Raw genomic sequence first — 72,089 nt, forward strand, 5'->3', positions numbered from 1 at the left:
ACAGGTTTAATGTGACACTTTGTCTAGAGCATGCTAGCTTCCATAAACATCTACAGGGATTGTCTTCATTCACAATCTTCAGTAAGCATCAACACGGTGACTTTCTTCATTCACAATCTTCAGTAAGCATCAACACGGTGACTTTCTTCATTCACAATCTTCAGTTATTATCCTTAGCTACTCAAGCGTCTGCGAGTGCCTCTTCTTAATAACACGGGTGATAGAGAGAGAACGTTTGTCTTACTGCGACCTTAACGAGAGGTGGGCGGCCGTTCCATACGAGGGTCCCGTCTTCTGCTACTCGTCCCCGATCCGAGTCAGGTGGGTCTCCAGGTAGGTGTGCGGCTCTCCAGTCGACACTTGCTTACTCCCGTGTGTGCTCTCAGCCCCACTCCTACAAGCCATCCAACGCCAAGTAGACGGCATATGCTGCCTGCGCATCTTGGTGTGTAGCAGCGAGTGATACTGCTAGGCGTGAGGGTCGTTTATAAAGGGCGCGGCTAGATTAGACGCAGCTGGTTTAGAACTGCTCTGGGATAGTAGACACTATCTATGACACGGCCGTGGGCGTGCCGGGTCGGCGCTTGTCTGGTTGCCATAGGAACGCGCCCCTCCCACTGTGGTGAGACCTGACACACTCCACAATATTTATGTATTATCTAGATATAATATATATACATACTTTATGCACTTATAGCACTTTAGACCTGGGGAGCCTTTATTTATTGTAGAATCATCTTCTTGCTGCATGAGATATCTAATTGCTTGAATTGTGTTATAACTTTTATATATTGTTGACCAAGTAATTTAATAAAGCTTTTTGTATATTGGTTACAGACGTTTCTGCCTTGCCTCTATATACTGTATACCGAATCTGTGTTTGGGAGTCATTACGTGCTCCGGGTGTCCAGTATTGCCTTTAGTAAATATCTCCTGGGGCGCAATTCCCCAGGTGGCGTAGTAGGCTACCTTAAGCAATACCACCCTGCCACACCTACTACAAATTAAATAAATTATGATGAAATGTAAAAGGAAAACCTTATTCCTATTCATATTTCTTTGTCGTAGCAACTGGGAGCCACGGGAGGAGGGCATATAAGAGCCACATGTGGCTCTAGAGCCACAGGTTGTCTACCCCTGCACTAACCCATTAAGACCTGGCTGGAACAGGTGCAGTACTTAGTTTAGACAGTTTTTGGTTTAGACTAGTCATTGGTTAGACCAGTCATTAGTCCTACATCTACAACCTATCTCAAACCCTCACCCTAAACCTAACCTCCCACGAGGCAGCACACCTAAACCTAACCGTAACCCATGTCTAACCAATGCTATGTCTAACCAAAGTATGCCTCCCGGCTGGAACACATCTGTCACTTAAGCTTTTAAACACTAACTTTATTAGGCTAGGACAGGGGTGTCGAACTCAACTTGGGGCGAGGGCCGCATATTGGTCAAAAGGTCACTTGATGGGGGCCACAACCAGTTGCGCACGCACGCTCGACGTCTCAGTCAGTCACTAGCTGCTATAATATCTATCTATCTATCTATCTATCTATCTATCTATCTATCTATCTATCTATCTATCTATCTATCTATCTATCTATCTATCTATCTATCTATCTATCTATCCTATCCTATCCTATCCTATCCTATCAATGCTCAGACCCAGCCAGCAAGCCACACAAATAGTGCTCAGACCCAGCCAGCCACACACACACACACATAGTGCTCAGAGTCAGACCCAGCCAGCCACACACATAGCTCCGTAAGGGAGTGGTTGCACCACTAAAAGAAATCTTAAAAAAGAGGCTACTGGAGATTGGAGAACCTGATTTGCACATGATCTGATGCAGGACAATGTCACTATGACAGAAAGAGAAGATGGGTCTGGCCACATTCATTCACCCCATAATCTCAGTGGAAATTGGGGAATATGTTGACAATAGTCGACAGCTCTGCCGATTAATAATCAATTAATTGAACCCACCCCCCATATTAATCAATATCAGATAAAACTTATAAGATTTTATATTATGCACATGCCATGGTCACATAACCATTATATGTTTTTTTGGTGTCAAATTTTGGTGTCCAAATGCGGAAGTGCAGCTGGGCTTTAACATTGGGCGCTCAGTTGCACGGGGTTTCCTCGTCAAGAATCCACGGGTCCGCCTGCAGTCCTTCCTCTTACCACTAGGGCCCAGCGCTTCAACATTGGAGTGCATATAGCTGGCCCCTTGGTCCAAATGCTGAATCAGCGAAAAAATGCGGAAATAGACGGTCCTTCCGGCAGCCTTCCGGGTTCTTCAAAACGCCACTTCCACTGACATGAATAGCGGAGGGGGCGGAGCTTCGCGCCAGTTCAGTCTCTATCCTTTTAATACTCTATGGGGGGGCGTCGCCATTTACTCAAACCAGCAGAAACTATTAGCAATAGGAACGGCTCCTGTCGCAAGTTGATGATGTCATTATGTCCATGTGTGGTCCAGCCCTATGGAATGTATGGAATGCACATGCTAATAAAAAGTATTTAAAATATTGCTTTGATGCTCATAATAACCTCAGCTCAGGAAGTATTAAGTTGTTTTTATTAGCATATGCATTCCATGGACATAAACATCATCAACTTTCATGTTGTGCATGACTGTGTATTTTTCCAAATTCAGAAAAGTTGAGAAAAAAATCTTATTATATAATATATGTTACTGGATTAAAGTTGGCACAATAACTGCATGGCTACTTCCTCTCCAGGGTATGTATTTAGAATTAATGTCATATATCCTACTAATTTCTTTCTCACAAGCATTAAAACCCTCTTTCATCTCACAGCAGAAAAAGTTGCTTGAGCACCAGCTTTTCCATCTGAGTTAAAATCAAATGAGTGCGTGCGTGCGTGAGTGACTCCTCTCCTGACCTGTCATCCTGTGTGCGTGCGTGCGTGCGCACGATTCACATGGTACGTTTCTGGAATCGGGTTCACTGCTAACTCTGAGAAACATCTGAGAGAGAAATATTTGAGTGAGTTCTCACACCTAACGCCTAGAACACCTACTGTATGTAGGCTAGTTAATTATTTAAATCTAGTAAATGTATCCAATACATTTTTTTTTTAAGGTTTCATATTCCACCTGTGTTCCCATCCCAACTCTGACCATCACCACACTCCCGGGCCTGGCTTCTGGATACTGATTTTAGTGATTTACAGATCCAACGTCATTTCAGACAGACTTCTTTTCCTATGATGCCTCAATTACTCTACAGACACTACAGCTTAAAAGGTGAGTTCTCCAAATGTTTTTCAAACTAAGTAAAAAAGTTCTCTAATCATCACAAATTCACTGTGGGGTGACATGTAGGCCTACTGTAATTGAAACAATATTTACCTTCTCCAGTTGACTCCCCTGCTCCATCTTACATATATCATCCATCCATCTATATATATATCCACCTTCCAGGATGTAGTTGGGAGTACAAAGTACGAACTTGTGCTTGTGTTCATTTTAGTGCATGTTGGCACTGTGGGCACAGGTTCAACTGCTCCACCTTTTGGTCATCATCAGTGGATGCAAGGATGTTTTTCCTTCTGAGACTCACTACTGCGTCTCTATTTCCAGTGACCACATCACCACTTCTTGGGCATGTGGAAGTATTTGCCCTGCAGGCTCTCGGGCACATCTCAAATGTACGTACCAACTACACTGATAGGGGCGGCCTCAGGAATCTGGAGGCCCGTTTCAAGACCAAATATGAGGCCCCCATATACCTATGACATAATTATTTTGTTGATACAGCCGTATATTGATATGAATAGTTTGACTGTTCAATATCACACGCAGCCATTACTCTCGACAATTAGCAACAACACCTCTCCTCATCCTGTCGTCCTTTCACAATTAAAGTGTCTCCCCTTTACCTCCCAATGCTGCACATTTTACCATGTTATTTACATAAAATAGGTGTAACTAACTTAACGTTAACATTGTGGGAGAGAGCAAGGCAGTGAGTGAGTGAGCGAGAGAGAGAGAGAAGGAGTGAAGAAAGAGTGGCGGGGTTGACTGAGGGGACTTCAGTGCATTGTACTTACATAAGTAGGCTACAATGCAAGGAATGAGTGCATTCGCCATGTATTTGAAGGACGCCTGATCTAACCACTCTTAGATTTTCTCCAGTTTATCCCTGAGTTTAAGTTTACACTATTGTTTTGGGATTTGTTTATTTAGCCTTATTGGGCTTTGTTTAGTGTTAATTCACCCCATGGCTCCTCAATTAGCCAGTGGTTTTATGAGTAGCTCGTGGCTTCCTGTGAGGTTTAGGTTTAGCGTTGGGATTTAGGTTTACGTATTTGGTCTATTCCTCAAAACTAGATATATTTTTGTTATTTGAGTTTTTAGTGTAAAAAACCCAGGCTCTTCTAATTAACATTTATATTTCAAGGTGTCCCTGTCGCTTAATTTTTTTCCCTAGGAAGAAAAAGGCTTAACCACGCCCCGAAATCATTTCACACGCCCCGAACTCATTTCATTGGTCCCTGCAACGTCTCGCCGGTTCCAGCATTGAAAGCGTGCATGTTGCTGTTATTGACAGCCTTTCCGCCCACCTCGGCTTTCCGCCACCTCGGAGGAAAATTAAGCAGGTTTCAAATACAACTTGTCAAATTGTCTGCCATCATGGCAACTTGTGCAGTCTTCAAAAATGATTGGCGTACAACCAACGGCGATTGCCAGAAGGAAGGCACCACTCGGGGGGAGACGTGCTTTGATACCTGGGCTCAAGAAAGGAGCATCATTCAAAGGAGAATCGCAAGAAAAGTGCACCTCATTGCCTGGCTAAATGTGTAGAGAACAACACATGTCTCGGTGGTCAGCACTAGTGTAACTGCCTGTTTGGGGGTGCATGTTGGGAGCCACTCTGTGATCGGGGAGGAAAGAAACATATATATTATGTTAATAAACATTTCATATTGTGACAACTGTAGTATTGCGTTGGTGGTGATGATTAATCTATTTAACCCTAGAACCCTAAACACAGGTGATTTTCATCCAGACAATTATTTTTTTGTAATTTTCATAATGTTACTGATGGCTGAGGTGAGTGGGTCTTTCAGTACCTTCATGATGCTCAGTGACATAGAAGATGTTTCCCTGACCACATTCCTGTTTTTTTTCTACAGTGTGTTTAGTGCACATAGTGTGATGGAGAAAACTTGAACACACACAATGGGGAATTTTTTTACTTAATATTTTAAAAATGTATACCGATTTTCTGAAATCATTCTGAAATATTGGAGTAGCGTAAGTTGTTGTATTGCTGTACTTTAATATATTTTGATTATAAATAATACATTAAATATTTATGGAATATTGTACATTGTGTAAAATAGTGTGTAGCTATAGTCTAGCTACCCATGCAGTGTGCATATTGAATAGCTGATTGATTGAAATATTTATTAACAGTTTGAAGAATTACAGTACATTTAAAGCACAAACTACACAAACTACTGGTGGTAGTCTACATTTAATTAACCTCAAAGACGCGCCTACTAAATCTGTCTATGCATAAACATTTCATTAACCTCAAAGACGTGATGCAATTATGTATGGCTGGCATATCAAAATGTTTAAAATGGCAACAGAGCCACAGAGCGCATCACTCATGGAGACGTTGCAGGGACCAATGAAATGAGTTCGGGGCGTGTGAAATGAGTTCGGGGCGTGGTTAAGCCTTTTTCTTCCTAGGGAAAAAAATTAAGCGTCCCTGTCATGTTTCTCTTTTGTTTCCTGGGCACCTCTTGCTTCCTGTCCCAGGTTGGCTTGGTGTGGAATGTGCTAATTTGTCCCCCATATTCAAAGTCTGATTTCCATTGATTGTTGGCTGTGTTTAGCATGTATATGGCTGTGGAGTTTTGGTACAAAATCAAAACAACTTTTGGCATGTTTAAACCTCCAGGAAAATCCGTGTTGAGGTTCTTGATCCATTGTTTTTCATTAAAATGACGTTGTCCTACTGTCCAGTTGGGATTGTGTCCAGATACTTTTAGAGCTTCAATGCTGTGAGTCATGTAATGTTGAACAATCCTTGTAGTTGTCTTTTTTTTCATTGTAAATATTGTATCTGTGTTGTCTCAGCCTTGCAGCTATTGTTTTACTCGTTTCTCCGACATATTGTAAGCCACATTTTTCACATGTGATTAAATGAACACAGTTGCTGGTGCTGGCCGTTATCTGTTGTTTAATCTCCAACATGCGTTTTGTAGTTCTATTTTTAACTATTTGTTTGGGTTTGAAGTATTCTGGTCTCTGGCGTGCTGGTGTGTTGATTCCTTTTACCTTGCTGTGTACCAGATAGTCTTTAAGAGTTTAGTTTTTTCTGTAGGCCGATATAATGTTTTTATTTTATTTTTATTTTTAAGTTTAGCTAAAACAGACTGCACGGTTCAGCCAAAACTGCAATTTTTTTGGCAGAAGGAGAAGGAAAGAAAAACTAACAATAACAATAAAAGACAAAGTCCTTTCAGGACTGCTTGGTCCTTTAAATAAAAAAAGATCATAGAAATAAATATACAATAAAGAGAGTTCCACCGTGTTCAGTTTGGAACATACAGACACAGGTTTGTGTTTCCACCGCATTGTGTTGGACGGAACAATGTAATTGTTTGATGCCTAGCTGAATGGTTAGAGCCTGTCTGGAGAGAAGGAGTCTCCTGAGGTTTGAATCTCAGTAAGTGATGCTAAAAGGTGGCTCACCATCAGGTGGGATGAGATGTTGATCCATCATTTCTTGATCTTTCTGCTGTTTCTGCTTCATCTTGAATGTGGTCTCGGTTGTTGTTGTTGTTGTTGTCGTCTGTTGCCATGGCTGCAAGTTCCCACCTGATGTCGTGTGGGAGTTCTGATTGGTCCAGAGCGTACTGCATAACTTCTAGCTTACATAACGTCTTAAGACAAGGACTCAAGTCTAAGATGAACAGCTCATCAGAGTAAATGTTATTTTCTTCGAATCCTCCAAAGAGGAAGATACGATCTCCCACAATGCAACAGCACATACCACGCATTGGCATTGGTCCTTTCCCCTTGGGCTCAACCTTCTTCCAGGAGAAGGTATCTGGACTGAATTTCCACACATCATTGAAGATATGTATGTTGAAGCCACCAAATATGTACAGCTCTCCATTGTAGGTAAATGCTGAATGACTCCAGCGTCCTTCTAGTAGATGTTGAACAGAAGGTGTGTTCAGCCAGGCGTTGGTCTCTGTGTCAAACACTTTGATGGTGTTGCAGAACCCCTCGTACACTGACCCGAATACAAACATCTTTGTCCTGATGATGGTGGCAGAGTGACGCTCTGAAGCAGGAGGTGGAGTTCCTCTGGTGTTAATTAAAGTCCAGACCATCGTGCTGGTGTCCAACTTGTACATGTCATTAGTCTGTCTAGTCAGCTTGGTAAGTCCTCCATGGATAAACATGACCTTCCCCAACACACAGGCTGAGTGTTGGCTCCTCTCCTCTGGAACAATCCCAGAAACCCTGGGTTGGAACCATCTGTGGGAGTCAACATCAAATGCATAAAGCACATTGCAGTAAGGATGGCCTCCCCAGATGTATACTGTATCTTCAACCAACACAGCTGTGTGTCCGTAGCGCTTGGATGGAACCTCAAGGTCACCGTCTCCTCTTCCAGGTTCCACTGGAGGTAACGTCTTCCAGCATAAAGACACTGTGTTGAAGACATGGACATCCATCTGTTCCATGTTGTAGAAGGTCATACGTGACACATCACCATCACATAAGCCTCCAAATAAATACAGTTTGTTCCTCACTGCTGCAGCAGCATGATTGACTCGCTTTTGTCCTCCTGCTTTGGAAACTATCCAAGACAACATCTGTCTGTCTGTCTGTCTGTCTGTCTGTCTGTCTGTCTGTCTGTCTGTCTGTCTGTCTGTCTGTCTGTCTGTCTGTCTGTCTGTCTGTCTGTCTGTCTGTCTGTCTGTCTCGCTCTCTTGACGTCTACAGTCATTTTCAACACGGTGCATCATCTTATATCTTCTGGTGTGACATCACACAAGACACAAACTGTTGCCATGCACGCCTTAACGACGCCAATTAGTGCAGCTGCTATATTTATTACTTCATTGCGGCTACCTTGGGGTCTATGGATCTATGGGTCTATGGATCTATGGGTCTTCCACACGCTACAGGGTTCCCTAACACTGAGCTGTGTTGTATTTTGAGGCTGTGTGTGTGTGTGTGAGTGCACGGAATGTGCTCAAGCTGACTGGCTGAGCACGGAATGTCATGTATGGTGATAACAGTGCCGCTCACATCACGCGGGGGTGATATTTTTCTCCATATCGCTGTGTGAGAGACAGTCCACTGAGCAACTCAAAGTGTGGCTGAATGACAAGCATTTTGCATTCTGGCTCTTTGAGGGGACCTAGCGCCCCCTATGGCCAGCTTGGTGTGTTTGTGTGTTCTCAGGGGCGGCCTTAGGAATCTGGAGGCCCGTTTCAAGACCAAATATGAGGCCCCCATATACCTATGACATCATTATTTGGTTGATACAGCCGTATTGATACAAATAGTTTGACTGTTCAATATCACACGCAGCCATTACTCTCGACAATTAGCAACAACACCTTTCCTCATCCTGTCGTCCCTTCACAATTAAAGTGTCTCCCCTTTACCTCCCAATGCCGCACATTTTACCATGTTATTTACATAAAATAGGTGTAACATTACCATTAACATTGTGGGAGAGAGCAAGTGAGAGAGCAAGTGAGTGAGCGGGAGAGAGAGAGGGCCAAGAGTGGCGGGGGTTGACTGACGCCTGACGTTCAGTTGGAGCTTGGAGGCCCCCCTGAGGGTGGAGGCTCCCCTGAGGGTGGAGGCTCCCCTGAGGGTGGAGGCTCCCCTGAGGGTGGAGGTCCTCCCCTGAGGATGGAGATCCCCCCCTGAGAGTAATGCAATAATCAGCTCATAATGTAATAAAACAATTTGGCACATAACGTTATAACAGAGTCCCAACCTTTTTCAGCTTGAGGTTCAAAAATTTGAGGTTTTGAGTCTCCCCTGGACCCAAAGGTAGCCTACACAAATACATTTTGGATTAACCACTTATGCCCTGTTTGAATTTGTATTTGTATTTCTGATAATCTTTTGAAAAGATGTCTGAAATGTAGTGAACGTAAAATAAAAAACAACAATATAGGAGGACCCTATGTTTGGCAAACACTGATTTCTCCAACAACAACCATCCTGGTCTCTTTCCTATTCCTATTCGTATCCACTCCTCCACCGCATCCTCTTATTCACTCAATCACTGTAATCCAAGCCGTTTGTACTTAGACACACATGGCTTAACCTTCGAGACAAGCAAATGCTACTGGCAGGATCAACCAGGTAGGCACCAGTGTACATGTGTTCCTCAATCTCGACCTCCCACTGCCATCTCCCGCGAATCCCTGATGGAATCTCAAACATTGAATCTCAAACATCTGCAGAGGTGAAATCCTCTGAGAAATGAAGACAGGAGTCTGTATTTTAGGACCCCAGCCAGCCAACCAACAGGGTGGATGCAGGAAAAGTATTTTTTATTACACTAGAAGTCAAAATGAATGATAGAAATGCAAGGAAATTTACTTAGAGGTCAGAGTATGCACACAGCGGATGGCAGCTTGCTAGAGTGTAGAGAAGGAGTGCAGAGATATGTGAGCTTTCAGTGATGGGCTACTGTAGGTACCAGTGACAAAGACTCCGTGGGGGCGGCGGGGCTCGAGCCCCCATGATGAATTAGACCTGAATATGTAGGCCTACAGTATATTCGCCTAGTCGGTTCGTCCCGTTTGTACCGCGCCAATGGAAAGGAGTAGCCTACCAGATGACTCAGTGCTGCAATCATGGCAATGATGGCATTTAAACAAACATGCTCTTATAATCTAAACACTGTGACACGTTTAAAGAGTGTTACAAATAAGTGTTTAGAACCTCAAAGCTTGGGTTTTGGGCGGTGGTTGGGGGCTTAGCGGGGGGAGGAGGGTTCTAAAAACATTTGGTCTCTGGTAGGTACTATAGTGGCTAGTGGGTTGGAGATAACAGAAACCACCATAGGATTCAAGCTATGAACTCTTTGTTGTTGTAAACCATTTCATCCCCATTCTAGTGATAGCCACTTAAAAACTACCAGAAATGCCATGACATCACATCAAGGTTATAGACAAACACACTCCAGGTAGATCGACTGCCTGGGAATATAAAGGTTCCCGGTTCAATCCCTGTCTGCTCCTGCTGGCTACGTGTTGAAGTTTCCTTAAGCAAGAATCTTAACCCCCTAACTCCTCCCGATGACTGGTGGCGGGAGACGCCATGCGAGCAAGGCACCAACCTGTGCACAATGTAAAGCGCTTTAGAATTTAAATCCACCATTTACTGTGCCATTTATGTGGTAAGAAATTATAAGGCATGCAACTCAACAAGCAGAATTTTCCCACCACTTTTGTAGTTTAATTCAAATGACAACACTTTGAACATACTGTGAACAAACTTACCGTGTGTTACCCTCTCTTCTATAGGGTCTGCCTTGATGATCACGCTCAATTTAGCTGGACAGTTTGTGTTTTTTATCTTACAATGAACATTGTGCTGACATACGTAATCCTTCTGAAAATAGATGTATTTGATTATTTAACATTTTAATTTAATTATTTCATCAACATAATTTCACCACAGATGGAGAAAAGAGCATATATGTAAATGTATAGGCCTACACCTATTATATTCATTACCCTATAGAGATTCCGTATGCCCTTTGCTCTTCTGCCAGTGTAGACCCTCCATGTGACTAGCGCATGTTTGTTTTTTTGATTGATTGAAATATTTATTAACAGTTTGCAGAATTACAGTACATTTCAAGCACAAACTCAATAAAAATACTGTTAACTGTGAGTGGACAACCCAATTAAGCATTACACTTGTTTACAACAGGGTCCATCTTGTTCAATTCATCAAAACATTTAGAGACGTACAAATAGACACTTCTATAGTTAAAGAACAGAACAGGAAGAGGAAGCAAAAATGGAAAAGAAACATATACAGTGAGGGGAAAATTCAGATTTTACAGGGGCCAGTTTCGAATTGCAGCCGTCCGTAGGTGCCCTTTGAGAGCGGTTTTGAAGGAGTCAAGGGATCCACATGTCGTAATGACTGTTGGTAGGGCGTTCCACATTTTGGTGGCATAGGAGCGAAAATAATTTAGTCCCTTGTTTGTGCCGAATCTGGGTTGTACATGGTTTGTTGCACTCCCTCTGGTGTTGTGGGTGTGGACTTTGTTTACATTAAGGAAGTATTTAGACAGGTACATGGGTATCTTGGTGGTGTATTGAATCTTGTGGACCAGACCCATTGCAAGATGCTGTAGGCTACTCTGTCGTCGACCCTAAGCCATCCCAGCCTGTCAAAGTGGGCAGGGGTGAGGTGGGTTCGGGGGGTGAGGCCAAGTAGGAGCCTGACCAGTTTGTTTTGGGAGGTCTGGACTCTGGAGCCTTGTTTTAAGGGCCTTTGAGGTGCTGTGGTACCAAGAGGTGCATGCATAGTCAAAGAAACCTTGTACGAGGGCTCCTGTTAAGGTCTTCAAGGTGTTTTTGTTGACCAGTGAGGAGATCCTGTAAAGGAATCTTGTTCTTTGATTTACTTTTTTGATTACTTTGGTGGCCATTTTATCACCGGAAAGATTGTCCTCCAGGATGGAACCTAGGTAGGTAATTTCATCTTTTCGTGTGATAATATTGTCACCCACTCTAACCAAGAAGCCATCTGCCTTGCTGAGATTACTATTTGATCCGAAGATAATGGATTCAGTTTTTCCCAGGTGTAAGGATAGTTTGTTATCAGCGAGCCAGGTGCAGATTCTACCGAGTTCAGAGCTGAGGGTCTTTTCAACCTGCAGTTTGTTCCTGTCCGAGACCAGGGGTGTCCTTTGTCTCCAGAATCCACTGTGTAGTTTCTTGTTCAGTCTTCAATGGGAGCCGTAATGTAGCACAAAATGCACCGTTGTCCGTTTCTGAAGATTGCTCCTCAAAGGCAACAAAATGGTAGTCATACCCAGGTGGGAGACAGTCCTATCATAGTCTGGATTTTCGGTGGTGAGGTGACCACCTCTCCGGTGGTGAGCTGACCACCGGAGCTGAAATAACGTTGAGCGGTGGTGAGTAAAAACAGAGAGAAGGGCTGGAGCGGTCGCGGTGGTTTGCTCTTCATCGCGGCTCGTGAGTGTATGAGCCTTTACAGTATAAGCAATGTCTGATCATGTCATCTCAAGCAATACAAAATAATACATAATTCATCATAACCTATTACTGACGCATTACTGATGGTACAACACTGGGAGTGTGTCCTGTTTAACCATTACTGACCTGTAAGACTGGATACTGAGAAAGATTACCACAGTGTACATCACCGCAACTTGATGGCTGACACTCAGACATGCCTGCTGTACGCCTGTAAAGAGACGAGAGAAGTGTGAGTGTGTGTCTGTCTGTGTGTTTGATTGATTGAAATATTTGTTAACAGTTTGCAGAATTACAGTACAATTCAAGCACAACTCAATACAAAGACTTAACTGTGAGTGGACGAACCAATAAAGCATTATACTTGTTTACAAGAGGGTCCATGGTCCACCTTGTTCAATTCATCAAAACATTTAGAGACGTACAAATAGACACTTATATAAAGCCAAAGAATAGAACGGGAATTCATCATAAAGGAGGTAAAAAGGGAAAAGAAACATACAGTGAGGGGAGAAAGGGGTGGGTGGTGTGTGTTTAAGAACTGGACATATAATTTTGTTACAAATATCCATAGGTTGACATGCTATCTATAGAACATCATGAACATGTCATGACTTGTGCTATCTACATTACAAATGTAATGTACCTTTTTTGTGTCGAGCGAGCAGTTTGTTTACTATAGCCATGGTTCACATGACGCTCAAGTCAACTTGAATTCCCACTGTTTTTAACACATAAACGTTCAGATTTAAAATATAAAGTTCTCACCCGAGGGCCACGGATCGGATAATTTGTACGGGTGGGTATTAGTACACGTGGATTCCACATTCTTCAATAAAAAGCATTTTAATCCGATCCGTGGCCATTTTCTGAAAAGGTTGTAATGTAATCGGAGTACAATACACTTCCCAATCGACAAGGGCGCGTAGTTAAAAACATATGGCGGCAGAACAGAAACTTACCACGGATTGAATTAAAATGCTTTTTATTGTAGAATATTGAATGCACGGGTGCTAACCCCCACCCATGCTCAATCCTAACATCCGTGGCCCTGGGGTGAGAACTTTATATTTAAAATCTGAACGTTTATGTACACGTTCACTTTGTAAATGTAACAATGCGCTCAAAACAGGGGGAAGTCCCGCCATGACTCGTGAAGAACGAGCGGCATTATGAGAAACCAAACATTAAAAAGTTTGGTCCAATAGTGTGGGTAGTATGGGGCTTTGTTTCTTACCTTATCAAACTGTATTTATCCGTAAAATCTATCAGTCTAACTTCGAAGAGAGGGGGTGAAAAAACAAGAAAAACAACAAAAGAGAGCCTACTTTGGCAGCCCTTGTGCCTGCAAATTTCTGTTAGTATAGCAAACCACAGCATGCAAGCCGCACTTTGTTTTCAATGGTCAATTAGCACGTCGGCCAACCGGCAACCTCTTATGGGGGTCCCGGGCATACCTTTTATAATTAGTGTCAACTTGGGGGTCCTTGACATGAAAAGGTTTGGGAAACACTGCTTTACGGTTCAAGGCAAAACGTAAAGTGGGCTGTTATAGCACCACTGTGAGCCGGCCGACAATTCTTTTTCAATTATTTTTATTATGAATCTCCTACCAGGTTTTGTGAATATAGTGCTCAGTGCTCACGGTCTCCTAGTAAAAAATACTTGAATGGGAGTCTTCGCATTAGAAGTCAATGGAGATAATGTATTCACTAATACACCCATTTCCAACCTATCTTCATATCGTGTGTGCCTCTCTCTCTGTGTCTCTCACGCAGTGACGACAAGTACTGTACAACACAATAAGTCATTTAGGTTGTGTAGGCTAATTATATCCTGCCATTGTGACGGCATTGCTGTTTTCTTATAACTTCCTGAACTTGAATGTGGGGGGACAGCCGACTACTACAATATTAGTGGCTTTTATTGCATTTTATTTCACAGTTTTATTTTTCTTTGTGCACCATAAAGGGGAAGGGACAAAATATTATGAATTGACTCTAGCGGCTTGCGGTTCTTCTTCATACTCCATACTATACCGTACAGTGCAAAACACTGGTGATGATGACCTATGAGACAATCACGGGCAGCCGAGTTACTTTATAGCAGGAGTTCCCAAAGTGGGGTCCGGGGACCCCCAGGGGTCCTTGAGGGAGTTCCAGGGGGTCCCCAGTTAAATGATAGTTTGGAACCAAATGCACCCTTATGGGTCTGTAAAAACCAAATGGACCCACTTTCTCAGAGTTAAATTAATGAACATTGATTTTACAATATAAATTGGGGGGGGGGGGGTCCCAGAGACGGAAATGCAATTAAATGGGGTTTGGTAGACTAATATGCATGTCAAACTGGGGGTCCTTTAAATGAAACGGGTTGAGAATCACTGCTAGAGCCGTAAAAATCTTCTCTTATGGGGGGGTCTCTAATAAGTGTCAATTTGGGGGTCCTTGGCATGAAAAGGTTTGGGAACCACTGCTTTATAGCACCAAAGTCTGGTTTGTTGGCAAAAGTTCCTCATGCCATATATTCTGAGTCACTGGATGAGATGTTTGGATGAGTCAGCCTGGATAAGAGCAACTGTTTAATAATGCCTACATTGTACAGTAGATTATGGCAGAGTGTGCCACGTTGTCGCCCTCAAAACGAGAGGCCAAGGTCTGGTATGTGACCTAACTGTATATGCGAGGGAAATCTAAGTCAGTGGTTTTCAAAGTGGGGGCTGCCAGGGTTGTGGGGTACGTTTAGGCCAAGGTAGGTATAGTTTTTTGTTTGTTCTAGTGGGATTGTATTTAGGAGAAATTGGTGGTTTTGGCGGCTGGTCCTTTTTTGAAATATCACGATTTTTATAACATCACAAAAGAATAACTTAAAAAGATAACTGAATAACTTAAAAGGCTCTACAATTTTCCTCGGCTAACCATTCAGTGACATCAACGACATTACACTTCAAACAAAGAAAGTCAAACAATCACGATTACGAGACGGAATCTACAGACTAGTCTGAGCCAAGATGTGCTTGCTTGTCATTTCTGACTGGTAGGCCTTCTCATGGTAGGCCTTCTCCTCATGGTCCGAGTCCTGGTGGCCTGCAGGGTTTATGTGGTCTAACTGTTCGATGGGCATCGTGGGGTTCTTGTATTCCCCGTATTCCACGATGGGGTACGTGACCACGGTGAGCAGCAGCACAGCCAGAAGGATGTACAGCTTGGTCTCCAGGCAGATGAAGGTGCTGTAGGCGAAGGCGATGACGAAACCCAGAGACTCCCACATGCGGTAGTTGGCAAACGCTGCCTCTTTGTCTCTGGGGAAGAGCACTCCATAGATGGCTGGAGAGAGAGAGAATCAACAGAATAGGATCATAATATAATATAAAAACAAATAAATTTAGCCTTTTTAAGTCGATGTGTTTTTTTCTTTAGATGGGAGAGAGAAACGGTTGGTAAGTTGAGAGTACACATCGGGGTAACGAGATGAAACACTGCTCTGTCTGGAAGTAAACCGATGGCCATAATTAACGCCATTGATGAACCATCTGGTCAGTTATAGACATGTGCTGCTGTTTATTTTGACACTGTCCTATAAATAATTCTATCTAAACCAGTAGTTCTCAACCAGTGGCTCGGGGGGCCACCAGTGGTCCTTGAGGGGGTTCCAGGTGGTCCCCAGCTAAATGATGGAGAGTTGGTAACCAAGTGGAACCCGATAGATCTTTTAACTCTTGAGAGTGTAAAATGAAACCAAAATGGATCCGTACGGGTCCATTTGGTTTCATTTTAAGCTCTCAAGAGTTACATTATTGTTAAACATCTGCATTACTTAATTTACAAGAAGTCTACACGAGAATGTAGAACTGTTATTTTCATCAACGACGACTAAATATTCTTTCGTTTTGGGTCTGAGAGGCTAAAATGTCATGAAATGGTGGTCCATCCGTGGCTCAAATGGCGAATAAACAATGGGCCTTGATATGAAATGGGTTGAAAACCATTGATTCTAAACTATATGAGCTTTTATCATCCGAGGGATTTAGTTTTATTCTCACAGTTGGTCTGTGTTTGCCACACAGCGTCTGCCATGCCCCACAGCCCCGGGAACACGAAGAAGACGGGCAGCTGGTCGGGATGAGGCCTCCAGTACAGCAAGGCTATGATGCAGGAGAAGTTGATGGCCGCCGCTGTGAATGGAGAGACGTGGCATTGAGAAACCTCACTGCTCGTTGAATGAGGGTGAGTGTGATTCAGATCGGAAGTCTTAACTATACAAAATGTCTTTGAATTCATACTACAACTTATAATCCCCCCTGCGAAGGCGTTTCAAAAAGTATTTATTTAAAGACCTTTAAAGCCTCGGACAAAGCCAACTCAGCAGGTGACAACTCGTGACAATAAACACTTTTTTTTTGGGCCGAACAGATAATTAGAAAGAGGAAAAGAAAAGGGCAGGGTACAACCATTTTTGTTGTTTTTCTTGATATTGCTGATACCGATATGATGACCGGTTAATTCATCTAGCTGAAACATAGCAGAGCATTCTCAACTATGCATAGCTCTATAGATTAGCCTCGTTTACACTCTTAAAGGTATCTTTTATCCATGAACTTTACCTAGCAGGAAGAAAGGGGCTCGGCCAGTGTACATGGCCAACTTCCCAAAGACAATGGAGGACAGTGAATTGCAAGCCCCGAAGCAGATCATCACATAGCCAACAAAATGGATGCCCAGTGCACACGTGGCATAGTTCTGTAATGGAAACAAAGACATTTTATGCCGACCCCCATCTGAAAATATGTTGTTCCAGGGACTCCCCAGAAGAAGCAAGGTTTTAAAAACATTCGCTCTGAAAGAATATATATTCAAAGATTTGCACCACATTTTCAGGATAAAAAAAAATAAATAGCAGACCTACAAGCTCATAGTGCGGCACTCGAGCCACGCTACGAGCTTGTAGATCTGCTATTTTTAAAGTATATATGCTTAAAACACCAAAAGGGGGTTCCTGCCAAAAATGGGTGTTGAACAAGCCTCGAAAACATGCTCTGTTTTTTCAACATTTTCCACATCACACGGAAACATTAAGGGCCGATTCATACTCCTATTTTACCGCCGTTTCGGCGCTGTAGTGCTCGTCAGAAACCTTCAGTAGCACCAAAGAGCCGACTTTAGGACGGTACCCAGCCAAATTACGTCACATTGTAGGCTCTACAGCGCCGAACCCTCTAAAATAGGAGTATGAATGGGCCCTAACAAGCTCCCCCTCACCTTGGTGTACTCGCCAGAGAGGAAGCTCTGTTCAAAGCCACTGTACATGGTGAGAGGGATGAGGACGAGGAGCCGGCGGTCTCTAAGCAGCCGGAATGTGGCCAAGAAGGTGCTGCAGAACGGCTCCCGGTTCCCACGGAACTCCCTCGCCTTACTCTGGTCAATGTTGTCCAGGAACACCGCCACGATGATCATGGCCAGCACCCCGACGCCTACAACAAGGAGAGATGTTTTCTTTGAACATGGATCGTTGGAAAGAGACAAAATAAAAGGCATAAAATGATCATGATGTTACCGATGTAGGCCGCGACGAGCGTCGTGACCAGTTCTTGTGCTGGTTTGATGGTGGTGACGTTTGGCTGGATGTCACATACAGCCGCTCCACAGAGCTCCAACTGTTCATCTGTGATGTTGGCTGGAAGACCACGTACATTTAATTAGTCAAAACCATGAATTACTAGTCCGTCCAGAGGATGTTAAGACAGTGATAATGTAACACAACAACTGCCCTGTAATTAATCTTTCTTTACAAGGATCTTGTGAATCAAAGAGGTGAATCACATTTTGTAGCTGTTGTCTATTTGCGTTCATTCTAAAGGCGTGTTTTACGTGTGTACCTATTGTAGCATCCTGTTGGAATATGAGGGAGGACATGAGGTTGCCCCAGACTGCAGAGGACTGGAAGATGAAGAAGAACATGCCAAAGTATTGGTTGATGACATCGGCACCCTTCTTGCCCTCCTCGGCAGCCTGTAGATTACCAGTGATGGTCAGGTAGGCACATTTAGCCGACCATAGAGGCGATCCACCCAAACCCAGGATCACAGAGGTAGGGATGAGTGTGTACCTGTATATAAACCCAGGATCACAGAGGTAGGGATGAGTGTGTACCTGCGTATATATATATGGGAGGAGGAGGACAGGCACTCATTCATGACAATGTGTTGAACTTGAACATGATTTGAAGTTGAGGGTTAATCTATAGCAGGGCTTTTTTTGACTTGATAGCTACTTTCAAAATGACCAGTCAATAAGATCTACCCGCCGAAAAAAGTATGTTATACCATTGCTGAAAATAGTTTAAATATGGAATATCGGAGGTGGCATTACATATGAGACAAATGTACTTGGAATTGGAAATAGAGGGGGAGAAATGGAATAATCTGTAATGCTACTGACGTTGCACATCAACAAAATATTGCATTGTTTGAGCTTTTTCAGGCCCTTTATTGATGTCAATCAATCAAGTCACCTTAATTCAAGTGGCAGATGCCTTTTTTAGGGGCATGCCATGTGATCTACCTGCACAGCCCTTGTGATCTACTGGTAGATCATGATCTACCTTTCGGGCACCCCTGATATTCTATACATTGTCACATGGTCGTATAATCTAGACCATACTGCCCAAATCATTGTCTATTCACATCTTCAGCCATAATGTTGTACGTAAACACTTTCCCCCCCTACATTTTACTGTTACTACCAAATACCTAAATGATTGAGTCAGTGTTGACTACACATTCATCCATTCATGCACACATTTCCATGCGGGCGGCATATGCTATGCAACCATGCAAGGAATCAACCTGCTCATCAGCAGGTCGAGGTTCAGTGTTAGCTCATGGATACTTTTTTATGTTTTTTTGCGGCTTTCGCCTTTATTTCATACTTTTTTATAGAGGGACAGACAGTAGGCTGACAGGAAAGGGGGAGAGAGAGATGGGGGAGTGACATGCAGTAAAGGCCGTCGGGATTTGCCGCTGAGCAGAAATGGGATGTTAAAATGTGTGCTGGTCGTGTGTCATTGACCATCTATTCTAGAGCCTCTGTGATTTGTATAATACACAGGCTCTTTAATTTCCAATACAACTGTAAAATCCAACAGACTGTTGGTGAAATAGAACACTATCTTTGTAGTATGTGTGAACATGTGCTATTAGAATAAAGTATTAATGTACTAAAGTAGTAGTAGTAGTAGTAACTTATTCCATTTGTTAGGATTATATCTATACGTGTTCCAACTTGAGATCACTGATGATGACCATTGTTCAAAGCATATCATGTATTATTATTTCGTTTTCCACACAATGGCGCAAAATTAGTTAATATAAGTGGCATATATTCTTAAGATCATATCAGAGAAAGCCTGAAAGCACCCTGGCAGAGCTTCCTTCTACATGATTTTAAGCTCGTTTTAATTCATGGACAAAAGGCCTAAAGCCTTGACCACACCAAAGGGTCACCATGCAACTCCTTGGGTCCAAACGGTTACAAGGAGTTGCATGGTGACCCTTTGGTGTGGTTTGGGCCGTTGAATTCCATGCGTTTAATCACTTGAAACAATTAACTTACTTGGGACAACGTGGGTCAACGTGCAACAGGACATATCAACGCTAAAACCGTCTGGACCCTTTGGTGTGGTTAGGGCTTTAGACAAAGAGAAGGACAGAGAGAGGAACATGACAGAGAGTGGTGTCTCACCATCCAGGATAGAGGTTTCCAAAGGAGTAGGAGACATAGCAGGCCATGCTGACCACGATGGTCCACTTACAGCCCAGGTTCTTGATCATTATGGGGGGCAGGAACATGGAGGAGACGATGATGGAGGCATAGATGACACTCAGAGACGCCACCCCCATCCCCTCCTCCGCGTTCAGACTGCTCTGGGCAGGAGAGACACACACAACGTAATGGATGATCATTAAACGCTCACATTCTGTTGTTGATGTACTGATTGTACAGGAATAGAGCAATATATTGTCTGTGTAAACGGCTAAACGCCGTAAACAAACGATCATCTCATTCTGGCCAATCACAATTTGCGTCCTCACTTGTCCGTCTTCACTTTACACAAACCCGGAAAGCTGGGCATAGGAGGGGCTATAGCGCCCCTCAGAAAATAATTATTTATATTATTTATTATATAAAGCTGGGCATAGGAGGGGCTATAGCGCCCCTCAGAAAATAATTATTTATATTATTTATATTATAAAGCTGGGCATAGTCCCTCAGAAAATAATTATTTATATTATTTATTATATAAAGCTGGGCATAGGAGGGGCTATAGCGCCCCTCAGAAAATAATTATTTTTATTATTTTTATTATATAAAGCTGGGCATAGGAGGGGCTATAGCGCCCCTCAGAAAATAATTATTTATATTATTTATTATATAAAGCTGGGCATAGGAGGGGCTATAGCGCCCCTCAGAAAATAATTATTTATATTATTTATTATATAAAGCTGGGCATAGGAGGGGCTATTGCGCCCCTCAGAAAATAATTATTTATATTATTTATTATATAAAGCTGGGCATAGGAGGGGCTATTGCGCCCCTCAGAAAATAATTATTTATATTATTTATTATATAAAGCTGGGCATAGGAGGGGCTATAGCGCCCCTCAGAAAATAATTATTTATATTATTTATTATATAAAGCTGGGCATAGGAGGGGCTATTGCGCCCCTCAGAAAATAATTATTTATATTATTTATTATATAAAGCTGGGCATAGGAGGGGCTATAGCGCCCCTCAGAAAATAATTATTTATATTATTTATTATATAAAGCTGGGCATAGGAGGGGCTATTGCGCCCCTCAGAAAATAATTATTTATATTATTTATTATATAAAGCTGGGCAGAGCCCCTCAGAAAATAATTATTTATATTATTTATTATATAAAGCTGGGCATAGCCCCTCAGAAAATAATTATTTATGCATACTTGGTATAGAAAGCTGGGCATAGCCCCTCAGAAAGCTAGGCATAGCCCCTCAGAAAGCTGGGCATAGCCCCTCAGAAAATAATAATTTATACATACTTGGTATATAAAGCTGGGCATAGCCCCTCAGAAAATAATTATTTATGCATACTTGGTATAGAAAGCTGGGCATAGCCCCTCAGAAACCTATAGGCATAGCCCCTCAGAAAGCTGGGCATAGCCCCTCAGAAAATAATTATTTATACATACTTGGTATAGAAAGAATAGGTGGCGTCACACCAATGAAAGTAATAGCTGAAAACCTCACAAGATGGTGCTACCTGTCCATTAAAGCAGTGGTTCCCACACTTTTTCATGTCAAGGACCCCCAAATTGACACTGATTACCCCAATTTGAAAAAGATATGCCTGCCCCATAAGAGAAGATTTTTATGGCTCTAGCAGTGATTCTCAACCCGTTTAATTTCAAAGACCCCCAGTTTGACATGCATATTAGTCTACGGACCCCCATTTAATGGCATTCCTATCTCTGGGACCCCCGATTTATATTGTAAAATCAATGTTAATGTAACTCTGAGAGTGGACAAATGGACCTGTTTAGGGTACATTTGGTTCCATTTGTACACTCTCAGAGTTACAGACCCGTAAGGGTCCATTTGGTTCCAAACTATCATTTAGCTGGGAACATGGAACTCCCTCAAGGACCCCTGGGGGTCCCCAGACCCCACTTTGGGAACCACTGCATTAAAGGCCCAGGGACACTTCCCCCTTTTTGCAAAAGAATATATGTTAATGACGTTTAGAAGATTTAGAACACTTTCCTGGGGGTCCTTATGTGTGTAATATGTGGTTTTAGATATTTTAGATTTTAGCAGTGAGCCCAGTGTCTCTGATCGCATGGACACTGGGCTCACATACTTCCTGGACTACAATTCCCATAATGCTTTGGTGCACTGCTCCTCCTTGTGGATAGGGGGAGGGCTGTCTTGTCGGTGGTTAGGTGACCACCGAACTACAACATGACGTCATGAGCCGCGGTGAAGAGCAAACCACCGCCACCGCTCCAGCCCTTCTCTCTGTTTTTACTCACCACCGCTCGTTATTTCAGTGCCGGTGGTCAGCTCACCACCGGAGCGGTGGTCACCTCACCACCGAAAAACCAGACTATGAATAGGCCTTTACTGTGTGTGAGTGAGCCCAGTGTCCATGACATCAGAGACACTGGGCTCACTGCTAAAATCTAAAATATCTAAAACCACACATTACACACATAAAGACGCCCAGCAGGAAAGTGTTCTAAATCCTCTAAAATATATAAGTGTCCCATTAAACTCAATGGACGAGGCGAGGGGGGTCGCTCGTTCTATATACTTTGAGAGAGATGACCCATGGCTTTGATTTGACTGGATTCACCATGACAAAACATAAACTATGAAGATTCTCTTCCCGTACACAATGAAAAAAAATCTTAATTCTGAGTAAAACTCTTTTAAATAATAAATTATATTTCCAAATTTAGCAACAAAACAAGGTATGATCTAGCTTCTAGGCTAAAATATATTACAATAAATGTTGAATGTAGATGTTGAACAGGTGTCTTGCTAGAAACAAATACAAAAACTTTAATAGCTAAAAGTAAGTCAAACAGAAGTAAAATTCTGGATTTTACTGTGCGTGTGATGTGACTCACATTTCATTATATGTACTTTTGCAATTGTTACAAAAATGTAACTTGTTCAAGCTCCAATGTAATAATGTAGACGCCAGTTTGCGTGTTTGAGTTGCTGCTGTCAACTTTAGACTATAGTTCAACAGTTGACCTTGAATGAACCTCCCATCTCTGTTTGAGTCAACTTGTGAACTTACCTGTAGACTTTGCAGGCCTCCATAAGCTGTAAATAGTGACAGAAATCCAATGGAGACCACAAGCACATTCTTTAAGTTACGGTTGAACATGTTTTAGCTTCCTTTAGTAAATCCACAAGGAACTTCACCTTTAAAAAAATAAAGTATAATGTGGTTATAATAATCTACTGTAGCCTATATTCTCAGAGTAACAAGAATGAATCCAAGTGCAAGTCAAAGGAACTTCTCTCTGGCGGAAACAAGCCTGTCTTTGATATAGTCAAAATGGGCCATATTTGAGTTCAAAGTTCACAGACTATCTGTTGTTGTTGCTGTTGTGCCATATTCTATTTTATGTTGTTAGGCAGATGAACCTTATCTTTTTTCTTTATAAACCATTAAAGGCAAAGTAATTAACGTAAAGTAATTATCAACTAAACAATAAACTTCTATCCTTCCCGGAACCAGGCGGGCCTTGCTGGCCTGCCCTTCCTCTCTCTCCCTCCTGTAAGTGTCCATATGGGCTGGGTGTCCATGGAAGCACAACACTTTAACAAAGACAATCAATCAAACCATACTCGTCGCTGTTGTGATTGTGGTCAGTCTGGTCTTGTTTTTGGAGACCTCCCTCTGGAAGCCTTATGGATGAACTGAGTCACGCAGAGGCTGAAGTATTGAACAGCGTACACATGACGTGCCTATAGCAGATATGAAAACAAGGATAAGAACAGCATGAACAGGAACAGAGCATGCATCTCATATCATTGAGCACAGACAGTCCATGTCTCTGATAGACCGATACAGTAGTAGATTGATGGTCATCGTGGATTGGATGGTTATCATGGATATCAATGTGCTTACGTAGGTGATTGTTTTACACTGGGTCAAGCAGATTAGGTCATACAATCATAACAGTCGCCCATCCCTCTCTCTCCCCTCCTCTATTTCACACACCATTTTCTTCCCCTTCCCTTTCCTGCTTCATGTAGGCTCAATCTTTAAATCCGGTTTTACCCTAGCTATACCCTGCTGCATTTAGGCTCAACCTTTTAAGTTCTGTTTGTCTTCGACCTCTTTGTGAGGGCAGTGACATACGAGAAGCAATATTTACATTCAGTTCATCCCCACCATAAGGGCAATGGTCGATTCCTGTAAAACAGTTTAACCTTTTTTCTTGTGACCAGAGTGAGATAAGGCACTAAATGTTTCCTAATCCATCCTGTAAATACACATAGGCCTACTATATGTAACTGTACCACTGCAGGCATTGAACTACTTTGAGCGATCTGCACTACATGTAATGCAGAAATTGATTGTCATTCAAATAATCTTGTAGGGTGTGTGTGTGTGTGTGTGTGTGTGTGTGTGTGTGTGTGTGTGTGTGTGTGTGTGTGTCTTCTTGTGAACTTTACATTAGGTACTTATCAGCAGATTAAGAGTGTATAAATGATTGACTTTTACAGTTATGCCAAAGTGTAGTCACAGTACACGCTAGATACTATCATGACTTCCGGTTCCAGCTAATGAACAGAAGTTTTGCTGTGAGGGTTAATGAAAGCATTATGGTCTGGAACCCCAAAGTCAGAGGCGTGCACAGATAGACACTAGGGGGCGCTAGCGCAACACCTGCCCTTGCCCTCTGGACAGCAATATACCTGATCTCCTTTGTAGCAGCTGGTAGGGAATTGGATAAATCCACTTTCAGATCAGATATCAGGCTTTATTCATCTCTATTAGCTCAGTCACTTGTTTGACATGCTACTCAGTCCCTACTGTCTGTCTCCTACAGGTTTCCTAGTCTGTCTCTCGTACACTGTCTCCCTCTCCGCTTTCCTACTTTCTGTGTCTCTTTTCTTCTCAGCTTGCTGACCGTATGTTTGTCTCTCCCACACTGTCAGCTTTCCTATACCTTTCTTACTATTTCCTTCGATTTCCTTTTAAAGTCCAAACAATCACATATATCATCACAATTATGGTAGTAGTCCTTGTTAATTAATTACTAATTACTTTCACAATGTGTTATTAATTACTTTCACAATGCGTTGACTTAAGATTGTGCAAATACGGTACCCGAAAGTTTGGATTATTTAAGACATGAGGCATGACAAAGAGTGCAGGAAGCCTGTTGAAATGAATGGTTAATTGACATCAGGCCTTGGTTGTGTCCGATATGATTTATGTTTTATGCTGTGATATCAATTAGCAGGCCACCCTGTTGTAAAAACACAAAGGCAAGGATCTGTGTAAGTATGTTTTATTAACTACAGTGTATGATAGCAGGTAGGCCTATACACCATGCCCTTGGTTTTAGTAACTAGTGTATGATAGCAGGTAGGCCTATACACCATGCCCTTGGTTTTAGTAACTACAGTGTATGTTAGCAGGTAGACCTATACACCATGCCCTTTGTTTGATTAACTACAGTGTATGATAGCAGGTAGACCTATACACCATGCCCTTGGTTTTAGTAAAGTGTATGATAGCAGGTAGACCTATACACCTTGCCCTTGGTTTTAATAACTACAGTGTATGATAGCAGGTAGACCTATACACCATGCCCTGTTTTCTTGTAAGTCATCATCATCATCATGTGTTTTACACTGGATGGGGGCTGGGCAGCAACCACAACTGTAAACGATAGTCAGTGATGTGAATAACACAATTTGGACTGTAATGCTACAAAGTAGCTAGGATACCAGCTAAACATCAAACCTATAGCATTTGGTTAATACTTTTCTTGTCATTTGGAACAGGACCCACAACGGCACCAGGTTGTTGTTGATGGAAAGAGATGGCTGCATTTAAGTCAAAAGTATCACAACTGAATGTGATTGTTCCCAACAAGAATTGTACATTATATAGGGCAGCCTTGGTTGGCTAAACCTTTTTTATAGTGACCAGTAGAGGGAGCCAGATTCACATGTTACGTGTGTGTGTGTGTGTGTGTGTGTGTGTGTGTGTGTGTGTGTGTGTGTGTTGTCTTTAAAATAGTTGTATATTGACTAAATTGGAGTGCCTTTTCTATCTCATGTTGACCGCCTTACACTTGTGTGTCTACTGGTTTGTTGTTTGTTTGTTCAATGAAGAATTAAGTAATGCAACTGTAATTTACAGTTTGTGTTTGGTGTTCAGCTAAAAACGTTTTTGAACTAAAGTGTATTATAATTTATTTTGGTAAAAGGAATGTGTACTCAGTGTCATTAATTTTTATTTGTAGTGTCTCACTCACAATTGCTGGACCCTGCAGTTACTAACTTTGAGTGTAAGGAATACAACCACCATCGGTGAGAGGAGATTTATTTGATTTTGTTTTGTTTGAACTACTGTTGAATTGTAATTGTTACATTAATTAATTCATGTATTTTAAAGGTTGCTGTATTTATTTCCAATAAGTATTTGAAGTGAAACCTTATACAGAATTGTGTAAATGAAGGTAATGTTTTAGACATTAACACAGATATTCCTCTGGCCTTGCTTTATGCAGGTCAGGTTTTTTGGTTTGGATACGTTTCTTCTGATTCAGCCCGACTCTGGTCGGCCCAAGGATGGCAAGCTACCCGTGATTGGAAGAACCCAGACCCTGCTAAATTCTCCTTGGGACAGGGCCAGAGCCGTAGCCTTGTTTCCCCCAGTGTGGTAGGAAATTGTCACACATACACTGCCCTACAAGGAGCAGTGCAGTATTGGGCGGTGATACACACAGACCACACACACACTAGAACTGGACATTGTCATACACATACTTGCACACCCTCTGCCCTGTGAGGAACAGTGCAGGACTGGACAATTAAGAGTAGCACACACCAACTCTCTGCCCTGCAAGGAGCAGTGCAGGCTAACAGTAGCAGTAGGCTAATTGAGCCGGCCAACTCAGTGACTTGTGGAGTGGGAAACAGCGAGACAGGAAACCCAAGTTGCGTAGAGTAGTTTACTGAAGCTTCCACATAAAGTTATTACAGATACTCTCTGGTAATAATAACAACATTTAACCCGTAACCGGAAACACTGAGTTCTCCATCTTTTCCCCGTGCTCTTAAAGGCACAATACCTCTTGGGTGAATGTCTCTCAGTCTCAAGATGTGGGTCACAACATAGGCCCCCCCAGAATTCACCCATATGAAAGTGCACAGAACAGCATAAAGCCACACCCAAAAAAAATCGCTCCCAGTCAGTGAACAGTCAATGCGGCGGGGGACGGATTAAACGTCCAATACGGCTGCGCTTCGCAGGAGGGGGATCAAGGTCAGGAGGAGGGGGCGGGGCCGGTTTTTCGGGCAAAATCGGGGGACGCCCACGACGCGGCCAACCGAACTGGCACATCAGCATCCAAGTGAGCAGGCTTAAGACGGTCTATAGCAACCCACTCAGGCCTGCCTCCCATGTCCACAACAAAGTTCTTAGCACCAGGCTCCAGAACCCGGTAGGGCCCGTCGTAGGGGGGCTGCAGCGGAGTCCGATGTCCATCGTGTCGAATGAAAACGTATCTGGCCGATGGTAGCCCATAGGCAACCACACTAATAACAATAACATAACAATCAAACAATCAAATTATTCAAAAAATAGGGGGCTGCCAGACTGGAAGAAGATCTCCATAGGGGGTTCCCTGGTCATTCATTCATGGTCGATGGAGGATTGGTATAAGACCAGTGGTTCTCAAACTCATCAATTTCAAATTCCATAACTGACAGTGTGCAAAGTAGGGGTCCTGTTGGTTCCATTTGTACATTTGGTCACTCAGTTACAGACATGTAAGGGTCCAATTGGAACCCCCTAAATGAACCCTGAGGGTTGCTGGACGCCACTTTGAGGACAACTGCTTTAGAAGGACAATAATTTAATAATTTCAGTCACCAAAAGCATGGACGTGTGTTTTCAATGAGTAACATTTATTAGGACTAATATCAGTCACCAGAAGCAGGGACATGTGTTTTCAATTAATCGAACATTTATTTGAACGACAATATAGGACTTATTTACACCTGTAAACCTGTGTGTGTGTGTGTGTGTGTGGGGGGGGGGGGGGGGGGGGCTGGCTCCTGGAGGAGTGTATGAGACCAGACACCTCTCTGGTGTCAGTAACAAAACAACGAAACAACTCTTCAACTTGTAAGTGAACTTACAACAACAGGATCAACTAGAAAGAGGCAATTCTGGTAATTTGCAAAGTGTCGCGGGACATGTCATGACTTGTGCTATCTACATTAAAAATGTAATGTATCTTTTTTGTGTCGAGCGAGCAGTTTGTTTACTATAGCCATGTCACGTTTAAGTCAACTTGAATTCCCACTGTTTTTAACACAAACATTCAGATTTAAAATATAAAGTTCTCACCCGAGGGCCACGGATCGGATAATTTGTACGTGTGGGTATTAGTACACGTGGATTCCGCATTCTTCAATAAAAAGCATTTTAATCCGATCCGTGGCCATTTTCTGAAAAGTTTGTAATGTAATCGGAGTGCAATACACTTCCCAATCGACAAGGGCGCGTAGTTAAAAAGATATGGCGGCAGAACAGAAACTGGCCACGGATTGAATTAAAATGCTTTTTATTGTAGAATATTGAATGCACAGGTGCTAACCCCCATCCAAGCTCAATCCTAACATTCGTGGCCCTGGGGTGAGAACTTTATATTTTAAATCTGAACGTTTATGTACATGTTCACTTTGTAAATGTAACATTGCGCTCAAAACAAGGGGAAGTCCCGCCATGAATCGTGAAGAACGAGCGGCGTTATGAGAAACCAAACATTAAAAAGTTTGGTCCAATAGTGTGGGTAGTATGGGGCTTTGTCAAACTTGTTTCTTACCTGTATTTATCCGTAAAATCTATCAGTCTAACTTCGAAGAGAGGGGGTGAAAAAACAAGAGAAACTACAAAAGATAGCCTACTTTGGCAGCCCTTTCTGTTAGTATAGCAAACCACAGCATGCAAGCCGCCTTTGTTTTCAATGGTCAATTAGCACGTCGGCCAACCGGCAACCTCTCATGGGGGTCTGCCCGGGCATACCTTTTATAATTAGTGTCAATTTGGGGGTCCTTGACATGAAAAAGTTTGGGAAACACTGCTTTACGGTTCAAGGCAAAACGTAAAGTGGGCTGTTATAGTGAGCCGGCCGACAATTTTTTTTCAATTATTTTTATTATGAATCTCCTACCAGGTCTTCGCATTAGAAGTCAATGGAGATAATGTATTCACTAATACATTTAATAAACAGCGTTACATTTCTTAAATTGAAAAAAGGGCCTCGTTAAAACTCCTTGGAGACTGCCGGCCTGTAGGCGCTGGGCACTGGATGCCAGACAAAATGAACAAAAAGTGACCTCCATAATATAATGGCCTTGCCTGTGTGGAAATTCAGAGCCATTGGTGCAGCCAGTGAGGAGCAACGACATTGCTTCCTACAGTCAGACATTCATTCATACTTTCCCTTAATTAGATTTACAGTATCTGTCACACTGTGAGCATTTTAGCAACCTCTGGTGGACACATTTGCAAACAAACTTGGGCTGAAACTCAACAATTGCCTTCTTTACACTGTTAAAAGTATATTGTAATGACCCTGGTCATGGACTTGGATTTTACCTAGGAAGAAGAGAGGAGCTCTGCCAGTGTGTATAGCCAACTTCCCAAAGACAATGGAAGACAGTGAATTGCAAGCCACATAGCAGATCAACACAAAGCCAACATAATGGATGTCCAGTGCACAAGTGGCATAGTTCTGTAATGGAAACAAAAAAATATTAAACTACATGACGACATATAAGTTCTCTTGGTTTTAAAACAAGCTGTTTTTCCCTCTTCACAAGGAAACCAAGCCCCTCACCTTGGTGTACTCGCTAGAGAAGAAGCTTTGAAAGCCGCCGTACATGGTGAGAGGGATGAGGACGAGGAGCCGGCGGTCTCTAAGCAGCCGGAATGTGGCCAAGAAGGTTCTGCAGAACGGCTCCCGGTTCCCACGGAACTCCCTGGCCTGGCTCTGGTCAATGTTGTCCAGGAACACCGCCACGATGACCATGGCCAGCACCCCGACGCCTAGGGGGAAACAGTTTCAACCCCAGGGGAGAGATATTTTATTTTATTTTAAGATGGATCATTGGAAAGAAGATTATTCAGAGATAGAATGACATCCAGCATTATGAAATAAATACAATAATAATAATGAATACGAAATAAAGACAAAATAAGAAGCATAAAATGATCATGATCATGATCATGACCGATGTAGGCCGCGACCAGCGTCGTGACCAGTTCTTGTGCTGGTTTGATGGTGGTGACGTTTGGCTGGATGTCACATACAGCCGCTCCACAGAGCTCCAACTGTTCGTCTGTGAAGACCACGTACATTTAATTAGTCAATATTGTACTTATTTGACAATATTGTACTTACCTGTATAAATAAATGTAATTATAAAACTAGGAATACCACATTGTGGTTGGTTGTGTGCCTCCCGCTCCAACCAGGCATCAGAGCCTATGGTGGTACATACTAACCTATTTCTAAACAGTTCATCCTTGAGTCTAAAGTAGACAATTGTGCCAAATGTCATGAAATTCCTTCAAGGCGTTCCTTAGATATTTCTTTCACAATGTTGGAACAGACGGACAGACAGACAACCGGAAACATAATGCCTCGGGTCTAAGCTACTGTCGGCAAAGGCATAAAACTATAACAAGTTTGCCTGTGATTAAGTAGCAAGTAAATTAATTCACAATTTAAACCAAAATGCCAAAAACATCATGCTTGATTGCATGATGTTTTTGGCAGTTGATGCTACTTAAGAAAGTAGATTAACCCAGAAAGTTAACCAATAACAATTTAATGGTTGTAACTTGTGATTATGATGAAGAACTTCAACATTTTACCATGATGGGAACGTCCACCGATGGTGCAATTGTCAATCAAGTGTTTCTGAATGGGATTCTGAATAAACTTAACTGCAATTGAAATCTTAACCTACAACTAATGGCAATGAAGCATATTTTACACCGCTCCTGCTTAGCGGAGAGTGGGGTGTGGTAGAGGACATCTCCCTGAACACGTGGGTGTGTCCAGATAGTTGCCTCGCGGAGGCCTCTTTTGTCCAGTGTCCATTCTGGGTCTGGAAACGGTACTTTTTTGATCGTTGACCCCAGTAGAAGGTCTGCTGCTGTGAATTTTACACCTCTCCCGCTTAGCGGAGAGTGGGGTGTGGTAGAGGACATCTCCCTGAACACGTGGGTATGTCCAGATAGTTGCCTCGCGGAGCCGTCTTTTGTCCAGTGTCCACTTTATAAAGTACATGCACTCCAGTGAATAGCATTTATCCATTTAGATAACTATTATTATATATATTATTATTTAATTACTTATTTTTACACAGAAACATAATGTGTGTCTTATAGCATCATTTAAATGCTTAATTTGTGGTTTTAATGTGCAAATTTAACTTTTTTTCAATACTCTAGAGGATACTCTTATTTTGAAGAGATCGTCCACCGGAAGTCTTAAATTAGCTCATTAGATTAGCTCATTGAAATTGATTGATTGAAATATTTATTAACAGTTTGTAGAATTTACAGTACATTTTAAGCACAAACTCAATACAAAGACTGTCAACTGTGAGTGGACGACCCAATTAAGCATTACACTTGTTTACAACAGGGTCCACATTGTTCAATTCATCAAAACATTTAAAGACATACAAACATTTAGAGACATACAAATAGACATTTCTATGTAGCTCACTAGACAGTGCCAACAACTTCCTGGTTCACTTCAGAGCTACAAGCTTTCTTTGACGAGCGACACCGTCGGACGTGCATCCCGCCATGAAAAACGAACCTTTTGTGTGTTGTTTTTGTATTAATTTAATAACCAATTAAACATTTTACACAATGATCTCCTGTTTTACGCTCTAGTCTAGTCCAGTTGGTGGCAGTAGTGTGCACTTCTAACGAACGCCGCCGCGCCGACCCCAACGAAGAACAACAACAACTTCCTGGGTCACGTGTACATGCGTGGTGAATAGGGACAGCGCTGTCAGTACTCCGTAGCGTTCTATCAGTTGCTGTCAGTGCAGTTATATTAATATTATACACATAAACCTCTATGAACCACAGCCAGAGTGTTACAAGTTAACACACCTGACACAACTACGCGTAGGATCCACCGGCCATTCACTCAAAGATGGTGTTTTATTTCACAAGTGCTGGTAAGTAAGCTAGGCTTAGTTACAGTACACAGAAGAACCATCATTCATGAGTGTTCATTTAACTCTTGAAATGAAACGAATTATTACAGGTCGTTCGATTTACACTCAAATGTGTGGGGTCCATTTGGGTCAATATTTTGTACTCAAAGTTATATTAGCAACACTCGAGGTTTTTATTGTGTAACTATCCTTGTTGGTGGCAGAGATCAGCTCATTTCATTGTAAGTTTTTCAGTCTGTAATTGTGCTATTCCTTGTTTTGTAGTGGTGGACCCTCCCCACACAATATATATGGGGAAGGACAAATATGAGAGTAAGTAAACTACTACCCAACAATATCATTTAATTAACTTCTGTCTGTGTCTGTCTCTCATGAACCACTCCATACTGGTTAACAAGCTAAAAGCAATTGGTTTTGATAGCACATCAGTGAGCTAGATGCAATCCTACCTGGAGGTGAACGGAACAAATAGTAATCTCAGCAAGGCAGATGGCTTCTTGGTTAGAGTGGGTGACAATATTATCACACGAAAAGATGAAATTAGTAAATTACCTACCTAGGTTCCATCCTGGAGGCACATCTTTCCGGTGATAAAATGGCCACCAATGTAATCAAAAAAGTCAACCAAAGAACAAGATTCCTATACAGGATCTCACTGGTCAACAAAAACACATTGAAGACCCTAACAGGAACCCTCATACAAGGTTTCTTCGACTATGCATGCACCTCTTGGTACCACAGCACCTCGAAGGCCCTTAAAACAAGGCTCCAGACTTCCCAAAACAAACTGGTCAGGCTACTACTTGTCCTCACTCCCCGAACCCACCTCACCCCTGCCCACTTTGACAGGCTGGGTTGACGACAGAGTATAGCATCTTAAGTTGCAATGGGTCTGGTCCACAAGATTCGATACACCACAAAGATACCCATGTACAGTACCTGTCTAAACACTTCCTTAATGTCAACCCAGATTCGGCACAAACAAGGGACTAAATTAATTTTGCTTCTATGCCACCAAAATGTGGAACGCCCTACCAACATTCATTAAGACATATCCTTTGACTCCTTCAAAACCGCTCTCAAAGAGCACCTACGGATAGCTGCAATTTTTTCCCTTTTTACCTTCATGATGATTTCCTATTTTTTGGCTATATAGTACTGTATATTTGTACGTCTCAATGATGAATTGAACATGGTGGACACTATTGTAAACAAGTGTCATGCTTTATGGTGTCCACAGTTAACAGTCTTATATTGAGTTGTGCTTGAAATGTACTGTAATTCTCAAACTGTTAATACATTCTTCAATCAATGAACACTTGTGATATTTAGTCTAATGTGTTTTCCAACAGATGAGGATCTAATCAAGTATGGATGGCCTGAGGACATCTGGTGAGTGATTTATTATTTTATTGTAAAATTATGTTTTAATTTTAGATATTTTCAAGTGTTACAAATTCAAATGTATAGTGTGAGAGGAGTAGAAACGTGATTTCCTTTGCGGAAAAAATAAATAAAAACTGTAATTTCTTCCCCCAGGTTTCATGTGGATAAGCTGTCTTCAGCTCACGTTTACCTGAGAATGCCAAAGGTAAGTCCTCATAATCATGGAATGAAACAAATATTTTAATCCCAATGTTGAATGTGTCGTGTTACTCCAGCTTGCGGCCATGAATCTGTGCCTTCTCCTCTTTTTTCAGGGTCTGGCGATGGATGATATCCCCAAAGAGGTCCTGATTGACTGTGCACAGTTGGTGAAAAACAACAGCATACAGGGTAAACCTCTTTTGACAGCATCGGTGCTTGGTCAATTCCAGTGCTTTGCACGTTCAGTTCCATAATGATTATGGAACTTAAAATATATGACAAGTACGTACTGAAGCAGAGGCTAAACCGAGATCTGTGTGATTATTTGAATCTTTTTGTTCTCTTCCTGAAAAGGAAATAAATAGTCTAACGATGGGCATAGAGTGTTGAAATCCTCGCTCATCCAAGGGTTTCGTGGTTTTTCTCTATGGAGAGTAACGTGGGGTCATCTTAAAATCGTCACATATAAGAATTGTGGTCCAGAAATAAACAAACTGTCCCTGTGATATTGTTTGGGAGGTGTCTGTATCGTTTACGACAGTCAGTCATATTTTATACAGTCCGTTTCTAGCGAAAACATAACAAATTCGGCATCAGCGTAAGTTTATTCTTCATATCCATATGAGTGAAACGGCCGGGATGGATTTGTTTATTTTTAATATGAGGTGATCCCCTATATAATATATAAGGGGATACCATTTAATAATTAATACCAAATAAAAGTACACAAACCTGTGATCTTAGCGCCCTTTACTGATATTGACATCAGACTTCGGTGCTCTATTGGGCAGTGGCTTTGAAAATGCAATGCACACCCGATGTGTTCAATTTTGGTAAGGGTTGTATGCTAATCTTCTGTAGCTTCCTTCTAGTAAAGCTATATCCAAATGTTGGCTGTTGCAATTATCCAACTTTCCTTCAGGAATGAATACAGTCTCATCTTATGTTCTTGTTTTCAAAGGTTGCTTGAGCTTTGTCATTTTAATGAATCTGTAGTAAGGCTGACTCTGTGTTTGTTGACAGGCTGCAAGATGAACAACATCAACGTGGTTTACACGCCGTGGGCCAATCTGAAAAAGACTGGAGACATGGATGTTGGCCAGATTGGCTTCTATCGACAAAAAGAGGTAAGTGTTCTCTGTTACAGGCTAACGTGGTGGCAAAATATATATATATAAACATATATTTGTACCCCCTTTTCCCGTCTCTTTAATAAAGCTGAGATGCAGAATAATAAGGATAATATTAAAAAATAAATAGCTGATCTGTTCTCCGCTCCGCAGGTGAAGACTGTGGCCGTGGAGAGGAAAGTCAATGAGATCGTGAACCGGCTGGAGAAAACGAAAGATGAGAGACACCCCGACCTGGCGGCAGAGAAAGAATCCAGAGACAGAGAGGAGAGGAACGAGAAGAAGGCCCAGCTCCAGGACCATAAAAAGAAAGAGAAGGAAGAGTTGAAGAGGAAAAAAGACCTGGAGGAACTCAAGTAGGTTGACAATTAAGATGTTTGGACCATACTGGTGTCAATACATGTTATTATCCATTTGTAGTTTCAGTGATAACTATAGACGAGTTGGTTTTGGCTTTTTTTTGTTTTTGTTAGAATTGTTCATGAATCAATCTATGTACAAGAGTATATTTTATCCAGCTAGACTTTTCAAATTGATCTGCTCTGGGAGTGTACATCTCAGGAGGAATTAACTGGCATAATATAGAGTAATAGTCTAAATAAAAATAAGTAATTTTCTAGATATTTGTAGGTTATTTTGTGCTAGTAGTAACAGTAAACAAGTGAGACCTCTAGTGGTCTATAAATTAGCCTACACTGTACTACTATTGACTCTTTGGTTTGTTTTTCAGGAGCTATTCTTCTCTCATGACAAGTGATAAAATGCAAACAAATGAGGTCAGTATCGTCTTCACAGTTGTAAATTAGCCTCCTTCATTTTGAAAGTTTTAACATAATAACATGAACATACTGTCTTTTCCAGGATGGCGGCAATGACTCTGATGACTTTATGTGAGAGCAGAAACAGGACAGCCAGCAGAGAATCTTCTTCCAAAAAAAACAAATATGTTGTTGGGTCGTTTTCCCCCCCACTGCTTGCCTACCAGTACTGTATGTTGACACTGGACAATGACAAATGGATTACTTTGCTTTTTTCCGCTTGGAGCTGCAAGTGAGGTACCGAGGGCCAGCACCTGGACAGTTCTGTTTGCTGATTGGTTCAAACTGTTTCCAAAATGAGTCCATTGGTTGGAACTTGTCGACAAAGGATGACATTGTATATGATGTAGCACAGCACAGGGCAACGTTGTTGACTTGACAAAAAAAAGGCCTGTTTTAATCCATTAAGAACTGAGGCCGATTCTACAAATGCCTTCTAAATCAGTTGTTCTCACACTTTCAAGATTGTTCAAAAATAGCAGATGTACGAGCTTGTGCTGTGAGATTGTTGTATCTGCTATTTTTGAAAATGACAGACGCTTTCCCGGTTTTAATGGGTTAATGGAATTACACTGTACGTCCAGTCAGACAGATAGGAAACTTCACCTGACCCTTTATTAGTCACCTTCCTTGTATTTTATTTGTACATGACCATTGCATGCCATTGATTCCATGAAACACAATTCGGTGTATGCAATGCATTAATTTCTTTTTCATTGCCTTAAGAAATATTGGCACCTCATTGTCAAGTCCTTTTGTTTCCAAATTAGTTCATTATTAGTTCCTTGATGCAATTCATTATATATTCACCAATGATATTCTCAGTTTTAAATGGCCTATTTTCTTTGTTGTGTGGGAATCAGGGGCCTTTATTTCAGGCTTAAGGTCATTACACACTGGCGAATTAGCGACGCGATATATTTGTGCGAATAATTCGCATTTAAAAAAAAACTATTGAAGTCCATGCAAGCTTCCACATCAGTGGCGAATGTGCGAAAATGCGACCGTTTTCGCTTTTATTTGTTCGCTCTGGTGTCGTATTTTGCAGAGATTCGCAGGCGAACTGCAACATGCAATATTTCGCATTTTCAGATCGCTTATTCGCATCGCGTCGCTAATTCGCCAGTGTGTAATGACCTTTATTCTATGGGAAAATGTTGAATTATATGTTCAATTGCAAGAGGTGCCAATCATTTTAATAACTGCATTATTCTCCATTCATGAAGGGCCATTCATAACAAGAACTCTTACTATAATAAGTGTATGTGGACTCTGCCATCTGCTTGAGTTAGTGATTTAACTAACTTTATAGTTAAAGTAATAGTGATTGTTGTGAACTGCCCTTTACATCTAGCTTTTGGATTCCATTTGGTTTCTAACACGTTGGATATTGTTAAAATGCTGAAAGTTGTGAAGTCTAGATTAAGGGATGTTTAGATCTGGCACCATTGTTATGTTTACAGCAGTGCTACTACGATTATTAATTAAAACCATCCCCCTTCATGTGGCATTTATTTTTAAAAGCTTGTTTTTGGTCTATTTTGTTTTGGTAGATATCACAAGCTGCATTTGAACCCATGTCATAGGGCTGAGTCACTCATGGCATATGCAGGTATGTAACATGACAATACTATACCGTCCTTAACAGCCATGTTTGTGGAATGACTGAAGCTGAAGCAAGACGAGTGAACGAACACATTTTGTATTGTATGAGAAAGTAATGCAGGATGAACCATGTCATTGAAATCATGTTTTCTAGGAAGGGTTCATAAAGGCCTATATTAAAAACAAAAAGTTAGGAACCACTGTGTTAAATGCCTAAATTGTAATAGTAATGTTTGCCCTGTCAAAGGGGATTATGATGCAGGGCCAATGCATGTTGTGAAGTAGAGATTCCTGTCAGTGGGCTAATCCCTGTGTTGTGATGTATTAGCTCTGGACTTGGCTGTGTCTGTGTCTGCAGCCTATAGTTGAGCCAGGTTTCCACTCATTATGGATCTGTCCTCTTGAGCGAGGTTGTCTGGCCTATGACTCAGTGCCTGAAAGGGCCCACAGTCAGCACTTCCCGGAACAGCACATTTGCTGACACTTGGCCTCACTCATGTGATATGGGTAAACAACACACAATATTGTGCATAAATCGTTTAACATTTGTGGAAGAATCAATTTATCCATAGTTGTCCCAGGACACATTCTAGAACCTCTCAATGATGTGAAGTCGTTAAAAAAAACGCACAAACAGGCCGATTCACTGAAATTCTGATGTCAATAATATATATATATATATACACACACACATATATATATATATATATATATAAATAATATAGTATACACACACACACACACACATATATTATAGCTTATCTGAAAAACAATCTTTAAACACAAGGTGGCGTATGCATGCTTTCATTAAACTGATCACTGAACCACTGCTGTAGCAGGCTATGTGTGTTACAGAGACTACAGAACTATACGTCAAATAAATAAATAAATAGGAAAGAACTTTGCACAGAGTGCACAGTACTTTACATGATATCCAACTATATAAAAAGGTAGGCTATATATGGCTACTCTTGAAAGTTAGTTCTTGGACTGGTGCATTTTTGTCTGTGACTGTCACAGTTGTTCAAAATTATTTTTGTTTGTTCTTTGATTCAAGATGAGTTCAGTCAACCTCTCTTTGACTTTGGCACCACTTTATGCAAATTTAAGGTAACCTGTATAAGAAATTATTTCATCAATCATCAAACCCATTTAGATGGCTGGAGCTTGTATGGGCAATGTGTGATATAGTGGGCAATTTGTGGGATAGTCAGTGGGAGTGTCTAATGTGAATTCCTGGAAAGTATTGCACTAGCAACTGCATTTATAATTAATAATATAATCAACAGTTCAACCATGTAATGTAAGTAAGATTGAATGATGAATTGAACATTTTGATGAATTGAAAATGGAGGACCCTGATGTAAACAAGTCTTTTAGTGCTTTTCATGGTTTCGTCCTCATAGCAGTTTTTTGAGTGGTGCAACCACTCCTATAGACAGCTGTGTGTGTCCCTGGGTCTGTCTGTCCAAGCACAAAAATAGCATTATAGCGTTTGTTCACCACCAAGTGTCACTGTTGCACAGCCTAACACACAGACACAGACACACACAGGCCAGGGAGGGCTTGTACAGTACAGTACAGTACAGTACAGTACAGTTCTATAGACACAGCTATGTCTGTCCCTAGGTCCCTGGGTCTGTCTGTCCAAGCAAGAAAATAGTGTTATAGCGTTTGTTCACCACCAGGTGTCACTGTTGCACAGCCTAACACACAGACAGACACACACAGGCCAGGGAGGAGAGCTTGTACAGTACAGTACAGTACAGTACAGTACAGTACAGTAGAGTACCACTCACTTCAGACAGGTCTGATTTTTTAATTGTCTTGTGCTTTCGTTTGAAATGTACCCAGTCTAGAATACAAATTTCAATCAATCAAAGATATGCTGCTTAAGTACAATTTGTTGACATACTGGGACCACTACAGAACATTGCAGATTAACACTTCATATCCAGCATTTCACACACCTCTAACTGCCCACAATTTCAGACATTGCCCATGCAGTTCCAGCCATAATTGGGGTTTGTCTTTGTGGATGCAACTGAGAGTGGCGTAATACACCCTGAGAGTGAGTTGATTAGTTGTTAGGCCTTCAGTGTCATTTGTTGTAAGCTGCGTCATAAAGTGCAAATGTCGGCACTTGTGGGATTGAAGATGAAAGACTGATGCCTGGAAAAGCTTTTTGACATTTCTTTGTTTGTGACTGATGAACTGTGGAATCCAGCAGCTAATTGGGTTGTGTCTGGAGACTTGTTTGAAAGGAAATATATTTTTTTATATAGTTGGGTGTGTGCAGGGGTGAAAAGTTGGAATTTTCCAAAGCTGTGCTAATAGTTTCCCTAGGACGCCATGGCTTGTAAGATATATATAGTTATAATAGTTATGGTGTAGTCCAGTGTATATGCTAATGAGTGCAGAATTTCAAATGGTATGTCACTGTGAATGTGTGTGTGCCTTTGCGTGTGCCTGTGTGTGTGCATGTGCGTGTGTGTGTGTGTGTGTGTGTGTGTGTGTGTGTGTGTGTGTGTTTGTGTGTGTGTGTGTGTGTGTGCACGTACGCACATGAACGACAAAGAAATGTGTCGTCATACATAAAATTATGATTAGTAAAATTATGTAATTATAAATACCTTAGATTTATTCTGTAATGAATAAAATAATTAGTGTTGGTTCAGAATATGTGTGCCATGCAGTTAACCACATGAACCTAGAGCGACCCTTTTCTGGGCATGTCATTAGGTGAACAGTGAAAATAACAGATCTACAAGTTCACAAAGTGTAACGTTTTGAGCTTGTAGATCTTTCTTCAGTAAATGTTGTAGGGGGAAATTAGAGAGGGGGGCATTAGAGAATGAGAGAAAACGGGGACAGAGGGTAGGGGAAGGGACATGTAAACTGCAGATGGTTATCTACTTCATCGTACAATGGAATAGCCAAAATAGATCTGCTATTTGCGACAACTTTGAATATGTGTGGAAAGTTTTGATATTTGCCCAAAATAGGGACCTAAGATTCCCTCCATGAAGGACACTAGTGTTGGCTGCGACAGTCAGAGGCAGTGTGGACAGGACAAATCAGTCAGAGGACAGGACAGTCAGAGGACAGGACAGTCAGAGGCAGTGTGGACAGGACAAATCAGTCAGAGGACAGGACAGTCAGAGGACAGGACAGTCAGAGGCAGTGTGGACAGGACAAATCAGGACAGACTTCTCCAGTACTCAGTCTCTCTGGCTCTGTCAGACAGTCAGAGGCAGTGTGGACAGGACAAATCAGGACAGACTTCTCCAGTGAGACTTCTCCAGTGAGACTTCTCCAGTGAGAGGCAGTGTGGACAGGACAAATCAGGACAGACTTCTCCAGTACTCGGTCTCTCTGGCTCTGTCAGAGGCAGTGTGGACAGGACAAATCAGGACAGACTTCTCCAGTACTCAGTCTCTCTGGCTCTGTCAGAGGCAGTGTGGACAGGACAAATCAGGACAGACTTCTCCAGTACTCAGTCTCTCTGGCTCTGTCAGAGGCAGTGTGGACAGGACAAATCAGGACAGACTTCTCCAGTACTCAGTCTCTCTGGCTCTGTCAGAGGCAGTGTGGACAGGACAAATCAGGACAGACTTCTCCAGTACTCGGTCTCTCTGGCTCTGTCACTGACACTTCATGTCACATTTATGAGGCGAAATGAGCAAGATGTCCTGCCAAGCGCCCACAGTTCCCAGAATGTGTGTGTGTGTGTGTGTGTGTGTGTGTGTGTGTGTGTGTGTGTGTGTGTGTGTGTGTGTGTGTGTGTGTGTGTGTGTGTGTGTGTGTGTGTGTGTGTGTGTGTGTGTGTGTGTGTGTGTGTGTGTGTGTGTGTGTGTGTGTGTGTGTGTGTGTGTGTGTGTGTTTTGTTCAAGCCCAATGTGTACCAGCTTCTTCCTAATTTGCAGTGTTTTTATTATTCTGGGGCATTATAGCAGAAAGTCGAGGCCACTTGAGGGCTGACTATAGCGTTATAATGAACACACCCAGGTCAAACTGTATTAAAACATAATTCATGAGTTTCTTTTCATTACCAAAGACAGAGTACCAGCTGGGCAGCTGGGTCCGTTAGACCACATCATGACCAATGAAAGTCAGATAAATTGTCAGTCACAGCTTATTAAATTGACTTTCAAATTCATGCAATAATGTAAACCTTCCAGCACAAACTTGGCAAATTTAAAGTAGACTAAAAGAAACGTATGAAAGTATTTGCTAACACTTTTAATCCAGGGCTAGCCCCGCCGGGATGAAATTACAGATGGATGTTGTTTGGTATTAGATTATAATGTGGATAATTAACTGTCTAGACCCAAGGCAAAAAAGACCAAGCATACAGTACATAATTGTTTGAATAGAGTCAACTTCAATTTCAAACAATGTATTAAATAAGATGGGACATTGTTTAGCAGACATAGGGATAAAGCAAAAAAAATAGACTATAAGAGATGATACACCAGAGGATTTGCAGTAATGATGAAGTAGCCTATACAAAATCCCTAGAGCGTAAATTAATGCCCTACTTTGTCATACACACACTCACACAGATAGACTTCTGTGGGTTATAAATACTGAACCAATGAAAAGTATTAACAAGAGCTTCTTCATGCGACTACTGTAAATAACTGGATCCATTTGACGTACCAGTTTTGGACATGCATACGAGGTTTCCACCCAATAGCGATGCCATGTAAATAGCAGATGAAGCTGTAATATCCCATGATGTATGTTACAGTAAGTAAATTACCTGGTTCTTGGTGTGTTGAAACAAGTTTACGGCAAGTGACCTCTAGGGGGCACCAACTCATACTGCCATCCAAGAGAGTGTGAGCCAGACCAGAACCAAGAAGATGGCTGGGCACAGCTTTTGTCCCAACAAAACATTAAATGCCATTGACAACATGGGGCGGAGGGGAGCGGGCGGGGCCGACATGCCCTTACTGGGCTGCGTTCACACATTCAAGACACTTGTCTTGTGTCTTGTCTGTGTTTAATGGCCGCTCCAATGCATTTCCAATGGAAGCCCAATGGTTTGGCCAAACATTTGTTTGGGGGCAGGACCAAGGGGCCAGTGAGGCACTCCAACGTTGAAGCACTGGGCACTAGTGGTAAGAGGAAGGACTGCAGGCGGACGGTCGCGGACCCGTGGATTCATGACGAGGAAACCCCGTGCAGCCGGGCTTTAACATTGAGCGCTCGGTTGCACTTCCGCAACCCGCCCGCTCCCCTCCACCCATTCCCTCCTGATGCTGCCGCCATCTTGGTTCCTAAACACAATGTAAACAATGAGAGTGTGAAAGCTTGTCACAATTAGCATATTATTTCCTGAGTTATCCTATATTAAAATTACCTAGAGGGTAGTCGACCGCAGACGTCACAAACGTAACATCCAGACTTGTGAGGCACACTATTGCTCTGATCCACAACAAACTTGGGACAAACATTGTTCAGGGTACTGCCATGATTGCCATCAGAATAGCCACACGGCCCCCAGGGGCCCACAGGCACACTGTGTTTCCAATCCACAGTAAACTGTCCAGGGATCTGGCTTGACAATGTGGCCCCCGGAAGCCACATTGTCTTGGTGCGTGTGCTGTTGGCCTGTCACGTGTCCCCCCACTGTAGTTGCGTGCATGTGCACATCTTGTTACCGGGGCAGACCGGGGGGTTTTCCAAATCACCCAAATCACTGAGAATGCTCCTTTAACAAGCAGGCAGGCAAGGATCAAGGTTTAGGGCAGGCATAGTCTCTTGTGAGACAGACTGTTGACTCAAGGAAAAGAGGGCACTGTTTTTCCTTAATTTATTGACGATGGGTTCTCTGATTCGGGCAGGTATAATAAACCGGAACTAAAACACGTTTCACAGGCTAGATAATGGATTAACGGGGGTTACGGGCGGATGGATGACCGGAACTAAAACACGTTTCACAGGCTAGATAATGGATTAACGGGGGTTACGGGCGGATGGATGACCGGAAAACATAATGCTGTCTTTGAGGCAAAAAGCATACATCAACATGGCTCTGTGAAATGGAAGCCAGTGGAAAGCCATGAGGTGTGAGAGCCAAAAGAACTGGAGACCACCGGCCCGGACAGCTGGCATAGCCATCTAGGCACCTACTGTTGGCTGCTAATCCAGCCTGACAGCGTGTCGTGGGTTTGAGTCCCGATGACTTTTGCTGCGTGTCACCCCCATCTCTCTCCACATTTCCTGTTAGACTACTGTCAGTCAGACTATCAATAAAGGCATAAAAAAGACCCCAGAAATTTCTTAAAGAAAATAAAAGATAAATAAAGAACTGGAGACAACCGTCACCAGACCTAGACCATGGGGGAAGAAAGCTCTCATTCTGTGGCACTAGGGCGTGAACCTGGCTAGCTCCTGGAGCTGGCTGGGTATATACAGTTGGAAATAGTGACCCGTCTTCCCCTAGCCCTCATCTGACTCTTGGAGTCCCTCCGTCTTTCAGTCTTGGTGTCACATATGATGCCTGTGTTTAACTTACTGTAGTTACAATGCAATGTACAGTATATACGTGAGCTTGAAGATCGGATGTTTTCGATGCATGACACCTGTACGCAACTAAGTAGCCTATAACTCAGGCTTCATGCCCGCCTAACTTTTCTTTGTGTTTTTGTGCGTTTTGTCCATCTGTCTGCATGCATATGCAATGCACAAGCAGCATGGACAATGAGCACGGCCATGTTGCCTGTTTCTTTGCATGCACTCTATATATTCTGGGCCACAAGATCAGCAGAGAGGGGAAAAATACTTCAATAAATGAAGTCAACGCAGGTTCAGGAGTAGATACCACCCACTGCTCACTCCCATTCTCTATCTCCTTATCAAGTTCACCTGTGTCCCTAGTCTCAGAGCCAATCACGTAACATTCCCCACAGCATAAATACACCTCTTATCTCATCCCTTACCTTGTTTGATACTGCCTCGTGCTGTCAAAATCCCCCCCGCCCGCCACCTAACCCCCTTCATCCTCAGCCTTGCCCCATTACACTTCTTTCTCTGTCCTTCTAGGAGCCCCGGGGTCCGAGCGTCCGAGGCGACCAACCGACCGACCGACCGCCCCCAAGCAGAGCACGGCGGTCGTCAGGCTCCCGAGACTACGCCCCCACCCTGAGTCTCGCCCTCCTCGGGCTCCTCATCAATACACCTACATCTCACTTGCAATAAATACTCCTAATCTTGAGCAGTTGGTGTGGTGGTCTCTTACTAGTGAACTTAACAAATGCAGTTTCTGTTGGTGTAAGTTATGAACTACATTTTCTTCCAAATCGTGAGTACAAGTCAGATGTTAAGCGTGATTGATTAGGCTTGATTAGGCTTCAAAGACAAAGCAATTTGAAAACACTGAACTGTCACACATGGTTGCCAAATACTCAGCCTACAGGTGTGTCTGAGCCCTGTCCTGTCTGGCATATATCTCCTCTCCTTCCAGTCTCTCTCTACACTAACCTCTCTGTAATAAAGCATATAAATACCCCAAAAATGAATCTTACCCAAAAGAAATAGTATACAGTAAGTATATAGTAAGTGCTGAAACACAAAAATAGGAAAAGAAAGAGACTAGGTAACGGAAAAGAGAGCAGGGAATAGAGGCAGAGGTGGTCTAACACCACTATATTTCACTTTATATGCTTCCAGTCACAATAACCTTCACCACCCTTGTGGTGGTCACACACACACACACACACACACACACACACACACACACACACACACACACACACGATGGAAATAACATCTACCACCCCTGTGGTGGTCACTCGGACATCTGCTGGTGGTTGACAGTGCTAGGAGAGGACCACACACACACACACACACACACACGTATGTGTGCATGCATTGCCGCAGCTGTAATGGTGATGATGATAACTAGACCACCCCACTCTATATTCATTATGATGGCACACATACTGTACTTTGCAATTGCATACTTGCATACTATGCAAGAAGAATGTACTGTATGCATGCACATACAGTATGTACATTAAACATATAGAAACATATGGAGACACAAATGCACACACTGTGGTCCACTATGTCATCCCCAGCTAGCTGACCGGATTCTCCAACAAAAGCAAACAAGACTGTTAAACACAGGGGAAGGGAGAGAGACAGAGAGAGACACAGAGAGAGAGAGAAAGAAAAGGGAGAGATTGTGTGCACACACGCGCGCACGCGCATTTGTGTGTGTTTCTCAGGCATGCTTGATTGTGCATGCAAACCAGCCACCCACGATGGGTTCAAAAGGTTAACATTCCTACGTCTTTATCAAACACATGTACTTTTGCTGTGTTTTCTTGTCTATAAGCAGGGCTTTAAGCACTGCGATTTTGCACACAAAGACGTCAAAGATTTGCTTGGCACAGAGACAGATCATGTAATGAGAATCTGTGAATAATCGTCCTATATAAATATATATATATATATATATATATATATATATATATATATATATAAAAGCTATTCTGTGTGTGTGTGTGTGTGTGTGTGTGTGTGTGTGTGTTGTTTTGGAAAGTTCAGACATGCTGCATCTGTGTGTCTGTTTAGCTGTTTGACTAACAACCCAGGAATCCCTGATAAACTCTCTGCTCTCCAAATGTTGTCCACATGTTCAAAGCTACAATGTCACTTATTTGTGCATACTGTGTGCATATACTGTATTATTTATTAATCAATATAATAAATCAATGTTATGTACCAGTACATAACATTGGACCAGTAAGTGGCTCTGGTAACACTTTGCCATGCCCTCAACTGTATTGTTTGCCCTCAATGTTTTAACCGTGTGATGTTTCTTTTTTTATGCATTTCTATTGTAGAACTTTGAGATTCCATGGAATGTAAAGTGCATTATAAATAAATAATAAATTATTATTACACTTATTACACTTATTATTATTATTATTATTATTATTATTATTATTATTATTATTATTACCATTAAGCAAATTAAGTCTATGTTCTGTATGTTGGATTAAAATGGGTTCACCTTAGAAGTATAAAACATATCACAATTTAGCAGTGGAAATATTCCTATATTCCTATAGTCTCTTGATGTGAAGTTGGGAACCTCATACATGTATATTCAGCCAGAGCCCTATAGTGTAGTGTAGTGTCCCCTACTGTCTCTTTGTCACAAATGGAGCTGCCTAGCTGCCTCAAACATTAAATAAATAAAAAGGTTTTATACTTCACAAAGGTTCCTAAATACCATCCGATGTTTACAATTTTTTCACATGCGCACATAGCTAACATGTCCATCTGGGCCCAATTGGGTTTTGACTTGGGCTATGGGCATGGGTTCCAAGTGGGCCGTGCACCCAGATTTCACAAAGGGCCCACCCGTGTTAGCCCATATGGGCTTACGTGGGTTTCTAACTGGATCTTAGGTGGTATCCAAATGGGCCATTTTATTTCAGAACCATGTGTGCGCCACCTGTGTTTGCCTATATGGGTTTGAACTGGGATCTGATTGGGCCTTAAGTGGGTACCAGCTGGGCGAATTATATGTGACCCATGTAGGCCACACTTGTGTCCGCCCTCAATTGTCTTCCGTCCTGTTTCTGTTGTCACCTGCTGTCGATTGTTCATTCCTACGGATAGGATGCAGTGCGCCACATCGGCGGTTTTTCCAGTTTTCTGTAGTAGTTTCTTCAAGCGTTCAAATTTTATTACTGGATAGCACTCGATCTGTCCTACATTACTATCTCCTACGATCAAGGGTTAGGGTTAGGGTACTGTAGCATGCCGTTTTTCATAATTTTTGAGGACGAAAATCACTCCGACACCATGGACTATGGTCTGGAAGTGATTTTGTCTTTTTTCAAATCCTTGTTTTTCATCGTTTTTGACCATGGATTATAGCCGGGTTAGGGTTAGGTTCCACGGGCTAATAAAGTGTAAATTCGGGGGTCCTTGACAAGAAAAGGTTTGGGAACCACTGTTGTAGAGGGTCTATAGAATAGATAGATGTTGATAGTATTAAGTTAGTGACTTTGACAGTGTACAAATGGAACCTATTAGAATAGACGTCTAAAACACGTCTATAACACGACTATTTTTAGACATGTTTTAGACGTCTATTTTTATCCCATTTTTAGACGCTCGTCTAATAGCCCATACCGTACGGCATACTATAGCACGCCGATTTTCATCATTTTTGAGGATTTGAAAAAAATGGAAAAAAAAACGATGGGTTAGGCCTATAGCCCATCGTTTTTAGACGTGTTTTAGACGTCTATTTTTTTTACATTTTTATCCCATTTTTAGACATTCATCTAATAGCCCATACCGTACGGCATACTATAGCACGCCGTTTTTCATAATTTTTGAGGATTTGAAAAAAAAAAAGAAAAAAAAAAACGATGGGTTATAAGCCCATCGTTTTTTGATTTTTAGATTTTTTTCCAAACCTCAAAAATGATGAAAAACGGCGTGCTATAGTATGCCGCACGGTATGGGCTATATAGCCCATGGTCAAAAATGGGATAAAAAACGTCTAAAAATAGACGTCTAAAACACGTCTATTTTTAGACGTGTTTTAGACGTCTATTTTTAGACGTTTTTATCCCATTTTTAGACGCTCGTCTAATAGCCCATACCGTACGGCATACTATAGCATGTCGTTTTTCATCATTTTTAAAGATAAAATTAAAATAAAAAACAAAAAACGATGGGTTATAGCCCATCGTTTTTGATTTTTTAAATTCTTTTCAAATCCTCAAAAATGATGAAAAACGGCGTGCTATAGTATGCCGTACGGTATGGGCTATAGCCCATGGTCAAAAATGGGATAAAAAACGTCAAAAAATAGACGTCTAAAACATGTCTATATTTAGACGTGTTTTAGACGTCTATTTTTAGACGTTTTTATCCCATTTTTAGACGCTCGTCTAATAGCCCATACCGTACGGCATACTATAGCACGCCGTTTTTCATCATTTTTGAGGATTTGAAAAAAATAAAAAACGATGGGTTATAGCCCATCGTTTTTAGATTTTTTAAATTATTTTCAAATCCTCAAAAATGATGAAAAACTGCATGCTATAGTATGCCGTACGGTATGGGCTATAGCCCATGGTCAAAAATGGGATAAAAAACGTCTAAAAATAGACGTCTAAAACACGTCTATTTTTAGACGTGTTTTAGACGTCTATTTTTAGACGTTTCTATCCCATTTTTAGACGCTCGTCTAATAGCCCATACCGTACGGCATACTATAGCACGCCGTTTTTCATCATTTTTGAGGATTTGAAAAAAAAAAAAAAAAAAAAAAACGATGGGTTATAGCCCATCGTTTTTAGATTTTTAAATTTATTTTCAAATCCTCAAAAAATTTGAAAAACGGCGTGCTATAGTATGCCGTACGGTATGGGCTATAGCCCATGGTCAAAAATGGGATAAAAAAACGTCTAAAAATAGACGTCTAAAACACGTCTATTTTTAGACGTGTTTTAGACGTCTATTTTTAGACGTTTTTATCCCATTTTTAGACGCTCGTGTATAGCCCATACCGTACACCATACTATAGCACGCCGTAAACGGCGTGCTATAGTATGCCGTACGGTATGGGGTATAGCCCATGGTCAAAAATGGGATGAAAAACGTCTAAAAATAGACGTCTATTAGACGTGTTTTAGACGTCTATTTTTAGACGTTTTTATCCCATTCTTAGACACTCGTCTAATAGCCCATACCGTACGGCATACTATAGCACGCCGGTTTTCATCATTTTTGGGGATTTGAAAAACAATTAAAAAAAACAAAACGATGGGTTATAGCCCATCGTTTTTAGATTTTTTAAAATTATTTTCAAATCCTCAAAAATTATGAAAAACGGCGTTATATTTTTAGACGTGTTTTAGACGTCTATTTTTCGACGTTTTTATCCCATTTTTAGACGCTCGTCTAATAGCCCATACCGTACGGCATACTATAGCACGCCGTTTTTCATCATTTTTGGGGATTTGAAAAACAATAAAAAAAAACAAAACGATGGGTTATAGCCCATCGTTTTTAGATTTTTTAAAATTATTTTCAAATCCTCAAAAATTATGAAAAACGGCGTTATATTTTTAGACGTGTTTTAGACGTCTATTTTTCGACGTTTTTATCCCATTTTTAGACGCTCGTCTAATAGCCCATACCGTACGGCATACTATATATAGCACGCCGTTTTTCATCATTTTTGAGGATTTAAAAAAACAAAACAAAAAGACAATGTGTTATAGCCCATCGTTTTTTGATTTTCTGAATTCTTTTCAAATCCTCAAAAATGATGAAAAACGGCGTGCTAAAGTATGCCGTACGGTATGGGCCGTAGCCCATGGTCAAAAATGGGATAAAAAAACGTCTAAAAATAGACGTCTAAAACACGTCTATTTTTAGACGTGTTTTAGACGTCTATTTTTAGACGTTTTTATCCCATTTTTAGACGCTCGTGTATAGCCCATACCGTACGGCATACTATAGCACGCCGTTTTTCATCATTTTTGAGGATTTGAAAAACAATAAAAAAAACAAAAAACGATGGGTTATAGCCCATCGTTTTTAGATTTTTTAAATTATTTTCAAATCCTCAAAAATTATGAAAAACGGTGTGCTATAGTATGCCGTACGGTATGGGCTATAGCCCATGGTCAAAAATGGGATAAAAAAGGTTTAAAAATAGACGTCTAAAACACGTCTATTTTTAGACGTGTTTTAGACGTCTATTTTTAGACGTTTTTATCCCATTTTCAGACGCTCGTCTAATAGCCCATACCGTACGGCATACTATAGCACGCCTTTTTTCATCATTTTTGAGGATTTGAAAAACAATTAAAAAAAACAAAACGATGGGTTATAGCCCATCGTTTTTAGATTTTTTGAATTCTTTTCAAATCCTCAAAAATTATGAAAAACGGCGTGCTATAGTATGCCGTACGGTATGGGCTATAGCCCATGGTCAAAAATGGGATAAAAAATGTCTAAAAATAGACGTCTAAAACACGTCTATTTTTAGACGTGTTTTAGACGTCTATTTTTAGACGTTTCTATCCCATTTTTAGACGCTCGTCTAATAGCCCATACCGTACGGCATACTATAGCACGCCTGTTTTCATCATTTTTGAGGATTTGAAAAAAACAAACAAAAAAAACAAACGATGGGTTATAGCCCATCGTTTTTAGATTTTTAGATTGTTTTTTTAAATGCTCAAAAATGATGAAAAACGGCGTGCTATAGTATGCCGTACGGTATGGGCTATAGCCCATGGTAAAAATGGGATAAAAACGTCAAAAAATAGACGTCTAAAACACGTCTATTTTTAGACGTGTTTTAGACGTCTATTTTTAGACGTTTTTATCCCATTTTTAGACGCTCGTCTAATAGCCCATACCGTACGGCATACTATATATAGCACGCCGTTTTTCATCATTTTTGAGGATTTAAAAAAACAAAACAAAAAGACAATGGGTTATAGCCCATCGTTTTTTGATTTTCTGAATTCTTTTCAAATCCTCAAAAATGATGAAAAACGGCGTGCTATAGTATGCCGTACGGTATGGACTATAGCCCATGGTCAAAAATGGGATAAAAAACGTCTAAAAATAGACGTCTAAAACACGTCTATTTTTAGACGTGTTTTAGACGTCTATTTTTAGACGTTTCTATCCCATTTTTAGACGCTCGTCTAATAGCCCATACCGTACGGCATACTATAGCACGCCGTTTTTCATCATTTTTGAGGATTTGGAAAAAAAAAGAAAAAACAAAAAAAAACGATGGGTTATAGCCCATCGTTTTGTGATTTTTAGAATTTTTTTCAAATCCTCAAAAATGATGAAAAACGGCGTGCTATAGTATGCCGTACGGTATGGGCTATATAGTGGGCTATATGGTCAAAAATGGGATAAAAAACGTCTAAAAATAGACGTCTAAAACACGTCTATTTTTAGACGTGTTTTAGACGTCTATTTCTTTACATTTTTATCCCATTTTTAGACACTCATTTAATAGCCCATACCTTACGGCATACTATAGCACGCCGTTTTTCATCATTTTTGAGGATTTGAAAAAAAAAAATGATGGGTTATAGCCCATCGTTTTTAGATTTTTAAAATTATTTTCAAATCCTCAAAAATGATGAAAAACTGCGTGCTATATTATGCCGTACGGTATGGGCTATAGCCCATGGTCAAAAATGGGATAAAAAACGTCTAAAAATAGACGTCTAAAACATGTCTATTTTTAGACGTGTTTTAGACGTCTATTTTTAGACGTTTCTATCCCATTTTTAGACGCTCGTCTAATAGCCCATACCATACGGCATACTATAGCACGCCTTGAACGGCGTGCTATAGTATGGCGTACGGTATGGGGTATAGCCCATGGTCAAAAATGGGATGAAAAACGTCTAAAAATAGACGTCTAAAACACGTCTATTTTTAGACGTGTTTTAGACGTCTATTTTTAGACGTTTTTATCCCATTTTCAGACGCTCGTCTAATAGCCCATGCCGTACGGCATACTATAGCACGCCGTTTTTCATCATTTTTGAGGATTTAAAAGAAAAAAAAACGATGGGTTATAGCCCATCGTTTTTGATTTTTTGATTTTTTTTCAAATCCTCAAAAATGATGAAAAACGGCGTGCTATAGTATGCCGTACGGTATGGGCTATATAGCCCATGGTCAAAAATGGGATAAAAAACGTCTAAAAATAGACGTCTAAAACACGTCTATTTTTAGACGTGTTTTAGACGTCTATTTTTAGACGTGTTTTAGACGTCTATTTTTAGACGTTTCTATCCCATTTTTAGACGCTCGTCTAATAGCCCATACCGTACGGCATACTATAGCATGCCGTTTTTCATCATTTTTGAGGATTTTGAAAAAAAAAGAAAAAAGAAAAAAAAACGATGGGTTATAGCCCATCGTTTTTTGATTTTTAGAATTTTTTTCAAATCCTCAAAAATGATGAAAAACGGCGTGCTATAGTATGCCGTACGGTATGGGCTATATAGCCCATGGTCAAAAATGGGATAAAAAACGTCTAAAAATAGACGTCTAAAACACGTCTATTTTTAGACGTGTTTTAGACGTCTATTTTTTAACATTTTTATCCCATTTTCAGACGCTCGTCTAATAGCCCATACCGTACGGCATACTATAGCACGCCTTTTTTCATCATTTTTGAGGATTTGAAAAAAAAAAAAAAAAAAAAAAAACGATGGGTTATAGCCCATCGTTTTTGATTTTTTAAATTATTTTCAAATCCTCAAAAATGATGAAAAACGGCGTGCTATAGTATGCCGTACGGTATGGGCTATAGCCCATGGTCAGAAATGGGATAAAAAACGTCTAAAAATAGACGTCTAAAACACGTCTATTTTTAGACGTGTTTTAGACGTCTATTTTTTTACATTTTTATCCCATTTTTAGACACTCATCTAATAGCCCATACCGTACGGCATACTATAGCACGCCGTTTTTCATCATTTTTGAGGATTTGAAAAAAAAATGATGGGTTATAGCCCATCGTTTTTAGATTTTTAAAATTATTTTCAAATCCTCAAAAATGATGAAAAACTGCGTGCTATATTATGCCGTACGGTATGGGCTATAGCCCATGGTCAAAAATTGGATAAAAAACGTCTAAAAATAGACGTCTAAAACATGTCTATTTTTAGACGTGTTTTAGACGTCTATTTTTAGACGTTTCTATCCCATTTTTAGACGCTCGTCTAATAGCCCATACCATATGGCATACTATAGCACGCCTTGAACGGCGTGCTATAGTATGGCGTACGGTATGGGGTATAGCCCATGGTCAAAAATGGGATGAAAAACGTCTAAAAATAGACGTCTAAAACACGTCTATTTTTAGACGTGTTTTAGACGTCTATTTTTAGACGTTTTTATCCCATTTTCAGACGCTCGTCTAATAGCCCATGCCGTACGGCATACTATAGCACACCGTTTTTCATCATTTTTGAGGATTTAAAAGAAAAAAAAACGATGGGTTATAGCCCATCGTTTTTGATTTTTTGATTTTTTTTCAAATCCTCAAAAATGATGAAAAACGGCGTGCTATAGTATGCCGTACGGTATGGGCTATATAGCCCATGGTCAAAAATGGGATAAAAAACGTCTAAAAATAGACGTCTAAAACACGTCTATTTTTAGACGTGTTTTAGACGTCTATTTTTTAACATTCTTATCCCATTTTCAGACGCTCGTCTAATAGCCCATACCGTACGGCATACTATAGCACGCCTTTTTTCATCATTTTTGAGGATTTGAAAAAAAAAAAAAAAAAAAAAAAAAACGATGGGTTATAGCCCATCGTTTTTGATTTTTTGAATTATTTTCAAATCCTCAAAAATGATGAAAAACGGCGTGCTATAGTATGCCGTACGGTATGGGCTATAGCCCATGGTCAAAAATGGGATAAAAAAACGTCTAAAAATAGACGTCTAAAACACGTCTATTTTTAGACGTGTTTTAGACGTCTATTTTTAGACGTGTTTTAGACGTCTATTTTTAGACGTTTCTATCCCATTTTTAGACGCTCGTCTAATAGCCCATACCGTACGGCATACTATAGCACGCCGTTTTTCATCATTTTTGAGGATTTTGAAAAAAAAAGAAAAAACAAAAAAAAAACGATGGGTTATAGCCCATCGTTTTTTGATTTTTAGAATTTTTTTCAAATCCTCAAAAATGATGAAAAACGGCGTGCTATAGTATGCCGTACGGTATGGGCTATATAGCCCATGGTCAAAAATGGGATAAAAAACGTCTAAAAATAGACGTCTAAAACACGTCTATTTTTAGACGTGTTTTAGACGTCTATTTTTTAACATTTTTATCCCATTTTCAGACGCTCGTCTAATAGCCCATACCGTACGGCATACTATAGCACACCTTTTTTCATAATCTTTAAAGGATTTGAAAAAAAAAAAAAAAAAAAAAAAAACGATGGGTTATAGCCCATCGTTTTTGATTTTTTAAATTATTTTCAAATCCTCAAAAATGATGAAAAACGGCGTGCTATAGTATGCCGTACGGTATGGGCTATAGCCCATGGTCAAAAATGGGATAAAAAACGTCTAAAAATAGACGTCTAAAACACGTCTATTTTTAGACGTGTTTTAGACGTCTATTTTTTTACATTTTTATCCCATTTTTAGACACTCATCTAATAGCCCATACCGTACGGCATACTATAGCACGCCGTTTTTCATCATTTTTGAGGATTTGAAAAAAAAAAATGATGGGTTATAGCCCATCGTTTTTAGATTTTTAAATTTATTTTCAAATCCTCAAAAATTTTGAAAAACGGCGTGCTATAGTATGCCGTACGGTATGGGCTATAGCCCATGGTCAAAAATGGGATAAAAAACGTCTAAAAATAGACGTCTAAAACACGTCTATTTTTAGACGTGTTTTAGACGTCTATTTTTAGACGTTTTTATCCCATTTTTAGACGCTCGTGTATAGCCCATACCGTACGGCATACTATAGCACGCCGTTTTTCATCATTTTTGAGGATTTGAAAAACAATTAAAAAAAAACAAAACGATGGGTTATAGCCCATCGTTTTTAGATTTTTTTAATTATTTTCAAATCCTCAAAAATTTTGAAAAACGGCGTGCTATAGTATGCCGTACGGTATGGGCTATAGCCCATGGTCAAAAATGGGATAAAAAAACGTCTAAAAATAGACGTCTAAAACACGTCTATTTTTAGACGTGTTTTAGACGTCTATTTTTAGACGTTTTTATCCCATTTTTAGACGCTCGTGTATAGCCCATACCGTACGGCATACTATAGCACGCCGTAAACGGCGTGCTATAGTATGCCGTACGGTATGGGGTATAGCCCATGGTCAAAAATGGGATGAAAAACGTCTAAAAATAGACGTCTAAAACACGTCTAAAAATAGACGTGTTTTAGACGTCTATTTTTAGACGTGTTTTAGACGTCTATTTTTAGACGTTTTTATCCCATTTTTAGACACTCGTCTAATAGCCCATACCGTACGGCATACTATAGCACGCCTTTTTTCATCATTTTTGAGGATTCGAAAAAAACAAACAAAAAAAACAAACGATGGGTTATAGCCCATCGTTTTTAGATTTTTAGATTGTTTTTTTAAATGCTAAAAAATGATGAAAAACGGCGTGCTATAGTATGCCGTACGGTATGGGCTATAGCCCATGGTAAAAATGGGATAAAAACGTCAAAAAATAGACGTCTAAAACACGTCTATTTTTAGACGTGTTTTAGACGTCTATTTTTCGACGTTTTTATCCCATTTTTAGACGCTCGTCTAATAGCCCATACCGTACGGCATACTATATATAGCACGCCGTTTTTCATCATTTTTGAGGATTTAAAAAAACAAAACAAAAAGACAATGGGTTATATCCCATCGTTTTTTGATTTTCTGAATTCTTTTCAAATCCTCAAAAATGATGAAAAACGGCGTGCTAAAGTATGCCGTACGGTATGGGAAAAATAGACGTCTAAAACACGTCTATTTTTAGACGTGTTTTAGACGTCTATTTTTAGACGTTTTTATCCCATTTTTAGACGCTCGTGTATAGCCCATACCGTACGGCATACTATAGCACGCCGTTTTTCATAATTTTTGAGGATTTGAAAAAAAAAAAAAAAAAAAAACGATGGGTTATAGCCCATCGTTTTTAGATTTTTAAAATTATTTTCAAATCCTCAAAAATTATGAAAAACGGCGTGCTATAGTATGCCGTACGGTATGGGCTATAGCCCATGGTCAAAAATGGGATAAAAAAGGTTTAAAAATAGACGTCTAAAACACGTCTATTTTTAGACGTGTTTTAGACGTCTATTTTTAGACGTTTTTATCCCATTTTCAGACACTCGTCTAATAGCCCATACCGTACGGCATACTATAGCACGCCTTTTTTCATCATTTTTGAGGATTTGAAGAACAATTAAAAAAAACAAAACGATGGGTTATAGCCCATCGTTTTTAGATTTTTTTAATTCTTTTCAAATCCTCAAAAATTATGAAAAACGGCGTGCTATAGTATGCCGTACGGTATGGGCTATAGCCCATGGTAAAAATGGGATAAAAACGTCAAAAAATAGACATCTAAAACACGTCTATTTTTAGACGTGTTTTAGACGTCTATTTTTAGACGTTTTCATCCCATTTTTAGACGCTCGTCTAATAGCCCATACCGTACGGCATACTATATATAGCACGCCGTTTTTCATCATTTTTGAGGATTTAAAAAAACAAAACAAAAAGACAATGGGTTATAGCCCATCGTTTTTTGATTTTCTGAATTCTTTTCAAATCCTCAAAAATGATAAAAAACGGCGTGCTAAAGTATGCCGTACGGTATGGGCCGTAGCCCATGGTCAAAAATGGGATAAAAAACGTCTAAAAATAGACGTCTAAAACACGTCTATTTTTAGACGTGTTTTAGACGTCTATTTTTAGACGTTTTTATCCCATTTTTAGACGCTCGTGTATAGCCCATACCGTACGGCATACTATAGCACGCCGTTTTTCATCATTTTTGAGGATTTGAAAAACAATAAAAAAAAAAGAAAACGATGGGTTATAGCCCATCATTTTTAGATTTTTTTAATTATTTTCAAATCCTCAAAAATTATGAAAAACGGCGTGCTATAGTATGCCGTACGGTATGGGCTATAGCCCATGGTCAAAAATTTGACACGTCTATTTTTAGACGTGTTTTAGACGTCTATTTTTAGACGTTTTTATCCCATTTTCAGACGCTCGTCTAATAGCCCATACCGTACGGCATACTATAGCACGCCTTTTTTCATCATTTTTGAGGATTTGAAAAAAAAAAAAAAAAACGATGGGTTATAGCCCATCGTTTTAGATTTTTTGAATTCTTTTCAAATCCTCAAAAATGATGAAAAACGGCGTGCTATAGTATGCCGTATGGTATGGGCTATAGCCCATGGTCAAAAATGGGATAAAAAACGTCTAAAAATAGACGTCTAAAACACGTCTATTTTTAGACGTGTTTTAGACGTCTATTTTTAGACGTTTCTATCCCATTTTTAGACGCTCGTCTAATAGCCCATACCGTACGGCATACTATAGCACGCCGTTTTTCATCATTTTTGAGGATTTGAAAAAAAAAAGAAAAAACAAAAAAAACGATGGGTTATAGCCCATCGTTTTGTGATTTTTAGAATTTTTTTCAAATCCTCAAAAATGATGAAAAACGGCGTGCTATAGTATGCCGTACGGTATGGGCTATATAGTGGGCTATATGGTCAAAAATGGGATAAAAAACGTCTAAAAATAGACGTCTAAAACACGTCTATTTTTAGACGTGTTTTAGACGTCTATTTCTTTACATTTTTATCCCATTTTTAGACACTCATCTAATAGCCCATACCGTACGGCATACTATAGCACGCCGTTTTTCATCATTTTTGAGGATTTGAAAAAAAAAATGATGGGTTATAGCCCATCGTTTTTAGATTTTTAAAATTATTTTCAAATCCTCAAAAATGATGAAAAAATGCGTGCTATATTATGCCGTACGGTATGGGCTATAGCCCATGGTCAAAAATGGGATAAAAAACGTCTAAAAATAGACGTCTAAAAATAGACATGTTTTAGACGTCTATTTTTAGACGTTTCTATCCCATTTTAGACGCTCGTCTAATAGCCCATACCATACGGCATACTATAGCACGCCTTAAACGGCGTGCTATAGTATGCCGTACGGTATGGGGTATAGCCCATGGTCAAAAATGGGATGAAAAACGTCTAAAAATAGACGTCTAAAACACGTCTATTTTTAGACGTGTTTTAGACGTCTATTTTTAGACGTTTTTATCCCATTTTCAGACGCTCGTCTAATAGCCCATGCCGTACGGCATACTATAGCACGCCGTTTTTCATCATTTTTGAGGATTTGAAAGAAAAAAAAACGATGGGTTATAGCCCATCGTTTTTGATTTTTTGATTTTTTTTCAAATCCTCAAAAATGATGAAAAACGGCGTGCTATAGTATGCCGTACGGTATGGGCTATATAGCCCATGGTCAAAAATGGGATAAAAAAACGTCTAAAAATAGACGTCTAAAACACGTCTATTTTTAGACGTGTTTTAGACGTCTATTTTTAGACGTTTCTATCCCATTTTTAGACGCTCGTCTAATAGCCCATACCATACGGCATACTATAGCACGCCTTAAACGGCGTGCTATAGTATGCCGTACGGTATGGGGTATAGCCCATGGTCAAAAATGGGATGAAAAACGTCTAAAAATAGACGTCTAAAACACGTCTATTTTTAGACGTGTTTTAGACGTCAATTTTTTTTACATTTTTATCCCATTTTTTGACACTCATCTAATAGCCCATACCGTACGGCATACTATAGCACGCCGTTTTTCATCATTTTTGAGGATTTGGAAAAAAAAATGATGGGTTATAGCCCATCGTTTTTAGATTTTTAAAATTATTTTCAAATCCTCAAAAATGATGAAAAACTGCGTGCTATATTATGCCGTACGGTATGGGCTATAGCCCATGGTCAAAAATGGGATAAAAAACGTCTAAAAATAGACGTCTAAAACATGTCTATTTTTAGACGTGTTTTATAGCCCCTACAGTACGGCATACTATAGCACGCCGTTTTTCATCATTTCTGAGGATTTTTAAAAAATTCAAAATTTCAAAAAACATGGGTTATAGCCCATCGTTTTTTGAAATTTTGAAAAAAAAATATTAACCTCGTTTTTCATCATTTTTGAACATGGGCTATAGCCCCTACCGTACGGCATACTATAGCACGCCGTTTTTCATCATTTTTGAGGATTTGAAAAAAAAATCAAAATTTCAAAAAACATGGGTTATAGGCTAGCCCATCGTTTTTTGAAATTTAGATTTTTTTTTAACCTCGTTTTTCATCATTTTTGAACATGGGCTATAGCCCCTACCGTACGGCATACTATGGCATGCCGTTTTTCATCATTTTTGAGGATTTGAAAAAAAAAAAAAATTAAAAAAAAACATGGGTTATAGCCCATCGTTTTTTGCATTTTTTCTTTTTTTTTTAACCTCGTTTTTCATCATTTTTTAACATGGGCTATAGCCCCTACCGTACGGCATACTATAGCACGCCGGAGGATTTCAATTTTTTTTCAAAATTTCAAAAAACATGGGTTATAGCCCATCGTTTTTTGAATTTTCTAAAAAAAAAATTAACCTCGTTTTTCATCATTTTTGAACATGGGCTATAGCCCCTACCGTACGGCATACTATAGCACGCCGTTTTTCATCATTTTTGAGGATTTGAAAAAAAATAAAAAAATTCAAAAACATGGGTTATAGCCCATCGTTTTTTGAAATTTTGAAAAAAAAAAAAACTAGTTTTTCATCATTTTTTAACATGGGCTATAGCCCCTACCGTACGGCATACTATAGTACACCGTTTTTCATCATTTTTGAGGATTTGAAAAAAAATCAAAATTTCAAAAAACATGGGTTATAGCACATCGTTTTTTGAAATTTTGAAAAAACATTTCAACCTCGTTTTTCATCATTTTTGAACATGGGCTATAGCCCCTACCGTACGGCATACTATAGCACGCCGTTTTTCATCATTTTTGAGGATTTGAAAAAAAATCAAAATTAAAAAGAACATGGGTTATAGCCCATCGTTTTTTGGATTTTTGATTTTTTTTTTAACCTCGTTTTTCATAATCTTTGAACATGGGCTATAGCCCCTACCGTACGGCATACTATAGCACGCCGTTTTTCATCATTTTTGAGGATTTGAAAAAAAATCTAAATTTCAAAAAACATGGGTTATAGCCCATCGTTTTTTGAAATTTTGATTTTTTTTTTAACCTCGTTTTTCATAATTTTTGAACATGGGCTATAGCCCCTACCGTACGGCATACTATAGCACGCCGTTTTTCATCATTTTTGAGGATTTGAAAAAAAATCTAAATTTCAAAAAACATGGGTTATAGCCCATCGTTTTTTGAAATTTTGATTTTTTTTTTAACCTCGTTTTTCATCATTTTTGAACATGGGCTATAGCCCCTACCGTACGGCATACTATAGCACGCCGTTTTTCATCATTTTTGAGGATTTGAAAAAAAAATCAAAATTTCAAAAAACATGGGTTATAGCCCATCGTTTTTTGAATTTTTGAAAAAAAAATTAACCTCGTTTTTCATCATTTTTGAACATGGGCTATAGCCCCTACCGTACGGCATACTATAGCACGCCGTTTTTCATCATTTTTGAGGATTTGAAAAAAATTCAAAATTTCAAAAAACATGGGTTATAGCCCATCGTTTTTTGAAAATTTGATTTTTTTTTTTAACCTAGTTTTTCATCATTTTTGAACATGGGCCCTCGGGATACATCCCTGAGGGCAGTGGCGTGCACAGATAGACACTAGGGGGTGCTAGAGCACCCCCTGCCCTTTTGGCAATGTGCTCTTTAAAAAAAGAAAAAAAAAAACGCTTCTACTGTATTATTTAGGTCCCCACAATCTAAAGCTATGTTTCTATGTCAGTGGTTCTTCGATAAAAAAATAAATAGCAGACCTACAAGCTCGTAGCGCGCCACTCGGTGGCGCGCTATGAGCTTGTAGATCTGCTATTTTTCAATAGCTAAAGCACCAAAATGGGTTCCCGCCCCAAAATGCGCTGCACAAGGTGCCCTTTTTTCACTTGAGCACCTGCCCCTCTAAATGTCTGTGCACGCCACTGACTGAGGGTACGTCCCAGGTGCATCCATGTTCCGAGGCTTACGTATGACATGATAAACTACTTGTTGTATATGATCATATGGCCATGTTTTTTTGTTGTCTTGCTTAATGTAAATTGCTCTGGATTAAGACCGTCTGCTAAATACCTACATTTGTCATTGTGCCAAGGTTTTTGCTATTGCCTATTGCCATTGACAAGATGACAATGCATTCTGTGTTTAAGTTAAATAACTCAAAAACTACAAAACATTTCAACACACTGAAAACACTGCTTGGTTCGCATACACGCACACACACTCGCATATGACTGTCCTGTATCTGGCAAGTGCAATATAAACTATGGGCAAACGCAATATGATATATGATATATATGTATATATATATGCAATAGCATATGGGCAAGTGCAATAGTATATAGTACATAATATATTCCCCAGTGGCGTGCACAGACATTTAGAGGGGCCGGTGCTCAAGTGAAAAAAAAGGGCACCTTGTGCAGCGCATTTTGGGCCGGGAACCCATTTTGGTGCTTTATAGCTATTGAAAAGTAGCAGATCTACAAGCTCATAGCGCGCCACCGAGTGGCCCGCTACGAACTTGTAGGTCTGCTATTTTATTTATTTATTGAAGAACCACTGACATAGAAACATAGCTTTAGATTGTGGGGGCCTAAATAATATAGTAGAAGCGTTATTTATCAAGATCTTTTTTTTCTTTTTTTAGCACATTGCCATATGGGTGCTCTAGCACCCCCTAGTGTCTATCTGTGCACGCCACTGATATTCCCCCATGGTCCCCTCCTACTGATGATAAATTTGCACATGAATTTTATGATTGTGTGGTCCCCTTATTTTATCTTATCATTTTAACAGTGCATTAGAATATTTAATATTATTAATGGATTGAGATGACTTGACTGGACTATGACGGACCAACAGTTTTATGCCATGAAGTTTTAGCCCCTTCAGTGTTTTTTTCGTTGTCTTTGCGTCCTCTCTTGATACTGTTATATGCTGTGCTGCACTAAACAGAATTTCGTTGTATATGTCTCATACAGTGACAATAAAGATCTTATCTTATCTAAAGTCAAAAGTTCCAGCATGTGTGCCCACAGTAAGCTGAATTATAAAAAAACGTGTGAATGGAGTTTCTAGGTGAAAGTGATTTTATGTGCCAAAATCTGCCATTGACCACTGGTTGCCCAGGGAGCTCAGTTTGTAAATACATCAAAGATGCGAATATATATAATCCATTTCTAATGGATGCCGTGGCCTGGAAGGCATCCATTAGAAATAAATGAATAAATACATTACATTTAACAAACGTTTTACTATAGGTATAGGCTACTAAAACATTTTTAAAACTAAAAGTTGAATCATATATTATAGGCTATACACTTCAATGCAGCCAGATAATGTCAGTCAGTCTACTGTCATGGAAACTATACAAAATAAATAAAAAATAACAATAAAGACTAGCTTGTGTGTGTGTGTGTGTGTGTGTGTGTGTGTGTGTGTGTGTGTGTGTGTGTGTGTGTGTGTGTGTGTGTGTGTGTGTGTGTGCGTGCGCGGCGCGCGTCTGTGCGCGCGTGCGTGCGGGGGGGGGGGGGGGGGGTTGGATTTAAGTCATCAGGTCGTGCACGCCAGTAACGCCACCTTTTGGTCACGACTCACACGCACACACACACGCCCAATATAGCACGCTGCTGCGAATGTTTGTTACAACAAGGCACAAGCCGTTTGTTTATAATATTAATGAAACAACTCGGAATGTAACTCATCATTTCATTGACATCATGGAGTTAATGAGAGTCGACCGTGTTTTTTAACCAGGCTGGTGAAAAAAAAACGCTTCTACAAGAGTGGAAACTTTATAGGCCTTTATATCTGCAATCATTCTCCATCAGCTGATCCAACTCAGGTGAGCGTTAATGTTGGGCTACTGTTAGCTTTAAGCTCGGTGCTTTCACACATCAGGGTCCATTATTTATTTATTCGGCATTTGAGCCACGGACCACCGTTTGCTGCTTTATTTGAGCCACGGACCACCGTTTGAGGACATTTATTTGAGCCACGGACCACCATTTGAGGACATTTAGTCTCTCAGACCTAGCCCAAACATTTAGACTCTCGTAGAGGTTTTTCTAAATGTTTGGGCTATCTCAGACCCATTTGAGCCACGGACCACCGTTTGAGGACATTTATTTGAGCCACGGACCACCGTTTGAGGACATTTAGCCTCTCAGACCCAAAACTTAATAATTTCTTGTCTGGAAGAGTTTGTCCACACTTCCATGCTGTAGGCCTATTGATGTTGGTACCATAGGAGAGATAACAGGCAAACATAATGCCAATTATTTTACATCTATAAATTGTGTAGACTTCAGGTAAATCAATTGGCCTAAAACTGTAGCCGAAACAATAGGGCCTACTTTTACTCTGACGGGGTCCATTTGGTTTCATTTTATCTCAAGAGTTAAAGATCTTAATCGAATCACTGGTGCGCTGGTTTAGCTAATTATAGCTGCTTATAGGCCTACGCCGCCTACTATTAAGGAGATGATGGAATTGCGTGTAATTTCACTTATGTAGCAGCAAATATAGTTAGTTAGTTAGTTAGAGCACTGGTTTCCCAAACTTTTTCATGTCAAGGACCCCCAAATTGACACTCATTATTCCCCCCCATTTGAAAAGATATTTTATGATGAATTCCTGTTCTGTTCTTTAACTACATAGAAGTGTCTATTTGTACGTCTCTAAATGTTTTGATGAATTGAACAATGTGGACCCTGTTGTAAACAAGTGTAATGCTTAATTGGGTCGTCCACTCACAGTTAACAGTCTTTGTATTGAGTTTGTGCTTAAAATGTACTGTAATTCTACAAACTGTTAATAAATATTTCAATCAATCAATCAATGCCAGGGACCCCCATAAGAGAAGATGTTTAGCTTATTTAGCTCAGTTTTCATATCAAGGTCCATTAGCCTATTTATTCGGCTTTTCAGCCACGGACCACCGTTTGATGACATTTAGCCTCTCAGACCCATTTGAGCCACGGACCACCATCTGATGACATTTAGCCTCTCAGACCCATTTGAGCCACGGACCACCATTTGATGACATTTAGCCTCTCAGACCCATTTGAGCCACGGACCACCATTTGATGACATTTAGCCTCTCAGACCCATTTGAGCCACGGATCACCATCTGATGACATTTAGCCTCTCAGACCCATTTGAGACACGGACCACCATTTGATGTGATCATTACTCAAACCCAAAACTATATAGGCTATTAGATTGTTTTGGTGTCGTTGGATAAGATTGATTGAAGAAACAGTTTTGCAGAATGGCTACATTTCACATGAGACTAACAAATATACACTTCTATAAAAGATTTTGTCCACAATTCCATCCATTCTGTATTGATGTTGGTACCACCTATTAGGAGAGATGACAGGCAAACGTTGATCAAAATGACAATCATTCATTTAGCTGGGGACCACCTGGGCTGGAAGGACCAATGGTGCACTGGCTTAGCTAATTAACTGCTTGATTATCATTAAAATAATTGATGCTATTGCCTGCGTGTAATTTCACTTTGTTTCTTGATAAAGCAGCAACTAGTTGTTCTTGTTTTGTGTGATATGATCTCTTTTATTGGCTGAGTATTTCCAATTTTACTTTTGTACTCTATTGTGTGTGTGTGTGTGTGTGTGTGTGTGTGTGTGTGTGGGGGGGGGGGGGCGCGCTGCGATATTTGGACAGCTTGTACATGTAGTCCAGGAAGTAAGTGAGCCCAGTGTCCATGACTCCATGACATCAGAGATACTGGGCTCACTGCTAAAATCTAAAGTATCCAAAACCACATATTACACTCGTAAAGACCCCAAAGGAAAGTGTTCTAAATCTTCTAAACATATATTGTTTTGCAAAAAGGGTGATTTTGTGGGGGGCACTGGGGTAAAAAATGTGTTTTCTATCACTGCCTTTTCGACCAATGACAAAGCTTGGCATCTTTGAATGCCGATTGTGGCCCCTAGATGTGTTATAGAGATTTAACCTTTTTGAGCGTTTTACTCATATCTGGCTGTCTGAATACGAAAAAAAAAAAGAAAGTCCTTAAAATGTTGGGAAATATTGCTTCTAGCAGCTTTAATTCTCAGGGCTTCTTGGTAATCCAGTCCCAATGCAATGCCCATATATGGAGTGTCACGGCAGCCTCCGTGTGACCGTGTCGCTCTGTTCTCGCTTGTGTTTTGCAGGTTTTCATAGTAATCTACGGTCGCAATTATTATGCAGAATGTCCCATTTCACACACGTTTTCAAATGTATAAATTGTATACAGATATTTTGAAAATGGCAGATCTATACAAACTCAACAATGTCACATTGCATGCTTGTAGATCAGCAATTTTCAAATGGCCGAATTGTATACAGGGCTTAATGTGGTTGATGTGTGTTTTGTAGTAATGATCTAAATCAGTGGTTCTCAACCAGTGGTCCGGGGACCACCAGTGGTCCTTGAGAGGGTTCCAGCTAGGTGGTCCCCAGCTAAATGATGGTACCCAAATGGACCCTTATAGAGCGTTGCAGTCCCGCACCCTTTCATGACGACGAGAGACCCGGAAAAGAATAACGTTAATTTTCCTCAGACTTTTCAAAAGTATTTATTTAAAGATGTTTAAGCCGCGGACAGAGCCAACTCAAGTGATCAGAAATCACGACAAACTCAATGTTTTGCGCCGATCAAATACTTTGTAAGAAAAACAAAAAGTGTTGCATCCTGCCTTTTTTTCATGATTTGTCACAACTCCAGTTGGCTTTGTCAACGGCGTAAACGTCTTTTAAATGAATACTTTTGGAAAAGTCTGAGGGGAAAAAAAAAAGAAATCCGGGTCTCTCGAGGGAGCGGGACTGCGACGCTCTGTAGATCTTTAACTCTTGAGAGCGTAAAATGAAACCAAATATTTGGTTTAATTTTACGCTCTCAAGAGTTAAATTATTGTTAAACAACTGCATTACTTAATTTACAAGAAGTCTACCCAATTAGAGAATGTAGAATTGTTATTTTGATCAACATCTGCCTGCTATATATCTCCTACAGTATAATGGTACCAACATCAATACATAATGCTATATCGACTCCTACAGTATATGTATTAATATTAATAATATACATGAATGGTACCAACATCAATACAGCATGGAATGATGGACAAAATCTCATGAGACACCAAAATATTCTTTTGTTTTGGGTCTGAGAGGCTAAATATCTAAAAAATCACACCATTTGAGCCACGGGTGGTTCCGTGGCTCAAATGGTGTGATTTTCTTTTTGAGGGCGGGAACCCCTTTTGGTGTTAAGCAATATGTTAGATCTACAAGCTCATGTGCCGCGCTATGAGCTTGTAGTTCTGCTATTTTTTGAAAAATCGTGGAAAATGTGGCACAAATCCTTTAATATATTATTTCAGAGCGAACGTTTTTAACTCAAATCTTTGCTTCTGGGGGGGGGGGGGGGGGGGGGGGGGGTCCTCCTTGGACAGCATATTTTCAGATGAGGGTCCTTGACATGAAAATGTTTGAGAACCACACATAGAAACATGAGTTTTTTCAGAAAACTGTCAGGATTTAGAAGACATTTGTAGAATTGTCCTCAGGTCTAATCCTTTTTTTCTTTGTTTATTTTTAAAGGAAAACGATGCCCGGTGCCCTTGTCTGGAACCCTTGTCTGGGCATAATGTACAGTACTGTTCACCTATAACGACATGCGACACATAATGTACAGTACAGTACAGTACTGTTCACCTATAACGACATGCGACACATAATGTACAGTACAGTACTGTTCACCTATAACGACATGCGACACATAATGTACAGTACAGTACGGCTCACCTATAACGACATGCGACACATAATGTACAGTACAGTACGGCTCACCTATAACGACATGCGACACATAATGTACAGTACAGTACGGCTCACCTATAACAACATGCGACACATAATGTACAGTACAGTACGGCTCACCTATAACGACATGCAACACATAATGCACAGTACAGTACAGTACGGCTCACCTATAACGACATGCAACACATAATGCACAGTACAGTACAGTACGGCTCACCTATAACGACATGCGACACATAATGTACAGTACAGTACGGCTCACCTATAACAACATGCGACACATAATGTACAGTACAGTACAGTACGGCTCACCTATAACGACATGCAACACATAATGCACAGTACAGTACAGTACGGCTCACCTATAACGACATGCAACACATAATGCACAGTACAGTACGGCTCACCTATAACGACATGCGACACATAATGCACAGTACAGTACAGTACGGCTCACCTATAACGACATGCGACACATAATGTACAGTACAGTACAACCCTTGTCTGGAACCCTCCTCAGAACGGCGGTGGGGGATCTGGAACCCTCCTCAGAACGGCGGTGGGGGAGAGGTACAGATTTGGCTCCCTGCCTCTCCCCGGCCTGTGGCCCCGGCAGACCGGTGAGTGTTATTACAATGATGTTACACTGTTACAGTTATGTTATTGCAGTGTTCACTGCGCAAAACGTTCCAGACCGACAGCAACGCACCCAGGGTGCCGGCCCAGTTCCCGCGTGCCACCCTGTGTCCGAAATGGTTACCGTGTGGGGGTCCCTAGTAATGTGTACTGTACTGTACTGTACTGGCACACCCGAAATCATCATATTTACAGTTAATACGCGAGTGTGTGTTTGTGTGTGCGTTAGGTTGCGCACAGATGGTGAAAAAAACCATGGTATTTTGGTGCTCAGACCCAGCCACCCAAGGGAGTGACACCACTCAAAAACAGTTTTTGAGTGAATTTGAGTTCTTCGGTCATTCCTTAAAGGACAACTTCAGTTTTTGTCAACCAAGGTTAATGTTTTAGGTTGTTATCAAAGAAAGTAAAAGATGAGTGTTAATTTTTTGCTTCTTTCTTTCGTTTTAGGGATTTTAGCTCTTTTTGACAGGGGGGCGGGGGCATTCGAGCATGTGGGCTAAATATGTATTTTTGTACAACATTTTATGGTGATTTTTTTTATTATTATTTACTATAGTCCTACTAGATCCCAGGAAATTGCATCTGGCCACGGAAGATCACAGGATCTACTGAATGTGAAGGTAGTCTACTGGGGGGGAAGCCACACTGTGTGTCATAGGCTCAATATGTCAGTCACATTCAGTAGATCCTGTGATCTTTTGTAGCCAGATTTCTTGGGGTCTAGTAAGGACTATAGTAAATAATAAAAAAATTAATCGCCATAACATTTTGTACAAAAATACATATTTAGCCCTACGCTCGAATGCCCCCGCCCCCCTGTCAGAAACTGCTAAAATCCCTAAAACCAAAGAAAGCTGCAAATGCAAATTAGTTTATCTAATGACAACCTAAAACATGAACCTTGGTTGAAAAAAACTAAAGTTGTGCTTTACATTTTGAGGTATTTGCACTTGAAAGTTTTCCCCCAATATTTTTTACTTCTACAACTACATCTCGGATCCAAATATTATCCTTTTACCTCCACTACATTTATTTGAAAACATTTGTTACTAGTTACTTTGCAGATTTTTTAAAATATTTATTACAAAACATGCATTAACCACTTCAGTCCTGTATACATGTATACAAAAGTAGCCGATCTACAAGCTCACATTTGAAAACTTGTAATTCTGTAGAATTCTACTTTTGGTACTTTACCTAAGAAAGTAAAAGATGAGCATACATTAAAAAAATAGGTAAAATCGCTAAAACGAAAGAAAGTAGCAAATGAAAGATCATTTGCTGCTTTCTTTCGTTTTAGCGATTTTACCTATTTTTGACATGGGCGGGGGCCATTCGAACATGGGGCTAAATATGTTATAGCGATTTGTTTTTCTACACTATAGTGAAGTCCTACTAGACCCCATAAAATTACATCTGGCCACAAAAGATCACGGGATCTGTTGAATGTCAACGGTGAGGTGACAAACTGACATATTGAGCCTATGACACACAGTATGGCATCCCCCCCAGTATCCTCCTTCACATTCAGTTGATCCCGTGATATTCTGAGGCCAGGGGTCTAGTAGGACTATAGTAAATATTATTAAAGAAATCGTCATAACATTTTGTAAAAAGTATTTAGCCCCATGTTCGAATGCCCCCGCCCCATAGACTGTAAAAAATATGGACAAAGCGTTCTCCGGGTCTAACATGAACGTAAAATGAAGCCTGAAATCGCTTCATTGTAAATCGCCATCTTTCTAGATCCGTTTGGTACCAGCTGGCCATTGGCTGGCTCCGTTTTGGACCAGCTGGCCATTGGCTGCCCAGACAACGAGGCGGGACTTCCCCCCTTCTTCTCCGTTGGTTTTTATTTTGACTCGAGTGGGAGGGGAATCCCGATCATAGACTGTAACGGTAGCCACGCCCCTCAGAACATACGCGATGTTTTTTTTTCTTTATGGTCATTCTTTTAATTAATGGGACCATCATTTTCCAAAAAGAATATTATGACATTAGAAATGAGACTTTAAACTAGTGACTGGAAGAAGAAAGTATTCATGACCATGTTTATTAAGGTAATACAGTCTAGGTGAAGTTGGACCAAAATACATGGGCCTCTATGGAGCTATGGGGCTTTTTGGGTCCAGCCCAGCGCCACAACAGGCCATTATATGAACTACCGATTTCAAATGAGGCTTCACGAAATATCTGGCTGACTGCCCCCCTGCCCCGCCCCCGCTAAAACGAAAGAAAGCAGAAAATTAAAATGAACAAATTAACACTCATCTTTTACTTTCTCTCATCACAACCTAAAACATGAACCTTGGTTGAAAACAACTAAAGTTGTCCTTCAAGTCAGAAATGAGAGTATTTATTCCAACACTGCTTATAAATACCTTTAAATAGTATTCATCATTGCTGTTAGAAAGATTGTATTTTTTTTTAGCTACAGCGTTGCAGTGGTAATACCTTGCACTGCGAGCTGTTGTGAGCTTGTAGATCGGCTATTTTCAACTTGTCATAGCACACCTGGTCAGGCTCTGCCAGTGGGCCTAATCAGTCCCCGGCCTCACCTGTGCAATTTCCAGCCTCTGCCTCAGCCAATTGATTGCCACGGCAACCCCACACCTGCCAATTAATTACTTAACCAGTCCACTTTTCCCAGTCAGTTTGCACTCTTACAATTTACAATTTACAATTCAGGCATTTAGCAGACGCTCTTAATCCAGAGCGACTTACATTTAAGCAAGAACAAAAGCATGGGAATGCATCACATAAAAGTATTTATCATGAAACATGCGTAAGCTAAGAAAGTAACAGTGGAATATCTATATAATGAAACTATACATACATTATACATATAAACTATACATATTTACTACTATGCTATACATATGTACTATGGCGTGCTATGACTATATACAATACAATTATAGTGCTGTCTACATAACATGCTATAAGTCTGTATCAAATGCTATCTAAGCCAACAGAAATGCTATCTAAGGGGTTAGGGTAAGTGCTATGGGCCATACACTCTTCAGGCACAGACAGACAGATACAGAGACCTCCATATACAGTATGGGCACAAAAGGGACCCGTTAAAACGGGTGCTATGACAAGTTGACAACGGGTATTATTAGGTTCTCAAGTAGGCCGATGGGCACGTACAGGTGTAGTCATTTCTAACACCTGTTTTTTGTTGTTTTTTTGTTCATTTATTTATAGGCATTATTTATTAAGGAAAATTATGCCGGCTGCCCTTGATGTCTGGAATGCTCCTTGGGAACGCCAGGGGAGTGACCTCCGAACGCCGGGGATAGGGTCGAGATGCCTGGGGGGTCTCCCCGCCCGGTCAACGATAGTGGGCGCGCTATGTTGTCTGGAATCCCCATGCAAATGTACCGCTCAAGCTGGTACATTGAGGTACATTAGGCCCGTCACAAGTATTCATAAATTATTTAAATTACAATAAAAAAATACATGAATAGTGAAAGTATCAGATCTACGAGATCAAAACAGTTTTGAGCTCCTAGATCTGCCACTTCCACTACTTTCTAACATGGGAACGATTATGACTATTATCCCAAAAGTATTGCGATTATCACAAATACTTATTATGTAGTAATTGTGATGGGCCTAAGGGTGTGTGTGGGGGGGGGCGTGTGTGTGTGTGTGTGTGTGTGTGTGTGTGCGGGGGGGGGGGGGGGGGTTTTGTCTGTCTGTGTGTGCGCGCATGTGTTTGCCGTGTGTGTGTTGAATCTGTTTTTGATTGGCCCGACGCGACGTGTAATCTACGAGCATGTTGAATTTGGGGCCCGACGTTGACAACATTAAATCTACGAGCTGAACGACGCTGGATCTACATCAGTTATAGTGTAGTTCTCCCCGGGGTATGGGTTGAATCTGGGATAATTGGGCATAATGGGCAGGCGGGTCGTGCAGGAACTGGGTGGTGCAGGAACCGGGTCGTACCCAGCGGTCCCTCGTGCGACCCCCGTCCATTGTGCTCTGATACCCGGCCTCCCGTACCAAGGTCTTTAGTCTAGTTTCTCTCTTCTCTAGTTTCAGGTTTCAGGTTTTCAGATTTCATCTCTTCACATCTCTTCAAAGTACCAACTGTTGAATATCTTGTTTCCTTCCCAAGGTTGTTTCCTTCCCGCCAGGTTGGCCAAATGTTTTCCCTATCTTGTACTTTCCTTCCCGCCAGGTTGGCCAAATGTTGTCGTTTCTGTTTGATTAACCTCTTTTCGTAGTACTTTTCAGGTGGCAAACGTTAACCTCTTTTCGTAGTACTTTTCAGGTGGCAAACGTTAAC

General features: G+C 40.6%; 2 protein-coding genes across 2 annotated transcripts; one reads left to right on the plus strand and one right to left on the minus strand.

Annotated features, from left to right (window-relative positions):
* Positions 1-15,265: 15,265 nt before the first annotated feature.
* Positions 15,266-23,209, minus strand: LOC310876431 (protein unc-93 homolog A-like; the record flags this gene model as incomplete). Its single annotated transcript, XM_083789966.1, has 8 exons — positions 15,266-15,603; positions 16,320-16,451; positions 16,881-17,016; positions 17,536-17,747; positions 17,831-17,950; positions 18,153-18,382; positions 20,017-20,198; positions 23,120-23,209. The coding sequence occupies 8 exons, from the start codon at positions 23,207-23,209 to the stop codon at positions 15,266-15,268; spliced, it is 1,440 nt and encodes a 479-aa protein (XP_083646092.1).
* A 9,000-nt stretch (positions 23,210-32,209) lies between these two features.
* On the plus strand, positions 32,210-36,704 carry LOC310876280 (coiled-coil domain-containing protein 25). Its single transcript, XM_083789771.1, has 9 exons — positions 32,210-32,292; positions 32,557-32,604; positions 33,645-33,684; positions 33,832-33,883; positions 33,993-34,068; positions 34,903-35,006; positions 35,163-35,365; positions 35,740-35,785; positions 35,871-36,704. The coding sequence occupies exons 1-9, from the start codon at positions 32,268-32,270 to the stop codon at positions 35,901-35,903; spliced, it is 627 nt and encodes a 208-aa protein (XP_083645897.1). The 5' UTR covers positions 32,210-32,267; the 3' UTR covers positions 35,904-36,704.
* Positions 36,705-72,089: the final 35,385 nt, after the last annotated feature.

Source organism: Protomyctophum parallelum (assembly GCF_964188405.1).
Source record: "Protomyctophum parallelum genome assembly, chromosome: 19".
Classification (NCBI taxonomy): domain Eukaryota; kingdom Metazoa; phylum Chordata; class Actinopteri; order Myctophiformes; family Myctophidae; genus Protomyctophum; species Protomyctophum parallelum.

Excerpts from the sequence above, each read along its gene's own strand:
- LOC310876280 (XM_083789771.1), top strand. The coding sequence starts at position 32,268 with ATGGTGTTTTATTTCACAAGTGCTG. Across the intron at positions 32,605-33,644 it reads GGGGAAGGACAAATATGAGA|ATGAGGATCTAATCAAGTAT; the intron begins GTAAGTAAACTA and ends GTTTTCCAACAG. Across the intron at positions 33,884-33,992 it reads TTTACCTGAGAATGCCAAAG|GGTCTGGCGATGGATGATAT; the intron begins GTAAGTCCTCAT and ends CTCTTTTTTCAG.